The sequence below is a fragment of the Pseudonaja textilis genome, chromosome 2 (assembly GCF_049901715.1).
Source record: "Pseudonaja textilis isolate UNSWEBS1 chromosome 2, rPseTex1.2, whole genome shotgun sequence".
NCBI classification, from domain to species: Eukaryota; Metazoa; Chordata; class Lepidosauria; order Squamata; family Elapidae; genus Pseudonaja; species Pseudonaja textilis.
In genome coordinates this window covers 204,838,438-204,910,526 of record NC_141991.1, presented here as the reverse complement: position 1 = coordinate 204,910,526, position 72,089 = coordinate 204,838,438, and the positions used below count along the sequence as shown (strand labels likewise).

Here is a 72,089-nt window from a genome sequence, read left to right as displayed (position 1 = left end):
CTTTATGGGCTGCTTTTTAAAGAGCAAAAAGTAACTGTAAAACACCTCTCTTCCATTGGACACATTTACCATTAAACATAAGCCTTTATTAAAAGATATCACATAAATCTTCTATTTGCACACCATTGTTTATCTTCCCTGTAAATAAGGACAAAGTGCAAAAACAATAGAAGGAGAGAAGCAGTCCAAGGCAAATATATCATATTCCATTGTTTTATAAACTGTTAGATGCCAATTTTTAAAAGAATTATTCTGGGATGTTTATAGTATGAGATTATGTTTTATTAATAATAAGCTAAAATAGTTGTAATTTGTAAGTAAGTATACTCCTTACCTTAAACCTCAGCCTAACCCTTCCTGTATGAACAACAGAGAGGTAAGACTGGAACACTGAATTATTTGTAGACATAAGGATATTTTTGAATTGAAAAGCTAAGGTATTTTTATTGCTAGATCTTGCCAAACATTTAGATTGAAAATATACTTGGTTTTAAAAAAAATAGAGAAGAGTGATATGATCATCTTTTTATATCTCCTTCCCACTTGGTGCCTAAAAATTCCACCATAGAAAGGAAATTAATTTTTAACAATGAGGCTTCTGTAATGATTGTTTCCATTAAGAAACTGATAGCACAGTGTCTTTCTATGGTAAATTAGAGTTTCATTAAATCATTAAGATTTGGTTCCACTGCTGTAATATTATTGGTTTTTGTGTTAACAAGTAGAAATTGCTAATTAATTTCATAAAATGGCTTAATGATTTATTGATTGCTTTTGAATGGTTATGTTACGTTCTGGAATGGCCAACTAGCCAAGTTACAGGAAAGCAACACATTGTGATGTCACTGTTAATTTTGCTTTCATTGAAAGAGAGTATGCCAAGGATATATCTGGTTCTGTATGTCACAGAACTAAAATGTCACAGGGACAGCATTGCCTGCCTAATTCTTATCTTTCATATAGGCTCAGAGGTCACTAATTCAATGCCTTTCATAGTAGTAGTAGCTACTACCCAGAGTTCCTATTGGTAGGTGGGCAACCCATATAAATCTATTAAATAAAGAAATAAGCCCAAAGGGTGTTTTTATACAGTGTATATAAACACTGTAACAAGGTACAACATTTTAGAGATATGTGACCAAAAACTGCCTGAGACTTCTACCTTTCTACTGATAGACATGACTTTCAGGATTTTTGTATGTAGCTATTTCTTCCAATGAAAGACTTCTATCTGCTAAATGTAATTTGGGTGCCACCACCTGTCCTTGAATGAGAACATTCCTTTTTCTTATCTGGAACTCCAGAACAAGAGATCCCCCTTCTCAAGCAAGAAGCTCCGGTTTATCAGAGTAACCAGGTTCAGGCAATTTTGAAATTCATGATAATATTACAAACTCAGCACTAGAGTTAGAAAAAATTGAAGATTTTTATTTTCATAAATGCAGCAAAGTGAAAATTGGTGGTTAAGATAGCTGAACCAAATAGCTGGTAGGGGGAAGTCTAGGTCTACCAACAAGTGCTAAGTTAGAAGAAGAAGACTAAAGGCTATTGTGGTGAAAAATTAATTAATTTGGTAGCATCTTTATGGACTAATGAATTTTATGAAAAAGTTGTGCCATTTAATAAAAATGTATTAACTTGAACAAACTCCTTCTAACCCAAGCATTATCAATCACTAGTTTGAACAAAGCAGAAATAAAAAAAAAATCAAACAACTATGAAGCCTGTGCCTATATTTTCCTTGTCAAGTTAACTCTATTGGTCCATTTTTTTTCAGCATTCACGCAAAGGACCTGAATATCAAGGAAATCTACTCCTAAAATATTTGCTGCCCTTTTGGCCTTTAGACTAGGTTCAAAAAAGGTACAGCTACATTTAACTCCCATTTCTTGGAAGTAAGAGTAGATTTCTTAAATCTATGGATCAAGAGGCACCTTCTAGCCTACATGCCATGAATGCATTACAAACACTCAAAGTTCTCTTTCCTTTTCTAGGTACAAAATGCATTCTGTATTAAAATGATTTTCATGGTGGTTTTCATATTCTAAGTTTGATAGTGTTATCTGTCCCATAGTGTTGTCAACTTTTAGAAGGTCATACTTTGTGAACCAATAAACTTCACAAGGGCATTGCCCTCTAGAACAACAGCGTAAGAAATAACTGCATTTTAAACTTTTATGATATTAAAAGTCATATCTACAATACATTTGTTGGAGAAATTGTTGGAATTAACAGCCTATTAGCACGATGAGTTATAAGCAGCCTTTTCAAAATGCAACAATGTGAGCTTTGTGATTACAGTGCCCTCCCCCCTCTCCCCCTCCCATCCCCTTATGTTTGACAAATCTGAGTGTTGGTTGTGTCAGATGCTCATTTTCTGAAACGGCAAACAGGCCCTTGATTTTACAGGCAATTGGTCCCATGTGTGGATTGTCTTTCTTGTACTAAAGCATTGAAAATAATGCTTTTAATAGAATTTTAATTTGTATTGCAAACAAACATCTGCAACTACTTAGAAATAACTCAATTGCAAAAAGAAAATGATTGTTTTATTGAGGGTCATTGTGAATCAAATTCTTTGCATCATTATCTGATACAAGAACCATTAGAATTATTATTTTTACATCAATCTAATATCCACAGGGTAAATTTTAAATTTTGTTTTGTAGCACTTTAGTTTTAAAACACTCAGAGTCGCCTCAAAAATGTGAGATGGCAGCAAATACAACAATAACAACAACAACAACAACAACAACAACTGATGACCCCAAATGCAGACTGCAAAGAAGCGGACGAAACCATCAATCACAGACTTAGCTGTTGCGAGACAATCATTCAGAGTGACTACAAACAATGTCACAGCACAGTCGCTCAGATGGTCCACTGGAACTTGTGTCACAACTACCATCTGCCTGTAGCAAAGAACTGGTGGGATCATAAGCCTGAAAAAGTAGTCAAAAATGGGCATCCAAAACTACTGTTGGACTTCCAAATACAGATTGACAAAGTTTTGGAACACAATACCCCGGATATCACAATTGTGGAGAAGAAAAAAGTGTGGTTCGTCGACATTGCCATACCTGGTGACAGCCAAATTGATGAGAAACAACTTGAAAAAGTGACCAGATATCAGGACTTGAGAATTGAACTGTACAGACTCTGGCATAAACCAGTGCAGGTGGTTCCAGTGATACTTGGCACACTGGGTGCTGTGCCTAAAGGCTTAGGCAAGCACTTAAAAACAATGGGCACTGACAAGATCACCATTGATCAGCTGCAGAAGGCCACCTTACTGGGATCTGCTCACATAATCTGCCGATACATCACGCAGTCCTAAACACTTGGGAAGTGTTTGACTAATAATTTGTGATATGGAACTCAGCATAGTTATCTTGTTTTCTGTGTATACTGCCATTTTTGTGTATAATAATAATAATAATAATATATCCTGTACCAGGAGACACCAGAGTCGAAGAAAAAGAACTGGAAAAAAATAATGAAATACCGTGACCTGACCATTGAAACTATGTGATTATAGATGAAACATGCAACAGTAATACCTTGTCATCAGGGTACTAGGTACCATGTCCAAGAATTTTATACAATACATCAAGAAATTGAAGCTTCCTGAAATAACACCAGTGGAATTGCAAAAAACTGCGCGTCGGAACATCATACATTTTAAGAAGATACTTGGTTGATACCTAGGATGTTGGCAAAAACCTGTATTAACCATCAGCGCCAGTTAATTATATTTGTGATACATTTTTAAATGTTCAGTTGACTGAGTTTCATGTTTAATGAATAAAAGGAATAATAATAATAATAATAATAATAATAATAATAATAATAATAATAATAACAACAACAACAACAAAGATCTGCAAACAGAAATTGAATAACTATTGTACTAGAAAACAAAGGTAGTACCAATAGTAATAGTAATACAATTCCAAAATGACTGGAGCATCGACAAAATCGCTACCTGTGATTTTATTACATGTATCACTATCTGCATCAACAAAATCACTACCAGTCAATTGCAAAGGACAGATTTAAATTGAACAGCTACCATTCCACAACAATAGCTTTAACACCATCAAATTTCAATGTCTGTCTATCCCAAGTCCTTGGGAAGGTCTCAATAGGTAGATAAAAATGCTACATCCAGTCTGAACATTTGGCTGACTGTGCAGCAAACCATAATGCTATTCACTCAGTTCATACATATATAAACAATGATGATGTGATTATTTGACTTGTTACTTGAAGATGGTTAATTCCTACCCTCACCTTACAGTACATTCTCTGCTTATGCTGGTATAATATATAAGAGAGAAAGTGATCACTATGTAGTTTATTAAATACTTTCAGGAAAGAATAGTGAAGGGCTTTCAAGAAAACATTTAAAAACTGATCAGGAAGTAAAAATTGTTTTGTTGCCTTCTTCAGCTACCTACTATTTGCATCACAACTATAATTTCTAATACCTTCAATGCAAATCTCTACTGCCATAGTACATGAATGTTCCAAGTGATGTCATTGATTGCAGGATGCAATCAGTGACACAGGAGCTCTGATCCAGGCATCAGGCAGAAAGGCAGAAGCTGCAGCAAGAGCAGTATTCCAATATTTGAGGGGCTGCCACAGAGAGGAAGGGGTCAAGCTATTTTCTAAAGCGCCTGTAGGCCAGACAAGGAATAATGGATGGAAACTGAACAAGGAGAGATTTTACCTGGAAATAAGGAGAACCTTTCTGAGAATGAGAAGGATCAATCAATGGAACACCTTGCCCTCGGAAGTTGTGGGAGTGCCATCACTTGAGACTTTCAAGAAGAGATTGAACTCCCATCTGTCAAAAATGATGTAGAGTCTCCTGCTTGGGCAGGGGGTTGGATTAGATGACCTAGAAGGTCCCTTCCAACTCTGATTATCTGTTATCAGTGTCATGGATAGCCCCTCAGAGTTCCTTGTCCAGTTCCCTGTGGTTGAAGGAGAAGGATAAATATAGCTATCAGAAATGTTGGAAGCTATACTTTTTTATTAATTTAAGATAGAATAATATTGTTTCAGAATATATACATAACATTGTAACTTCATACATAATTGTAATTTCATACGTTTGAAAGACTTGCTTATAATTTCAGATTTTTTTATCCAGACCATTGCTTGCTAACTTTAAGACTAAATGAATGAGAATCTTTCTCTCTTGTCACAGTTTTGTTTTAATTGTTGATAAATATTAAAAAAATACTTCAATTAGTCAATGAATCAACGATATATGGTTTAGATGATCCTATTGTAAAGTGTAACAAATGGAATAATTTCTCTGCGATCCCTATCATACTGCTATCCAAATAGAACTTATTAGATAAATGTTATTATATTCAATGAATGTTCCCAGCAAAGGTAGTCATAGGTCTCTTTTAATTTTCTCACTATCAATTTCATCATTTCTGTAAATATTAATCTCAAAAATAATTTATAATCCTTATAGGTGTCCAATGAAAATAAGTGCTTCAGCACTGTATGCTATCACACAAATACACCAGGCTCACAGATAGATAAATACTGTATGTATATAAGACTATAGTTACGTGTCACTTATCAATTATTTTCCTCTAATTTTATCAGAGAATGATAATATAGGTTTGGAATCCAATCCACCAATGGAATTTTTAGGTCATTTTGTGAAACTGATTTTAATCCATCTAATGGCTCTATACTTTCATAGACATTAACCTTTTAGTTGACTTACTGATATCTAGAATTAATTTTTCAAATTTAGTAAGCTGGCATTTAATACTTGGGATATTATATTTGGAAGAGAACAAGCTATGTGTGCACGCAATCTGCCAGCTGGTTATCAGGAGCTTTTAATAATGTAGCAAACTCCAACCCAAAGAAGAAATTTAATACAACTCAGCTGAATATTTTTATAGTCTATTACATCTGGTATATTGGGATTTTTAAAAATCTCCCCTGGGGAATTGGACTTCAGAATGAAACCTTTGCCAAGAACCATAGAAAAACACTCGCAACTGAAGAGTGAAGAAACGTTTTGTGTTCAAAGGATTTATTAATGGCAAACATCTCTCAGCATTCTGAAAACTTAAGGATTTAGGAGGTCCAATTGTTGAATGTGGTTGCAAATGAATACCACATGTTTGTCTGGATATTGGGAAGGTTTTTTTCCATTCACTTTCCCTTAAATTTAAACCGGGTAGTTCCTATCAGATTGATAACAAAGATAAGTAAGTAAGGAAGGAAGGAAGGAAGTAAGGAAGTAAGGAAGGAAGGAAGGAAGGAAGGAAGGAAGTCTATTTTCTTATTAACCCAATATTGTCTTATGGTTATTAATTATGAAGTAGCCAAAGTTAGAGACTTAAATCTAAAGTATGAATAGAAAGCAAAATGTTTTAAGAGCATGTTTTGAAGCTACTTTTTATATTACATTTAGCATTAGCAATTTTATGAGCACCAGAGAGTTGACCAAAGGGTCTTATACTTTAGCATACATAGAACTTATTCTTGGACTGTCCTGGGGGATCAAAAGTCATCTTGAATGTTTGAGTCCTTTTGGAAATTCTTGTGCTTCAGAAAATGTAGTTGTTGCTTCAATTTCTTCAAGCAAATATAGAGATAACTAGAAGGATAGTATTTTGCAAAAAGTTGAGGAAGATGTTGGTCTTGGTGTGCCTGATGTGAATTATAATATAAAATATATTTAACACAGAATCCATGAATTATTTAGCTCTGTTTGGCTATAACTTATGGCAAAATTATTCAGAGTTTTGCTATAACATGCAGATTGTCTTAATATTTTTGTCTCCTTATATGCTGAGCCAGAGAGACAGCTGTTTTCTTCTTTATAGTAAAGCACTGCATGCATATTAAAACTATTTATTGGCTGTAATCCAGAAAAATAAGAAAGTGTACACCTGTCAGCTCTTGGCAATCAACAGGTTTTTTCTTAAACCAAATTGCTAAATTTGTTTCCACAGCATTCTTTTCCTGATAAATAAACCCTTGGCTTCATTTTTCTCTTTCCATTATTCCTCAAAAGGCTTAAATGCTTCCCTTGAGGCTTGAGAGAATTAGACTATGTTACTACTGCTTCCCATAAATAGTATAGCTTGTTTTTAGAGAAGATCAAATTTCATGGCAAGTTTGTTTTAATGCTTCTTTCCCCTTCCCACCCCATCACTACTAGTGTTTTGTATTTGTTACATACAGTTCCCTCTTTTCCTTGTAGCAAATAGTTAATGCTTGTGGAATAACATCCAGATTATTTTCCCAGTCTAGGATAGTATTGTATTTCTAGAACACATTCTTATGAATTATCCTTCTCAATAGGTCAGTATAGCGTTTAATGCATTTAATATGTAGTGATTAATTTTTTTTAAAGTACATGAAATATGAGTAAGTGAAGGTGAAGCTTTCTGTATTTTCTACCCACATGATCTCCGTGCATGGTCTGAAGCCTAGAGCTGTTGTTTCCTATAAAAATAAGCTTACCAAGATGGTAATACTAATGGAGATCATGAAGATAGTATTATAGCCCAATTTTGGCTTGCCACCAGATCATTAATTTATGTAAATAAAATTCCTCCTGAAAGGAATGTAGTTCAGCAAAAATCAGGACATTTAAAGCTTTTGCTCTTCCTGAACTTCTTTCTCTGTTTTACAATTGCTCTTCCAAAGTAAAACCACTATTCGGGAATTCTGATGAAACATCTTCTTACAAACATCTTTCTTATTGGAAACTTTGAAGGTAATCATCTGATCATCCTTCAGACATTTAGAGGAAGAGAATTCAAATGAACATTCATGATTTTCTCCTGGGGGATCTACAGGATCAAAACCTTGTCCCTTTTTTTTACATGCATCACAGATGCAAGACTTTGATTGTGTAGTCATGGTCATCATCTTTTGTGACTTCTCCTGAAAGTTTTCCTACTGTATTTCACTTAAGCTAGAACAGAACTGCTAAGCTAGATCAGTTGAGATTCTCCCAGTCAGAGGCTTCATTGTATTAAACAGTTTGCACTAGCTTGACCGGGGTTATAAAAGCTACTATCATTTTCAGAACATTGCTTTTTAAATAGGGTATGCTATTAAGGGAGGGTCTCCTGAAAATTCAGGAGTATCATAAGAGTATTGCAAGAGTCCCATAATCTTACTTTCTCAACCTTAGATCATAAACTTAAGAGGAAAGTTTGAAGAATTTCCTTTAGTTTAAAATCTTCTATTTAGAATTATTCTCCATTTAATCCTGCCATAGTAAGAAGGTACATGTGGACTATTTACCCTTTACTACCCAGAGTATAATTCTAAAGACAAATTACCTCTTAAAAACTCTTTAAATAGTCAAGGGCTGAATATCCTTGGTAATATTTTAGAACAGCTTTGCTGGCTGGGGAATTCTGGGAGTTGAAGTCCGCCAGGCTTAAAGGGGCCAAGGTTGGAGACCCCTGTTCTAGAACACTAATTGATCAGTCCCTGCAACTACTGCTTCCCAAACCCAAGTATTTTACACTCACCATAAGACTTATTAACAGTTATTAGTCATGATGTCTAAATGGGCATTCTATGTTCAGAAGTAGCCTGCCTATATGACCCATATTTATGGCTTTTGACTTCCTGAAGATCTAAATTCAACATGGATTACATTAGCATACTGAAGAGGACCCTACAATCGTCTTTTATTTTTATATGTGAAAAATAAAACAAAATAGTAGTTATCAATGGATTAACTTAAAAAAACATCATTATACAGGATGTTTTGGTCCTATTCATATAATTTGGAGAAAATGGATAACTCCTATAGAGTTCAGCAGCTCTTTGTCATATTTATAAACACGTATCAAGCATTCTACTCATTGTTTAAAAACTAGTCTCACTGTAGACAATGTAATCAGGTTACAAGTTTAAAAAAGTACAATTCTAGTTGTTAAACTAATAGAAAGCCATAAAGGATCAATTAATTTTCCAGGTTATCAATATTTTAAAGTCAGGAGTTAAATGCTCTGTAAAATTTTGAATATATTTTGATCAAGATAAGATTAAAACTGAAAAATTCCCATCTGCATGATAGGTTTGAAGCAGGGGCATCTGATATGTTGGCCACATAAAAGTCAGCGTAAACCCAGCCCACAAAGTTGTGACACAGCTGGCAGAATTGCAGTTCACTTAAATCTCTGTTTTCACTTTAGTTATTTATTTATTTTGTCACGCATACATTTGATAATATATATAAGTATAAACATGATCATTAACACATGAAATAGATATAAATAAAAGGGAACATTAAGCCAGGGATGGTAGGCACATTGGTGCTCTTATGCACTCCCCTTATAGACCTCTTACAAATGGGGTGAGGCAACAGTAGACAGTCTGAGGTTAAAGTGTTTGGGGTTAGTGGAAGAAACTACAGAGTCAGGTAGAGTATTCCAGGCATTGACCACTCTGTTGCTGAAGTCGTATTTCTTGCAATCAAGTTTTGTGTGGTTTACCCAGAGTTTATAACTATTGTGTGCTTGTGTATTGTTAAGGTTGAAGCTGAAATAGTCATTGATGGGTAGGACATTGTAATGGATAATTTTATGTACTACACTTAGGTCAGGGGTGGGATATAACAGGGTTAACTACCGGTTTGGGATTTAAGAAGTTCGGTGACTTATGTTGTGCTTCCCTGCAAGCTGCGAGTGTGGGCCTGTAAATCGTCATCAGCACGCTGCGTGCAGAGAAGCAGCCTTTGAAACAAACCCTCATTTCCTGCTTTTTTAACTGCAGCTGTGCCTTGTTCAGCAGCTGAAGTTGAAAAACCAGGAAGTAAAGATCAGGTAAGAGCCCGGGTGGGCGGTGGGCAAAAACATCAGCAGACATAGAACCGGTTCTATGTCTGCTGCTCTTCAGAGCTACTGGTTCTACAGAGGTGAACAGAACCGGTAGAAACCCACCCCTGGCTTAGGTCAGACAGAAGGCAACATAGTTCTAAATTATCTAAGCCTAAAATTTCAAGTCTGGAGGCATAGGGTATTCTGTTGCAAGTAGAGGAGCAGAGGACTCTTCTCATGAAATATTTCTGGATTCTCTCGATTGTATTAATGTCTGATATGCAGTGTGGATTCCAGACAGATGAGCTGTATTCAAGAATTGGTCTAGCAAATGTTTTGTATGCTCTAGTTAGTAGTACAATATTACTCAAGAAAAAGCTTCACAGGATTAGGTTAACAACTCTTAATACCTTTTTGGAAATGTTGCTACAGTGGGCTCTAGCACTTAGATCATCAGAGATAGGAACTCCAAGATCCTTGACAGGGTGAGAGTCATCTACAAGGTCTTGTCCATCAGTTTGTATTTTATTTTTTGAGACAGAGCATTTGTTTGTTGAGACTTGAAGTTGCTTTACGTTCTGATATCTGCAAAGGATAGTTCTGTTTCCCTGTGTGCTGTTCTGTTCAGGCATTTCTTAACCAAAAAATTGGCCCTTACCCCCATAATTTGGTTCCCACATTGGTTCATTAGAAATAATTCCGAGATATGCCTAGATTTGCAGTAAAAATATTTTATATTGTTTGTGTGGTATGGAAATAATGAGAGTATTTAAAATGAGAGCAACTAAAAATAAGAACTCAAATATCCCACAAATAGTTGTAAAGAGAGAACAATTCTGCTTTATTTCAAGCAAAGAACAGAAGCCTAAACCGTCATTTTCAATATGCATTGCATAAATGGGTATAGAATTGCTTATTATAGCATCATGTTTGAGTTACAGTGAAAAAGGGGCTAATGTTTTTATCCAGGGCTAAAAAATAAAATAAAATGACTGAAGCACATAGTCATATACATAAATGTACATAAAATATATACATGTGCATACACATCCAATCACACACACCAGTGGTGGGATTCAATTTTTTTTTACTACCAGTTCTGTGGGCATGGCATGGCTTGGTGGGTGTGGCTTAATGGCCATGGCAGGAGGAGGATACTATATAATCTCCATTCCTACCCCACTCCAGGGGGAAGGATACCACCGGTTCTCCGAACTACTCAAAATTTCCGCTACCGATTGTCCAGAACTGGTCAAAACCTGCTGAATACCACCTCTGACACACACACACATACACACACACATGGTATTCATTTAGATCTCTTCATAGGAAGAGACAATCTGTCAGATAAGCACAAATACTAGAAATCTAAATATTTAAATTCCCATGAAGAACTTCAAATTTATCATGCTACACAGAAAGCCAGAAAAAATTAAAGGTTCACTATTTTCACATGAAAAGAGTTTCCTTTTCAAACTAATATCTTCAGGTGTAGATATAAATTCATCCTGTTGATGAGCCATCAGTGTTGGAGGCAGTAGGGAACAGTTACCAAGAGTGTGGTGTAATTTAATGCTCTTGTCAACATATCTGTTTCTTTTTCTAATCTCATGTACAACTTTGAATTGGTAAATTATTTTGGCAGTCAATGCATGAAGAGAACTACAAAGGATTACCATGAGGCTGCATGCTACATACATTTATGTGTTAGTGAAAAGTCTGGAGTCTGGACCGAGAAGTGTAGTTGCTAATGTCTTTATTATACCAAGGAAAATCAGCAAGAGGTTATTGAAGTGTTGACTGAACTATCAGCAAATTTTAGCACATTATAGTGCATAGGATTGTTAAAACTCTACCGTGTCTTGGCCATTTTTATTCCTATTATTAGAATGCTCAGTGTAGTCAAGTGAGGAAGCTAGTTCTCAATTGTGTATGTCTGGTGTAAGCAGATATGACACAACCTTCACCTTCATCTGTAATAAATCCTACATCTCAGATGCAGCTCTAGGATACTCAGAGAACTTGCCTTGTTAGGGAATATCTTTATCTCTGGGAGATCATTTTTACTTGTCAACAAAAAGAGAGATCAGGAACTTGAAAGGTATTGAGGTCTCCCCCTCCTTTTAGAAAGCAGAAAAACACACAGAAATGGAAACATTTGAAGAAGATAAAATAGTCAACCAATGATAGAGCATAAATGCCTAATTAGTTACCAAGATATCTGCCTTAGACGATATTTCACTTCAACGAGCTCACTGTAAATTACTAAGCTTTCTAGATATCCTGACACAGAATATAGAAACCGTGAAAAATAAGATTCTAAGTAACCTTCAGAAGTACGTTAATTTGATTTTGCTTTGTGCTTTGCTACCTAATTCATGCAGTACACTAGAAATCAAGGATGGAGATTATGTATACTATTTTTTATTTTCTCAAACTAATTATTGGTCCAAAAGAACATATTAAGTTATGGGGACCATTAAGGATCACAAATCTATTTTAATATCAAATGCCTGGAGAACAAGATAAGATTTGCCCCTTTTTTGCAACCAATTGAGCCATGAATAAATACTAACGTAGGATTGAACAGTAGATCAAATAGAAGATATATGTAAATAAATCATATATATGTGATATATTCCTGTAGTTAAAATATCTTGAAAATGAAATGCCACCACCTATAAATCTATGTAGTAATAATGGATGTGGGAGCTTTAGAACAGCCTAGCTCAGTTTAATAATCCCTTAAAGTTATTTTATTTGAGTACAGACTGGGACCACATCATATTTTGTCCCCAAGTGTGGAATCATTTGGGGACAAAATGGCCTGTTTTATATCAGGAATGACAAATAACAACAACAACCTAGTGCTCAGGTACATGTAAGTGCATATCTGAAATCTTTCTATGTGGACTATATCAATACCACCAAGTGATGTAACATTAGGGATACTGTATGTCTATAGAAAAATTCAGAATATCTGGCCTGAACCAGCCTTCACAATTCAACTTTGACAGCAAAAAAGTGTGGCAATATAATGACTTAAAGAATGTTGCATGTTCAGATTACACCAGTTTAGATTATACTTGTGCAAGAGCCTATGCCCAAAATCTGGTTAATGAATGTGTGCATATAAACATTTAATTCCCATCGCATGCAATTCTTCAAGCAAAGTCTTAAGCATACCATGCCAATCATGGTGAGAATGGCCACCTTTTGAGGCTGGAATAAACTGAAGTTTGAAACCTACTACAAAGTTCAGTTTCCATAAATTTAACATGGTGATGACTCTGAGCTTGGAATGAGATTAGAATGAAGGTGTGTATGTATACATTAACCAGACTTGGTTTCCACTGTCATGCAAACACTGTCTTTGTGGGGAGAAAAGCTTCTCTGATGTTCATTTAATCATCTACCTCAGAGGTGTCAAACTTGATTTCATTGAGGGCATCAGGGTTGTGGTTTGACCTTGGGGGCTGGGATGGGCATGGCCAGGGTGGGTGTGACAGCTTGATGTCACTCTTGTTGGGTGGTGCCTGTGGTGGCCTGAATGCTCTACTGATGGAAATGGATCTCCGTTTTCAACCATGACAGCCTCCAGCAGCCTCTGCCAGCAAAAACAGAGCTCAGGTGTGCTCTGCTTTCCTTCTCCATGTAGCCTGTTTTTGGCTGCAATGGCTTCCTGCATCCCTCTGCCAGTGAAAGCTGAGCTCTATCTTCACTGGCAGAGGACCACAGGGCCTGGGAGGGCTGCGTGCAGCCCTCCTGAACTCTGTTTTTGCTGGCAGAGGCCCAGTGTGCTGTTTCCAGGGAGGTCCTGCAGGCCAGATCTGGTGCCCGGGCCTTGAGTTTGACACCCCTGATCTACCTTGTTTAAATAGAAGTTCTGTAGTTGATGTATCTGATACTTGGTGAAAATCTATTTCTGAAGTATGTTGTAAAGTTTGTATTGTGTATGTGGTGTCTCTCTCTCTCTCTCTCTTTCTCTGTGTATGTGTTGAAGCTTTTTTTTTTTTAAAAAAAGTGCTTGTGTAATGTAGCTTCAAATGAAACATGGTGACTAACTGGCTTGCCTGCCAGTTTGCTTCATTTCCAAGTTATTCTTTTGGAAACAAACTGACAGGCAATGTATTTTTCACTGGAGGAGAATGCTAATGCATCCTAGATCTATGGCACAGATGTGGCTTGAGAAGTGCAGAGGATTTACTGGATTCTCCTCTAGCCTCTAAAGCTTTGTGCGTAAGGCAGTCTATTTTGTTGGAATCAATGTATGTGGCAGGGCATTGGAGAGACCAATAGAAGAATAAGTACCCGCCTAGATGAACACAAAAATGCAGTAAAAAAGCTGGAACACACTTCCTCACTAATCCAACACATGAAAGCCACAGGTCATAGCATTGACTTCAATGACACCAAAACCCTAGCCACTATAGAAAACCCCAGGTACAGAATTATCAGAGAAGCCATAGAGATTGAAAAATGACCTGAAAGCATGAATAGAAGAGATGACTCCACCAGACTGTCAATTATCTGGAAACCTGCACTGTCAAACAAAAAAATCTCCACACCACAAGCCAGCCAAATACCTGGGCACAGACAGACTCCCCCTGATACCTCCAGCTCAAACACACCCCAACCAGGAACCCAGATGAAACCTAGCTTCCTAATAAATGATAGCCGTCCATTTACTCGGAGCCAAGCCTCACTAAAAGCCTCCAATACAGGAAACACAATGTTGACAGCCAATCAAGACAAAAAAAGCTACAAAACAGAGAGAAGATATTAGAAACACCAATCAAGCAGATCACAGCAAACTCCAAGACCAAAAAACACAGACCAAGACTCCCAACCAATCAGGATGCAGAAAAAAACATTCTGGCACAGCGTAGGCTAGCACCAAATTTAAAACAGAAACAGCTGTGAAACTCTGACTCAAAGACGAACACAATACAGAACCCTGATGATGGCAATGAGATTCTGCCGAAACGTTGCTACAACTTTTAAAATATGGCATTCAGCTTTGTTCGGGTATTTCCCACGTCATTGTGCTACAACTTTAAAAGCACAACTATAATGACATGGGAAAATACCCGAACAAAGCTGAATACCATATATATTTTGGGTCTGTGTTGGGTCTGTGTTTATGGGTTTGTATGTGGAGTCTTGGAGTAGGTCTGTCAATTTTGTTTCATAGTCTTTTCCGTCCATTACTACTGTGGCATTCCCTTTGTCTGCTGGGAGTATGATTATGCTGTTATCTCTTTTCAGGGTTTGTAGCGCTTTAATTTCTGAAAAGAGATAACAGCATAATCAACCACATACCTGGAAAAATTAACCAAGAAGAAAATTATAACCAGCCACATGAGCAAAGAGATCCAACAGACAATCATCCCAAGAGAAAAATCTTCCAGATGCCCCAAACTATATGGCCTCCCAAAAATACACAAAGAAGGCATACCTCTCAGACCCATAGTCAGCTCCAGAGGAGCACCACTACAAAACCTAGCCAAATACTTAGCAAAACAGCTACAGCCCCATGCTGAAACAGCAGCTTCACATGTACAAAACTCATACCACTTCTTGGAAATGATCAAAGATCTACATGTGGAGCAAGAAGATCTGCTTGTAAGTTTCGACGTGGTTTCACTATTCACTCAAGTCCTGATAAAAGAGACCCTTGAAATCATCAAAAATAAATACCAATCAGCTAAACACCTCATGGAACTAACAGAACACTTCTTAACCAACACATATTTCATATACAAAGGACAAAGATACAAACAAATTGAAGGAGCCCCTATGGGATCACCACTGTCACCCGTCATTGCAAACCTGTTCATGGAAGAATTTGAATCCAGAGCCCTGGCCAATGCCATCCACAAACCCAAACTATTGTTAAGATACATCGATGACACATTTGTGATTTGGCCCCATGGAAAAGAAAACCTAAACAATTTCCTAACACACCTAAAACAGCACACACCCCAAAATCAAGTTCACCATGGGAACAGAAACAAACAAACAACTACCATTCGTAGATGTACTAATCTACAAAAAAACAGATGGCACACTAGGACACAACGTATACCACAAGAAAACACACACTAACCGCTACCTCAACGCCCAATCCCACCACCACCCAGCACAGATAAACTCCGTGGCTAAAACACTAATTACTAGAACCAAACGCCTGGCAGACAAGACACACATTAAGACTAAACTATGCACCCTGACTAAGGTACTGACAGCCAACGGCTTCCACAAAAGGAAAATCACCGGCTTGATCCACAAAAACACACTGAGACATAATAGAGACCCAGAAAATGAACAGACCTATGGAACAGCTGTCCTGCCCTACATAAGAGACAAAATTAGTAAGATACTGCACAGACATCACATCAAGACTGCCTTCAAAACAGACAGAAAAATAGCAGCCATCCTTAGAAACCCCAAAGGTAAAATTGACCTGGAAAACCAAGGCATATACGAAGTCCCCTGTGCATCATGCCTGGCCACATACATTGGACAGACCAATAGAAGAATAAGTACCCGCCTGGGTGAACACAAAAATGCAGTCAAAAAGCTGGAACACACTTCCTCACTAGTCCAACACATGGAAGCCCCAGGTCATAGCATCAACTTCAATGGCGCCAAAACCCTAGCCACTATAGAAAACCCCAGCCACAGAATCATCAGAGAAGCCATAGAGATTGAAAAAAAAGACCAGAAAGCATGAATAGAAGAGATGATTCCACCAGACTGTCAATCATTTGCAAGCCTGCACTCACAAACAAAAAAATCTCCACACCAATTGAAAATTCAAGTTACAAATAAGGTTAAATATCTGGGGATATATTTGACGTCAAGATGTACTACATTGAAAGAGAATAACTATATTAAACTTAAACAACAGATAGCATCTGATTTGAAAAAATGGGAAAATCTACAATTGTCATTGATAGGTAGAATCTCAACAATCAAGATGAATATTTTACCCAGAATTTTATATTTATTTCAAACCATACCAATCAGGCTTGGTAAGGATTACTTTGAAGAATTAAATAAAATTGTGTTGAAGTTTATATGGCAAGGTAAGAAAGCCAGAATAAAATTAAAACTTCTGCAAGATGCTAGAATTAGAGGAGGTTTTGGCCTTCCGAATTGGGAGTTGTATTACCAAGCTGCAAATTTAATGTGGGTTAAAGATTGGATAACATTAAGAAAGACTAGATTGTTGATACTAGAGGGGCATGATTTATTACTGGGATGGCATGCTTTTCTGTGGTATAAGGGAACTAAATCGCAGGGCTATTTTAGAAGGCATTATATAAGGGAGTCTTTATGGTTGAATTGGGAGAAAATTAAGAGAAAATGTTATTTGAAAATTCCAGTCTGGTTATCAACTATTGAAGCTTTTTCTTATCCTATAATATATGAGAAGGAATAAACAGTTAGATATGGGGAAATATTGGATGAAAAGAGTGAACTTAAAACAATGCAAAAACTAGAAGAACAAGGCATAAAGATGAATTGGTTTTCATATGCGCAAATACATTCAAGGTATCTTATAGATTCTAAAGCGGAGGGATTTTATGATAAATTGACTAATCTAGACAGGATCTTGACAGGTACTGATGAAAAAATGATTAAAAAAATATACACTTATTTGTTGGAAATTTTATTAGAGGAGGAACAAGTTAAAGAAACGATGATTGTTTGGGGGAAGAATTTTGGATATGGGATTGATTTGGAGAAATGGGAAAAATTGTGGTCTCAAAATTATAAAATGACAATGTCAACAGCTTATAAAGAAAACTTGTATAAGATGTTTTACAGGTGGCATTTTCCCCCGACAAGAATTGCAAGAATGTTTAAGAACAAATCTGAAAAATGTTGGAAATGTCATCAGATACCTGGCTCATACTACCATATGTGGTGGACTTGTGAGGACGCTAGAAAATATTGGACTAAAATTCGCATATGGTTGGAAAAAATGACAAAGACACATATAGACTTGAAACCAGAGATTTTTTTATTGGGAATCTTACCTGATATATATAATAAACATTTGAAGTATTTGATTGTAAATATATTAACAGTGGCCAGGATTGTATTTGCTAAGAACTGGAAGAGTGAGAAAACTCCATCAGAAGAAGAAACTATTAAGAAAATATTGGATTGTGCTGAAATGAGTAAATTGACATTTGAAATCAGAGAACAAGAAGATAAACAATTTTATGAAGTTTGGGATCTTTTTTATCAATGGTTAGATAATGAAACATAATGATAGAATATTCAGATTTAGCATAAAAAATTTTTTTTCTTGATATTATCTTTATAAAACATTATTAAGGTAGATTTGGTATGATCTTATGATTTATTGCAAAATAAATTAAGTAAACTATAGTTATCTCATTAAAATATGAATTAACAAAATTATAAACGATTTTTTTTAGTGATGATATTAGGTTATACAATTATTGATTGATAATATGAGCTATTATATAATATAATTATACTAGTGACTAGGAAATGAATGCACAAAAAAAAGTGGTAAACCAATCGATGCACTGTATGTAAATTCATGAAGAAGGATATTTTTATGTTTTTTGTGGTATGTTTATGTTTATCTTGTTATGTATGTTTATGTTTATCTTGTTATTAAAAAATTAAAAAAAAATTATAAAAAAAAAATCTCCACACCACAAGCCAGGCAAACACCTGGGCACAGACAGATCCCCCCTGATACCTCCAGCTCAAACACACCCCAAACAGGCACCCAGATGAAACCTAGCCTCCTAAATAATGATAGCTGTCCATTTACCCGGAGCCAAGCTGCACTAAAGGCCTCCAATAAAGTAACACAATGTTGCCAGCCAATCAAGAGACAAAAAGAGCCAAAAAACAGACAGGAGATATTAGAAACACCAATCAAGCAGAACACAGTAAACTCCAAGACCAATAAACACAGACCAAGACTCCCAACCAATCAGGGTGAAGAAAACACAAAGCAATAGGCTGCCCCAAATTTAAATCTGAAACCACTATAAAAGGCTGACTCACAGATGAACACTATACAGAAGCCTGATGATGGCAGATGAGATTCTGCTGAAACATCGCTACAACTTTAAATGCACAACTACAATGACGTGGGAAAATACCCGAACAAAGCTGAATGACATACATGTAAGTACCTGCGAAAACTTAAGAAATATACATACATATATATATATACATATATATATATATATATATATATATATATATATATATATATATATATATATATATATATATATATATATATATATATATATATATATATTACACACACACACACACACACACACACACACATATATATATATATATATATATATATATATATATATATATATATATATATATATATATATATATATATATATATATATATATATATATATATATATGCATGCATATGTGTGTGCATTAAAAATAGACCAAAATGTGAAAAGCTTCAAAAAAGAAGCATATGAGCAATGTCCAATAAGAATGGCTTGTACAGCTCTGTCACTTTTTGCAGAACAAACAGCTATTAAAAATCCAAGTACACAAAGCATTACCGAGCTTAGTACTGACAAGCAGTGTCAACACCCTGTAATTAACAAAGGGTGGTATAATTTATAAAGAATGTACTGTGTGATTTAGTTCCACTATGAAGGAAGAGGGGAAGGGAAAGAACCAATTGTTAGTCTAGGAGATTCAAAGGCAGTTATTTCTGGATGTAAACATCATACCTCCCCCCCTCCATTTTCTCTGCATTTCCTTTGCTTGAGACAAAAGACTTTTTATTGTTTTGTCTCCAGTTGCCATCTCCAGCAACATTAGATCATGATGGCGGATAACCTCTGCCCTCGTGTCTCTGTATTTATGGGAAAGGTACAGCTTTGCAGATTTTCCTTTTGCTGTGAATAATTAAACAATTCTGAATGCTCTGCAAAACCTGAATTGGGATAGTTTTAGGGCTGGTAATGTAGCAGCTAATGGGATGAGTTTTACTCTGTAATCAGACCAAAGGCTTTAGCTGAGATACTGAGAGCGGCCTGAAGTGCATCCACAAAGAATTATCCCAGAGACAAGAAGCTCCTTTATGCTTTTCTGTTGTGTGACAATCTCCAAGGCAATATAAATGTTTCCTTCATTATTCCTTCTCAGTGGCAGGTCTACACACAAAGGTTGGCCTTTGGATTACAAAGATATGAATCAAACACTTCAAATATCTTAATTGGAAATGTATAAGTTGCAGGGTTTATAAGAGTTTCCAAGGTGAATTTAAAAATTTTTATTTTTCATTTGGTTAATTTTCATTAACCAAAAAAGAAAGTTGCTGTATAACTCTGGATTTGAACTGGTGCGCACAGTGTTCTGACCCAGGCTTCCTAAACCGTAATTACACACATGCTTATTTTAAAAATAAGACTTATTTCATTGCAATGCTGGGAATTATTTTCATTCCCAGCCGGAATTAATCTGAAACAGTCCCCCTAGATATGCACTGTGAAGTGCTGCCAATAACAGAAATATCAAATGAACTAGAAAAGAAACCCAACTGAAGTAAAAAAAAAAAACTAACTGAAGTACAAAGAGCTTCAAGAATGACTCTGAACTGAATGAACTACTTTGCTTCCTGCAAAGGTTTCATCATCTTGGCTTGACCTTTATACCTTATAGGAGGGGCAATCACCTCCCAGCTTTACTCCTGAGTTGCCCCTTTTGTTTCAGCTGCTCTCACCTTCTAGCAGCTCTGCACACATGCACACTGGGAACAGGCTCCCCTGGCTCCTCTGCCTTGCTGCTGCTAAACTCTGAAGGTTCCAGAGGTAGCATCCCACTCCCAGATGGTCCTAGCCCCATCTCTGCATCAGATGCAGGACCCTTGTCCAAGTCCTCTCCAGACTCTCTGACTGGTCCCTGTTCTTCCCCACTGTCCAATTCTGCTGCCGTTTGCACAGGCTGCCAGCGAAGCACAACACACAGTTCCATTCTGTCTCACCAGGATCAGGACAGTGTCTCTGCAATCTTATTCTCTAAGTAGCTTGTTCGGTTTCCGTTCTTCCAGTAATTCTGTTATCTCAAGGATGTCAAACTCAATTCATCACAGTGGCATCACGTGACCTATCAGGACGTTTTTCCCCTTTGCTAAACGGGGCATAGGCATGGCCAGCGTGTGACGCATCCAGCCTGTGGGCTGGGAATTTGACAGTGATCATTCAAAGTTATAGTGGTACTGAAAAAAGACTTATGACCATTTTTCACACTTATGACCATTGAAACATCCTCTTAGTCATGTGCTCATAATACGGATACTTGGCAACTGGTTCACATTTCAACACCACTGTCAATGCTACCATCCTTCAAAACGACCTTGATTATGTGTCTGAATGGTCTAACAGTTGGCAATTCAAAATCTTGACTAACAAATGCTCTGTCCTACACATTGGTAAAAAAAATCTATATACCAAATACAAGGTAGGTGGATATGACTTTGTTGATGACCCTCACTTTGTCAAGGACCTTGGAGTTCTCATATCAAATGATCTAAGTGCCAAAGCTGACTGCAACAGTATTGCCAAAAAGGCTTTAAGAATTGTAAATTTAATTTTATGAAGCTTCTCCTCTGGTAATACTGATTTGAAAACTAAGGCATTCAAAACCTTTGCTAGACCAATACTTGAATACAGCTCTGCTGTCTAGAATCCGCACTGTATATCAGACATAAATACAATTGAGTGAGTCCAGAAGTATTTTACCAGAAGAGTACTACATTCCTCTGTTTGCAACAGAATACTCTATACCATCAGACTTGAGATTCTAGGCTTAGACAACCTTGAACTATGCCAGATAAGGTTGGATTTAAGCATAGTACATAAAATCATATGTTACATCTTACCAGTTAATGAATATTTCAGCTTTAACAACAACAGCACAAGAGCACAAAACAGATATAAACTTAATGTAAACCATTCCAAACTTGATTGTAGAAAGTATGATTTCAGCAACAGAGTGGTCAATGTCTGGAACTCCCTACCTGATTCTGTTGTCACCTGCTGAAACCCCCATTCGTTTACCTCAAACTAACCTCTGTTGATCTCACCCAATTCCTAAGAGGACTGTAAGGAGTGTGCATAAGCACATAATCATGCCTATCGCCCCTGTCCTATTGGCCCCAATTATTAGTTCCTATTTCTTATATTTAAACTTACGTTTATTCTTATATTTAAACGTATGTTTATTCTTATTTTATATTGTAACCATTTGAGAAAATAAAATAAATAAATAAATAAACATTTATGATGGTTGCAGTGTCCTGGCATCATGTCATCGGCTTTTGTGATCTTCTGACAAGCAAAGTCAATGGGGAAGCCAGATTCGCTTAACAGCAAAGCTACTAACTTAAGAATTGCAATGATTAACAACTGTGGCAAGAAAGGATGTAAAATGGGGCAAAACTCACTTAAATGTTTCACTTAGCAACATAAATTTTGGGCTCAATTATGGTTGTAAGTAAAGAACTGCCTGTAGTGTTGGGACTTCCGGTTTGAGCTTCTTTGGTGATAGACCGAAATTTGTGATCGTGTGCAGTTTCGATCCGTGCTGACCTCTGGAGTGCCCCGAGCCAGCTGGTTTCAGGGCTAAGCCACCTTGTAGAGGTGGTGAAGAAAAGGGAGACTGCCAGCAAGGTTGAGGAGACCCACAACTCTCCTCTCCAGCTAGCCATTACTCCCTTTCCTGAAGGCGGTTGCAGCAGTGGTCAGCAATGGCCACCTCAAAGAAGAACTCGACCGGAAAAGATTGTGCAGGAGGAAGGTAAGAAGAGAAAGTTTTGGCTGGCCAGGTCGAACTGAAAAAGCAACAACATAAGGTACCCTGGAATTTGAACTATAAAGAATAACATTATTCCCAAAAAAGATTTTGAAGCAGTGAATGAGAGAGGGAAGGAAAAGGATTTGGTTTTTTTTTCTTTCCTACCCCATACTGGCAGCTAAGAGATTTAAGTAAGAAATTGACAAAAATCCACTTTGACATTAACAGGCATTTAAGCTGAAAATAAAATGTCAAAGGGATAATAAAGACTTCTGGATTTTCAAAAACATTTAAAAGAAGGAAAGGAGAGAAAAGGAAAAAACAAAAGGGTGGGATCAGGAATGAAGGAGACCACCTGGAAATAAAAGGAATTAACAGTGAAACTTTAACAAGGTTCCTAAAAGATACATTCCAACTGAAACTTTGTAACAAGATAATAGAACCCCAGGAAGAGAAAGTGGAAAAAAGAAGCAAGAAGAAACAGCTTTGGATTATTTGGATTACTTGGTGATTTTTGGATTTTTGGTTATTGGATCTAAAGGACTAAAATCAACTGGGTGGTTGTTTAAAAGTTTTTAAAATGGTATCACTCTTGGAAGAACTGAAAATGGAACTTAAAAAACAGAAAGAAGATGCAGAAGAAGGAAGAGGTTTTTTTGGCTTCGTATTTCAATTTTTAGAAATGGAGATCCTGAACTATGAGAAACAAGAAATGCTTCTAGAACAAGAAGGGTGGGACAAAGAAGAAGCCATCTTCAATGACCAAGTAATTCTATGTGGGGAAAAAAAGGAAAGAGGGGAAAGAGAGTGAAAGATTTAAGTTCTGAAAAAACAAAAAAAAAGAATAGTTTGAAAAGTAATGACAATATTAAGAAGAAACAGAAGAGAGGATTACAGAAGAGAGAATTAGAATTAGAGAGAGAAGGGGTCAAAAAAGGGAGGGAGAAGAAGACGGGGAAGAGGAAAAGGAAAAAAAGGTTATAAAGGACAGAAACAGGATATAGAGAAACAGAGAAAACGTACAAGGATTAAAGGTATAAACTTATTTAGAAGACATAGAGATAATGGGTGAAAATTTAATTGAAAGAGGGATTCTGCAAGGGTACATAAGATAGTATTGTTATATTAGAAATAGAAATGAACTTAGAAAATATGAAACAAATATGATTAAAATGATAGATAAAATGCTAATTGTAATGTAATGTAATGTTTGTTAATAAATAAATGAAATAAAGAGAATGAGAGAATGAAATTAGCAAAGGATGGGAACATTTTAATTATTAATGAGTTTTAAAAATTTAAGTGAAGAGGAATATGAAAAAAAATGATTTTTTAAAAATATTATAAGTGTTCCTAAGGAAATATGATATCCCATTGAAAAGAAATGTTAAAGATGTTAAGGATTATAAATAACATTAATGATAGAGCTGAATTGGAATAGAATAAGTATTTTATTTATTATTGTTATATATATATATATTCTCTTTAAGAACTTAGTGTATATTTTAAAAATGTACCAAGCAGAATTCAACTAGAAGTTATGTATTATATTGAATGTTACAATTGTAAAGGCATAAACTGAAGTTTAAATAAGAGTTGAATGGACAAAAATTAAGATACAAAGGTGTCATACTCCAATCAGTAACTACAGGGGAAAATTTTGTTTAATGAGAAAAGAAAATATGAAATTGAAACAGGACAGACAAAAATATAAATATAATGATCAGAAAGATATTGACACTTTGAAAAAGATATATATAATTGAATTTAGAAAGGAATGAGATAATTAAAAGCAAGGTTGAGAAAACTAAAAGAAGGGAAAAATTATTGAGAAAATGTTAAAATAGTAATAAGATATGGATCAGAACACAAAGATGAATATGTAATTGAGTCTGAGTCTGTATGGAGAAGTGATAACCCGGGTCCATGCTATTTTCAAAAAAAGGTATTTTATTTGTATTATGTTTTGTGAAAACCCAAATAAATTTTTTTACAAAAGAAAGGTATAATGACGCTCATCTATGCACATCTATTAAAAAAAAAAGAACTGCCTGTAGTGTTGCCTTTTTCTCACTAATATTAAAAATTTCCATTAGCTTTTAGGCAAATAGATTGCTATCTGTTTTCTTTCCTATTTTCTGCAAAAATAAAAAGAATAAAAAGGATGTATATGATTATTCCTTACTTGTAAACAATTAATTTAGGTATCTATATATTTCCATCTGATATGGCTAAAATTAACCTCTTTATTTATAAGTCGTTTGCGTGCTTTTTAAAAAGGATGATTACAAATAGAAGATTAAATATAGAGAACAGTATAAGTCACATTCTGTGATGACTCAGAATGTAACACAACATAACAAAATCCAAAATGTAAATAAATGTCCTTTAATGCCTCCAACTTGGCCCCACTATTCAATAATTCTCAGTTGGAGATAAAACGTACTCAAAAATAGTCTTCAAAAGAAAGCAATACAGTCCGAACTTAATAAGCAGATATATGTGAAATAAAAAACCAAACAAACTACAATGATGAAATTTCCACAATGGGACAGGATAAGTAATTATCAACTTCAAGGAGATAATAAGGCACAGTCTGTTGGAAGGACGCCAACCAAGATAACTTCAGCCCCAAATAACACTCACTTTGCTTCTGGCAATGCTGTGTTGTAATTGTCTCTCTTATATAATAGTTTCCCCAGCTGCAACCAATCTGAAGGATCATAGCTGCTTCCTCTCTCATAAGCCAAGTTGTTGCCTTCTCCATTCCTCCCACGTGTCCTAGGATGCAGAGGGGATGGGCCTGGTTCTTCCTCTGACTGCCCAGCTGACCTCTGCCCTTCCCCAGGCTCCTCCACAACATCCAGAGCCACACCTCCACTCCCTGTCGGCTGTTCCTCCTCTCCCTCAGAGTCCGACTCTAACAATGGCATGACACATTCATCTTAGTGATAAAACACTCAGATATGAAAAAAATAGTTCTTCAAACTTTTGAAATATTAAGCTGACACTTATCGTCTGAGTGAGGCTTCCAGGCTTGTAATTCGTAATACTATCTGCCCTTAGCCTTCTATTACAAGCCACATGAAACTGTATTGACTTTATTAGGCCAGATTAAAGTTTGCAAAGCAGCTGCAAGATTTGACTCCTTGCGTCTTTTGAGCAGGCAAGATAGCCCCCCCCTCCCCCCCAAAAAAGAAAAAAGAGAAAATGCTCCTGGATCTTGGAGTTTTAGGAAGTGTTTTTGACAATTTAGATACAGAACCTCCATCTTATTGCTAATAATAACCTGAACCAAGGATTCTAAAGATATATGCAAAGAAACATCCAGCAATTGATCATTGATCTTTCATTTTGGATATATAAAATATATCCAATAAGTCCCCAATAAAACCAAAAATACTGGTAGTCCTACATCCTCAGATAATGTCAAGTGGGGGTGTTGTCTTGTGTGTGTGTGTGTGCACACGCATGTGTAACACACACACAAACACACACCCTTTGAATCAGTTGTTGACAGCTGACAATTGCCTAGACGCAGTTTTAGCAAGGTTTTTCAAAAGGGGGTTGCCATTGTTCGCTTCCTAGGACTGAGAGAAATTGAATCACCCAGCTAGTTTCACACCTAAGGCAGGTAAAGAACTCACAGTTTTCCAGTTTGTGGGTTGATGTCTTAACTCCATGATGGCGAACCTATGGCACGTGTGTCAGAGGTGGCACACAGAGCTCTCTCACCCATCACCCCAGCTTGGCTCTGCCATGCATGGGTGCAAACACCTCCCACCGGCTAGCTGGTCTTTGGGTCTCTGCTGCACATGCGCAGGGGCCAGGATACACACATGGGGGTTGTGTGTGCATGTGCGGGTTGGGTGCATGCATGGGTGTCGTGGGCGCATGCATGCAGGGGTTGTGCATGCATGCATGGGGGGGTCATGCATGCATGTGTGGGGGCAGGGCGTATGTGTGGGGGTGCACATGTTGTCTTAACCACTGCAATGAACTGGGTCTCTATGTCCAGTATAAGTAGTATAAAACCCTGAGGTTTTATAAAAATAAACAAAACTTTAGCAGTAGTATCTAGAGCAGGGGTCTCCAAACTTGGCAACTTTAAGACTTGTGGACTTCAACCCCCAGCAAGCTGGCTGAGGAATTCTGGGGGTTGAAGTCCACAAGTCTTAAAGTTGCCAAGTTTGGAGCCTTGCTCCAGGGACAGAGCAAAGTTTCCTCTGCACCGCCATGACACAACATCACAGGAAGCTATTTCATCAAGGATAAATTCAGTATGAAATAGCTTCTATCTTACAAAATAAAAGCACATTGAAAAAACAATAAATTGAGGCAAAATACTATAAAATCATATTTAGAGCAATGGAAGGTTTATCAGCTAATTTTGCTGGATGCATATAGGATTGTCTGTGTTTGTGTGTATATGTGTGCATGTGAACATATTCATACATCAAATCATGTTTTGTCCATGCTATTTGTTGTTACTGTGTAATGATTGGGCATTTGAACTGTCAATCAACTCATCTTCTCCCAGTTTGGGAGGGGGACGTATAATTAATGCTCCAGAGGGAGGGGGAAGTGAGGAAAGAGGGCTTTGGAGATGATTGTGGCGGTGAACCCCAAATCCTAGCACCAAGAAAACTGTATTTGCCAGACTGACATATACATACATACATGTACATATAAACACACGCATATGCATATATGTATATAGTCCATTGTACTTATTTATTAAAATATGTTAATGTCCTGTTAATAAAGATATTAACATCAATTCCTTAATAAAAGCCACTTTTCTGGATGAAAAGCCAGAGCATCAGGAGTACATCAGTAAGACGTCACCCAAAGATGAACTGTTGAGAGAATGAAGAGATGGATTAAAGAAAAACAGTGGAAGTGCTATGCCAAGGCAAGATCCTGCATGGGATTTACTATTGACACTGAAATGGCAGACCCTGGGAAATCCTACAGTGGCTGGGAAGAGCTGGATTAAATGACAGCAATGACGCACTGAACCTAGCAGCCCAAAGACAAACATTCAGATCCACAAAGCAGAGGCAAACCACACTAACAGGACACAAGGTGCAGACTGTGCAGGGAGATAGTGCAACTCCAAGTAGCAGAGTGTAAGAGCCAAAACAAATCCAATGAATGGCACCAACATGTAGCCGGCATTGTATACAGGAACATTTGCACAGTGCATGGGCTAGAGCTTTCCAAGTCCAGATGAAAGGTTCTATAGAAGATCCTGGAGATAACAAAGCTAAGATCTTGTGAGACTTCCAAACAGGTAGGTACTCAGCCAATCAACCAGACATTGTTGGTAGAAGAAAAGGTCCATGTTATGTCCTGAGGACTCAAGGAGTTCTCACTCAGGTCCACTCACTTTATGTGGGCGTTATTCCCCCATTCCCATTGGTTGGCTCTTCCCAGCAGCCAGCTATAAAAGCAGGCTGCGGGGTCCAACCGGTTGCTGATTGCTGCGAGCCAGTTCCAGGCTTGGCAAGCACGGTCAGCCCTTTATTGTAAAATAAAGTATTGTTGCACTCATGCTCTGGTTCAGCCTCTCATTGCTCAAACAAAACACTGGCGACGAGGGTGGGATGGCTACCAGAAGCACCTTGCAACCGCTGAGTCACTAGCCACCGATCCGCAGCCCAGAGAGAGCGATCGGCTGGCGACAAGGGAAACGCTGATCCGCAGCCAGAGAAAGCGGTCTGATTCAAAGTTAGAAGCGTCTGTAGCCGCTTGTTAGCCCCGCTGCAGGGAAAGTGAAGCTCTGCGAGCCGCAGCCGCTCTGTATTTGGCGCGAAATTCAAACGGGTGTCATTTGAATTTCGAGCCAGTAGGAGACACAGCACAGCGCTGTAGGAAGTCACTAGCGCCCACTTTTTGGCGCGAATCAAGACACCTCCAACGGCTAGCAGCCAACGTGGTAACCCAGAGAGAGAAGGAGAGGGTAGCAAAAAAACCTCTCCAGAGCTGATATCACTCACGAGTGCCCGTAGTCCCAGAGAGATTTTTTTCCGCAGGTAGCCCAGCCGTTCCAGCACCATGAGTTCCAACCCAGTATTCCCGGCGTTTAAACCAGACGAAGAGAAGTGGGAGTCGTATAAGAACCGCTTCAATCATTACATCGATGCGGTCGGCTTGGCGGATGCGGGAGAGCATCGGAAAAAATCCTATTTCCTAATCTACTGCGGAGCCACCGTTTACGATACCGCCGCAGCACTTCGTAGCGCCGAGAGAATTGAAAAACGTTCCGTGGTCCGAGTTGCTTGAGATCCTCACTAACCACTACGCTCCCAGGCCTTCACAAATCGCCAGGAGGTTCACGTTCCGTATGAGGAAGCAATCAAGTAAGGAGACCATCAATCAATATATGGCCGCCCTCAGAACAGCAGCCCTGCACTGCGGGTTTGGAACATACTTGGAAGACATGCTCCTCGATCAATTAGTTTGTGGGGTCAAGGATCTCAACCTACAGAGCGCCTGCTAGCAAAAAGACCTCAACCTCGCACAAGCGGTCGAGGAGGCCCTAGCAGCCGAGCTAGCAACGAACTCAGCCACCGAAATTCAGGGCCCAAGTGCCAAGCTAGCATCGTTCCCAGTCCATTCCGAAGAGGTGGAAGCGGAGGAAACCCACAACGATGAAAACGACGTCCACCGCCTCGCCAACGACAGACGGTCGCAGGTAGGGGCCAAACAAGAATACACCGGTCCTCCCAAGCACATCACATTGTGCCTAGCCTGTGGGGATCGCATCAAAGGGCCACCTGCAAGTTTAAAGGAGCCACTTGCAACAACTGCCATAAGAGGGGGCACATCGCGAGAGTCTGCCAAGCCCCCAAAGCGCTGCACACAGACCCCGTCCTCGCACGCGGGACCACAGAGGCAAGTATTAAACTGTCGCACGCACCGCCTTGCCAGGCGTACTTGCCACGCTGTTAGTAAAATTTCTCTCTCCGTTTCCCTAGAAGGTAAACCGTGCCACATGGAGGTTGACACAGGGTCAGCGCTCTCAATAATCTCATGGAACACCCTCAAGAGACTCCACCCCAGCCTATCTACTACCCGGCTTCAGAGATGTCAGTTCGGTCTGAAGGACTACCAGGGGAAGGCCATTCCCGTGATCGGCAGAGGCAAGTTCTTTGTCAGTTTTAGAGCTTTTAAAGGTCACCTACCTCTAGTGGTAGTTAACGGCAATCTACCCACCTTATTGGGGCTCGATTGGTTTCCCCACCTCGGCCTAGGGTTAACAGGAGTCCATGCTGTCTCAACCTCAGACACTGACTCCTTATTCGCTGACTACGCAGATGTGTTCAGCGAGGAGCTGGGGTGTTATAATGGAACCCCCATCTCGTTCACCGTTGACCCCAGGCAGTCCCAATCAGATTAAAACCACGTAGAGTTCCATTTGCTATTCGACCAAAACTAGACGCTGAATTGGATAAACTACTAAAACAAGGGTCATTGAGCCAACAGATTTCGCCAAGTGGGAGACGCCCATCGTCACACCCCTTAAAAAGATGGTAGCCTGAGAATTTGCTCGGACTACAAGACAACAATCAATAAATATTTACAAGTTAGCGCCTACCCTGTGCCCGTCATTCAGCACTTATTGCACACATTCGAGCCGGGCAGTATTTTTGCTAAATTGGACATGTCTCAAGCATATCAGCAGTTCCCTGTTGATAACCAAACAGCGGAACTTCAGACCATCGTCACTCACAGGGGTGCCTTCCGATGCAAGCGTCTCCAATTTGGCGTAAGTGTTGCCCGGGTATTTTTCAATCCCTCATGGAGCGGATTTTACAGGGCCTCCCTGGTGTAGTACCCTACTTCGACGACATCTTGGTCTCAGCCAGGGACAGACCCCAACTCTTCCAGAGAGTGCGAGCAGTGTTAGAGAGGTTCAGACAGCATGGCCTCAAGTTAAAAAAAGAAAAATGCACCATTGCCACTAGACAGGTGGACTTTCTGGGTTATAAAATTGACGCCTCTGGCATTCACCCCTGGAGTCCAAGGTTAGAGCAATCCACGAAGCTCCCACACCAACCTCCAAAACGGAGCTACAAGCTTTCTTAGGGCTGCTGAACTTTTATGCATCCTTCTTGCCCCATAAAGCCTCAGTAGCCGAACCCCTACACAGATTACTAGACAAAAAGTCACCGTGGCACTGGGGGCACAAAGAAGACCAGGCGTTTAACGCCGTCAAATCACTACTTACGTCAGAGGCAGTGCTCATCCAATTCGACCCCAACCTTCCTTTAGTACTGGCAGCAGACGCATCCCCTTTTGGAATTGGGGCGGTCCTTAGTCACAGACTCCCCAATGGCGCCGAGGCCCCCATCGCCTTCTTCTCCAGGACGCTCTCGGCCACGGAGCGAAATTACAGCCAAATAGACAAGGAAAGCCCTAGCAGCTGTTGCAGCCGTGAAAAAGTTTCACGAATTCCTTTTGGCCATTTCTTGAACTGGTCACCGACCATAAGCCCCTCCTGGGCCTACTGGCCGGCGACAAACAGACACCTCAAGTCCTTTCCCCTAGAATGACAAGGTGGACACTTTTCCTAGCGGCCTACTTACAAACTTATTCACCGCCCGGGCAAAACTCTATCCCACGCCGACGCCCTCAGTCGCTGCCCCTTACCCGCTCCGGCTGAAGACCCAGCTCCTGTCAACGCCATTTTTGAAATCACCCAGTTGGACCTGCCCATCACCGCCCTTGACATCGCCGCTAAAACCAAGGCAGACCAAACGCTCGCCCAGGTGCTCGACTGGGTGAGGAGGGGGTGGCCGGGAGGCAACGTTGATAACAAATTCGCACCCTTTAAGACTCGCATGCAGGAGCTGTCCAGTTTGCAGGGTTGTCTACTGTGGGGCACTCGAGTGGTCATTCCGACCTCGCTGCGTACCCGAGTCCTGGAGGCGTTGCACGAGGACACCCGGCATTGTGAGAATGAAGGCATTAGCACGCAGCTACGTGTGGTGGCCGGGTCTAGACGAGGACATTGTCAATTGGGTAAGTTCCTGCAGCATTTGCCAGGAATCCCGTCCTGCTCCCCCATCGCCACCCCTACCAGATGGGAGAGCGCCAACGCCCTGGTCTAGAATCCATATCGATCTGGCAGGCCCGTGCATGGAAAGATGTTCCTAGTGGTCGTGGACGCTTATTCCAAATGGATAGACGTGGCACAGCTATCCACGACCACCACACTAGCAATCACCAACGTTTTAACGCGCCTGTTCGTTACACATGGACTACCCGACTCCATTGTCTCCGATAATGGCCCACAGTTCGCATCAGTAGAATTCAGCCGTTTTGCTGCCAACCTGGGCATTCGCCACATTTTCACAGCCCCATTTCACCCTGCCAGTAATGGGTTGGCTGAAAGGGCCGTCAGGACCACCAAAGAGACCCTCGCTAGGTTTGGCAGGGATGACTGGCACCACAAACTCGCACGGTTCCTGATGAGCCAGCACTCAACCCCCTGTGCAGTCACCAATAAGTCCCCAGCGGAACTTCTGATGGGCCGGCGCCTGAGGACTGTATTGGACAGATTGCACCCACAATACTGCCCTGACTCTCCCCTCGCTTCTACGTCAGGGGTTAGACATTTTTTGTTACAGGAACCAATATTCGCAAGGAATTTCGCTGGGGACCCACTTTGGATTCCAGGCGAGGTCATCGCCATCACCGGGCCGAGATCGTATAGAGTCAGGCTGGAGGATGGTCGCGTCTGGAGGAGACATATAGACCAGCTTAGAAGGCGCCTCAGCACCCTTGCCAACAAGAATCCAGAGTCTCCAGTCGAAGGGGAACCGCCTCATCCGCCGCCCAGCCACATCGTACCCAGCGACCAGTCTGCACCAGCGGTCGTTCCGGTCAGCCCAAACTCGGACAACAGCGCCCAGAGAGTTGACCAGCCTGACCCAACCCACGAGAGCTCGACCCCAGTAACCAACCCGGTGGTTCCCGAGGATGCCCAGTCCAGAGAGAGTGTTGGCGACACTATGCCGGCTCAACCATCACAGACTGGTACCGAACTGACAGACAATGTTCCCGAGTTGCGCCGTTCCGGGCGCCAACACAAACCCCCCGTCTACCTCAAGGACTATGCATGTTCGCATCTGGGGGGGAAGGGGTGTTATGTCCTGAGGACTCAAGGAGTTCTCACTCAGGTCCACTCACTTTACGTGGGCGTTATTCCCCCATTCCCATTGGTTGGCTCTTCCCAGCAGCCAGCTATAAAAGCAGGCTGCGGGGTCCAACCGGTTGCTGATTGCTGCGAGCCAGTTCCAGGCTTGGCAAGCACGGTCAGCCCTTTATTGTAAAATAAAGTATTGTTGCACTCATGCTCTGGTTCAGCCTCTCATTGCTCAAACAAAACAGTCCAGAAAACAGCAGTGGTGCTAGATGTAGCAATGCTAAGTGACAGCAACATCAGGAAGAAGGAGTTGGAGAAGTTGGAGAGTATTGGAGCTTGAAGGAGGAAATAGAGTAAAAAGTAAAGGCCAAAGTCATTCCATCAGAAGATACTATGCAGAACCTTCAGACTCCATGGTTTCTAGTAGAGGACTTTAGATTAAGGAAGGAGGCATAAACCACTCCTAAAGGTAAGCAGGAATTTTTATACATAAAAATGCATACACACTCATATATGTACATGGATTTTTTTTAAAAAAAAATTACAGATCAGATCTTAATTTTGATAGAGGAAAAGATGGTTTAAGTTTGAAGAAAGAAAAATTAGAAAAAGACTCCATAATAGAAAAAGCAAATGACAATTTGTTTTATATTTGTCTGTCCCCCGCCCAGTCAGTTATCTTATAATGCTGGGGACACAGTACAGCTACTGATGATATTTAAAAGACTAAAGACTAAAATCTCTTCAGGAAACAAAACCCAAATTGCTTGGCTATATTCTCTCTCCCTCTCTCTCTCTTTCTCTCTCTCTCTCTCTCTCTCTCCCTCCCTCCCTCCGTCCCCTTCCCTCTCTCTTCTCCCTCTCCTCCCCTCCCCCTCCCCTTCCCCCTCCCCCTCTCTCCCTCCCTTTCTCTCTCCACACACACACAAAAACATATATGTTTGTGTATATTTGTGTATATACACATACACACAAAATGAGCGCTTTATCTATTTACACACTATCCAAAATGGCTTTTCCAGCCATGCTTGCTCAAAATTCAATCATTTCCAAAAGACTTAAGTCTGAAATGAGCGGACAGGCCTTGCCAGCAAAAGGGACACCGGAAGGGGAATAAATATAGTCTTTATTTGTACTGCCATCTGCTACACATTTCAACACACGCTAATTTCTTCTCACATTTCAAGATATTTGTTCTTTATTGTAAATGTCATAAGCAGCAACTGAAGAGGGAGGGGGAAGACGAACATTTTGTAATTCCTGAAAGGTTAATTGCACTATTTATAGATCTGGCAGGAGAGAAAAAACTCCGTCAGCCTGACCCAATGGGGGTCAACATAGTAATAGCAACCTAAATGGAGCTCTGACCACTCATGAATTACTGTCTGATACGGAGAACACTGACAGTTCAATCACAGCACTGTTTCAATAGAGAACTCTATATATTTAAAGCGCTGATACTGTTTTCCCTCTAAATGACAGTCTTGACAGATGGGCCGAAAGCACTGCAGACGTTTGAACAAGGAAATAGAGAGGGAGCCTGCTGGAACCACGGCTTCATGCAGCCATCCGCGAATGATGAATAGAGTGTGATTGTGTCTGACAGGTAGTAATATAACTATTCATTCACCACAGAACACCTGGAGCACACTATATTAAATGGTACAAGATGGAGAGATTCTGTGACAGGAATAGGAAGTGTGAGTCCCACGCTGACTCTAGGTACCACAATACAAAGGGTCAGAGGGTAAGTCACAGAAGCTGCCTCAGCAAAGACTGTAATTAAATTATTTGCTCACTAAAGTGTTTCTAATGCTTCAAGACCATGTTGCTAGGATCCTTATTTCTGCAGGTCTACCCAACTGGTTGGAAAAAAAAAAAAACCTCAGGCCTTTTGGGGCAAGGGTGAAGAAGAAAATATGTTCCTAAAGTTTTTTTTTTTTTTAAACAAGGGATATTAGAGTCTACTTTTACTTCATTTTCCTTCTAATATCTTATCCCTGGAATAGCTTCTGCTTTTTTGTTGATAATTGGAAGATTTAATTTTCATACTTAGAGATTGTTGGATTGAAGGTTTAATTACTGTATAGTGTTATAGATTACTAACCACCTTTTGTTTTAGGTATTTGTGTTCAGTTCAGTTATAATTCCATTTAGACAATGTTCTCTGCAAAGAGGAATCAACACTTTAAATCTAGCAGAGTCTCTATAGTTTTACACAAATCAGGTTCATTAAAATTGATTTGCAAGTACTTTGCATACCATTGCATTTAACAGGTTGTGGTGGAAACCAATTGTTGTACTAAACACAGAATGAATAACAGGATGTATTAGCGAGTGCTCTTAGCTAGGGATTGACTCAATAAATTCAGTTTACCAAACCAGTAAATTTCTTGCTAGTTTTATTGTTAGGACATTGTAAATGATTTGAAAGGACATCAGCCAAATTACCTGACACAAGGGAATCCTTTCTTGGAATATTGATGGTGTCACATTTTTCTACTATCTGGTAGCCTTTTCATTAGATCAGTAGTATAAAATGCATGTTTTGAGTAAGAAATCCCATGAAATTAAATAAAGATGAAAAAGTTGTGAGTAAAAAAAACAGCTTTTATTTGTCATGTATTTAGTTTCATCTTTATTTTTTGTTTAATATAATAGTAACACTGGAATAAATAATGGCATTTCACATAAATAATGGGAATGCATTGCAAGAATGAAAACAGTTGTATATCTTCATGTTCCTACAACATTTACAGTGCTATAAAACTGAGCTGATTTATTTCTAGTTCACCTTTCATGAAGTTGAAATATTAAAGTTTAGGAGTGGCTGCAGCAGAGGCAATTGAAAAATTCAAGATAGTGGATGCAAAACATGTAAAAAAAGACAAAGCTTTGATCACTCAGTCATGATTGCCATCTTATGTGATATATCCTCCAGCCCCATATCTGTGGCAATGATATGCTTTTCTTACTTCAACTCCTGACCTGCAAAGTGTTCCCTCTCTTCCCCTTTTCTTTTTGCATAGAATGGGGGTGTAGGAATTTTTGTTCATGCAGATTGTGTCACATTTTGACCACCTAGTGATTTGCTCATCTTATTATAAGTGTCAACTAAAAAGATACTCCTTTGGTCTTTTTAGCTGCCGGAAAAAGGGAGTTGGGGAAAATAGTGCATTCCTTAACTACCTAAATAATCACCCTGGCAGCCCAAAGTTGTCAGAGTGCAAGAAAATTATTGGAGAGTGTGATTGATGACTCTTGGGGGTGGATGTGTCCCATTGGAGAATACACATCCAGGGACGGGGGGAAGACCAGGGTCAAGGGGGAAATGAATGATGTATTTTAGTATCGGCTGCATCCAGCCAACACCAACATGTCCACTTCTGATAAATCAATTTTCTTTTCTCTGAGAGGAGGCTACAGACTTATAATTTGAATGGGGGTGGATTTGTTGGAGTCCTGACAATAAGCATTCCAGGTTGGTAAATGTGAAGACAATCATAGATTGCCTTGACATTTATTCTGAACTGTGGGAAATGAACACTGTGGCAATATGGATACCTCTTGTCATTAACTGTTCTCATTTTATGTGTGGCTGAATGTAACATCTTGCTTGTATATGATTTCCATCAGTGGTGCTATTCTACTGGTTCAGCCCAGTTCTGGCATACTGGTAGTGCCGAAGATTAGCTGAGACTGAACCAATTCTCTCTGATGAGCTGCTTCATAGTGTATTGTGCCTTTTCCCTTTGTTGTTTCTAAAGTGTGAACTTGCCTTGTTGTTTTACTATGTGTTATCTCAAGTCTTGTCTGGCTGTTCAGACAAGGCAGAGACTTGAGGCAATACAAATTGCCTTGATGAGAAGAATTGTTGCCATTTCAGTGCAAGAAACTGTGCTCCTCCAGGGGTGGGATTCTACCAGTTTGCACCTATTCTCTAGAACCGGTTGTTAACATTCTAAGCAGTTTGGAGAACTGGTTGTTAGAAGAAATTACTGTCCTAATCCTGTAAGGAAGACAGGAAGGAAGCATTCTGGTGTTGCTTACAGAAACTGCCTCTCCATTAACCCTTATTACATTCTTGGCATTATTGGTTCTCATGAACTTCTCTGGAGTTTTTTCCCCTCCTTTGCTGGTACTTTGCTTGTGTGGAGTGACCATTCAAAGTTACAATGGCACTGAAAAATGTGATTTATGACCATTTTTCACACTTACAACTGTTGCAGCATCCCCACAGTCATGAGAGGCAAGGTGAGGATATGCGGGCCTTGATGTGAGTGATATTGAGTTGGCTACACCCAGCCAATAACATGACCACCAAGCCACATCCACCAACTGAGCCATGCCCATAGAACCAGTTGTTCAAAAATTTGAATCCCACCCCTGTGCTCCTCTATGGTGTGATGCATACTAATTGAGGTGAAGAGCACTGCATTCATCTAGAAAGGTTATTAACATTTTTGTTGGATTTTAAAATGCTTGTTCTTCTGGCTTAATCAGGTGTAATCCCTGGGGAGGTGCAAAAACTCACATGGAAAAGGACATTTTTCACTAGCCCATGAATATACTCCTAAACTAAATCGATCAACCATTATCTGTCTGTCTGTCTTCTATCTGTCTATCTATTATCTATTTACAGTATTTATCATATATCTTTTATCATTCTAAATTCCCTGAAGAAGTTGTATAGGATAAGAAAGTATAGGATAATTATAGTTTCCATTGAAAGTTTTAATTTTGTATATATTTTTTATTCTAAGAGAACAATGTTGAGAAAATAACATTCACTTACCTTTAATATCTTCAAATGCTTTCCTGATTTTCTTACCATAAGCCCTTTATAGAATAGTCTGCACAATCTTTTGCTGGCCACTTAATAAACTGAGAGTGATTAAAGACCACAGTGGGCAGTTCAGGGACAAGGTATCATGACAGTATCACATAAAGGGTCAGAGCCAAAAGGATAACATTCTCCTGTCTAAAATAAAATGAGATTTGAGATTAGCTTAATTTTAGAATATGAATTATCATTTTGCCCATTCCCTGCCTAAAAAAGGATACCATATTTAATTTTTGGCACTCATGGCTGAAAGGGAACTGCTTTACATCCTCATTATCCTCATCATTCTCAGATGCAGGTTACCTAGTCCAGTTTAGAGTCTACCTTTGCTCACTTACATGACTATTACATTGATGAGTTTATATGCAACAGACTAATCTAGTGACATTTGCTGATTCTCTCAGATCAGCTGCCTGCATCAACTATGGGAACTACCTCAGACTTCCATAAGGAATATCAGTGAGGGATGCAGAGACTAACACTAGTGTTTGCCAGCAATTTCTTACATGAAAGCAAGTGGGGAAAAGGGAGGAAGTGCTTTTATCTATTTTGGAGCAATTATTGTGTTTTTTTTTTAAAAAAATCACTTCTGATCCATTCAGAATAATCTCATTCAGAGATAAATACCATGGGAACTAGATATTTATCAGGGACGAGAACTGGATTATTTTATTGACAATCTTCCTGAGCCATTTTGAGTACTGTTTTCTCAGGCACCTTTACAAAATAATTATGTAGATAATGGCTTTTAAATGCAGTTAGTGTCTCAACTCTGGCATGACTGAAAATCCTGGTGAAATGAAATGCTTCTGGTTGGTTTTTCCATGGGAGGATGTACATTTGACTTTCTTCTGAAATTAGTTTTGCCTGTTGCTGACTGTCAATTGCCACCTTAGTGCTCCCTTAAAATCCTCCTTACAGAATAGAATTGCAGGGCAATTTTCTCTTTTCATCTGTCTTTTCTTTTTCTGCCACCCTTTTTATTTTCTGCACTAATTTGCTCTTAAGAAGAAGATTAAAAAGACTTTATGCTGGTGAAGATTGTCAGGTAGAAAACTTGAAATTTTAAAGTGTCCCCTTTAAATAAAAACACAGGCAGGAGAGTTTGATTCATCCTTTCATAGCACAAGAAAAATATGGAATCAGAATATCAAGATACAGAAGGTTAGCAGTCTAGTTTTAATTGTGGTTAAATTCACTATGATGCCAAAAATCATTTCCCAATTCCCTGAAAGTTTTTCATTCTCAAAATAGAAGCATTTGGCTTTTGTTTCTTGATCACAGAATGCCTTTGGATTTCTTCCATATTTTGTTTGGCAATGATTAGTACTCACTTTGCTCTTGTTAAATGAAATAAGGTGCTGTGTATACATTCCTGGTGATGGATCTTTTCATCATTCCTTGGTTACCTCTGATTTTAAAAGGTCCCAATTTTTTTCACATCAAACTAAATGTCAATAGTTAAAAGTGTAAAAAGGATTTTATCACACAGCATTAACATTTGTCCAAAAGTGCTTTCTCTAAAAGGTTTTTAGGGTTCTTTGATTTTATTCATTTTACTTGATAATAGTGTATCGATTAAGTACCAACTGACTTTAGTGTACCTGTCATCCTCATATATTAAAATTCTTGACTTATCACATTTTTAAACAGAGTTTAGGTTTCAGTCAGTATGTTTCTGAAATACATTAATCTTTCAAAATGGCTACACTTTGCTTAGATAAGGGGGAAAAAAACCTTAATATTTGAAAAAAAATGTAAACAGTGGCAATCATAATGTAAATATGAAGAAGGAATAGTAGGTAGCAATCACTATTTTAGAAAATATGATTATTCATTAGGTATACCTGAACCTCTGGGCAATTTACAGTTGAATTACTATTATGAAGCATTATAAAATGGACTGGTATATTAAGTACAGACCAAGTACAAGGCTGAGACAAGGTTATTTAGCCTCAAGCCAGTTTGAAAGTTATTTCAATACCAAGTGGACCTTTTCCCCAGATGCTTCTACATATTATGGAAGTTGCCTTGATTATGGTTCTGCTGTCTTTTATATTTTAACTGTTGCTTTGACTGCTTTTGTCTTTTCTACATGCATTCATTTATAATTTAACTCTAAGAAACCATGGGGAGCTTTCCCCCCCACAAAAATTGCTGTAGAAATCATTAGAAGTATCTATGTCTTTAAATAAGAGAAATGGAAAAAAAAACTATTTGCAGCTGATACAGTTGGAGAATTTAAGAAGCAGCCATTTCTTGTGCTTTTAACATTCTTTGCTTTCTTGAAAATTTGAATACAATTACAATGAAGATATTGAAAATTTAAATGGTAGTAATCTTTAGAATGACAAAGCAAAAATTCATTTTCCAACTACATGCAATACTAATATGTGGCAGAAGCAACTTTTTATCCATGACAAGACAGAAAAGTTCAAAATCCTAGAGCACCCATTAAGCAACCTGCCCAGAGCATCAAAGAAAAGTGTCCACTGGGTAGTTGTGATGACCTTGAAAGGATTCTAAGAAACACAGCAAACACACATTTTGTTTAATCTTATTTAAGAGATGAGGAATGCAGGTTGTTTCCAGCTTGATCTTTCTGTATCTGAAGCCAGATTCTCTTCTGAAATCTGGGATAAATATTCCCATACAAAAGAAATGATCATGCAGGGATCATACACATTGTGAAGAATAAATAATATCATGCTAATATATGGCATTTTATCATTAAAGTATTGATTATTTACCTTTGCTTTCTCTATAAAATACCTCAAGGCAGCTAAATTCTGTTTATAAATAGTTTATAATAGAAAAAAGTACAGGGCTTGTTTAAGTTCATATGAAAAAAAAACCCCTATCCTTGGGATATACTTGGATATATTCTATATCCCAATCACCAAACCTTAGTTTTGTAGGAGTTGCAATTTTACTGTTATAGATCCCTGTAATTAGTAGAGACATGTAGTTTAGGTAATTCTAACTGCACACCTTGCTCCTAATAATAGGTTCCCAAATAATTGCTAACTGTAAAATCTCCTTTGGGCTGAGCCAAATTCCTGGGACTTCATGGGGGCAACTATGCAATTTTCTTGACAACAGTAGGAGTGATTTGTAATTGTCTTTTGCATTTTGCCTGGTTGCTTTTTTTTCAATTTCCTAATCCAGCCAAAAATCCTCTATTTTCTGGGTGTTTTATCAGGCCCAACTTTGCTCAGGTGAAAAACCTAGAGAGATGCCATCTGTTCTCAAGTCCCTACATGAGAAAATATCCTACTTTAGAATAAAATGTTGCTTAGACTCCTAGGCGAGCATGTGAAGATTGAAGAAAGTTTGTATTTTTGAAAAAAGATAATGTTTTCCATTGTAGATTATAGCTATTTGTCTACCTTTTTCAGACCATAGCCCTTTACTGTGTTCTTGATATATTTACTTGTGTTTCTAATGATGCTATAATGAAATGATCATTATATGTAATCCCTGGTCAGAGAATCAGCCTATCCACTTTGCAAATGAAGAATTTTTATCCTTTTCCAGTAAAGCAAGCACACTGCCTAGCCAGTAACTTGTATTCTATATTTACCCGCATGGACAGCTAATAAGAGCCTGTTCCAACAATCCATAATCGGCTCATTAGCATTCTGCTCATGCAAGGAAGTGTGAGTACAATTTTCAATGGCCTAATGTGACAGGTAATCATAAATTAGTATTTGCTTTAAAACAACACCGGATTACACAGCCTGAATACTTAAGCAGAATGACTCAGTGAGGAAAGCAGCTCAGTAATGAAGTGGAAGCTCATTAAACAGATGCTGTCTCCTTCAGCAAACTACACACAAGCAGCAAACAAAAACCAAATGGAAATGTTTCAGCAAAACATTACAGTCAACCAGAACAAGTTCAGGTTCATTTGTTGTGTCATTATCTACAAGAATTAGTCACAGTAATAATTAAATAGTTGCTTGCTAATTTATCATTTTACATTTGCTAATAAGTTTGCATAATGTGTATAGTTTTCCCCAACCTCCCAACATTGCTTGGATTGTATTAACACCATTATTTTAAATATTTTTTGTGATTCCTTGGAAACACTAGGCTATTGCAAGACTTTTCAAAACTGTCCAGCATTTGGCCAGCAACTGTAATTTCTTTCCTATTTTAAAACACGTTTTATCTGATTTGCCTTTAGATCTCTGCATGGTTACTAACAGCTGTGAAATTAAACTAAAAGGCTTTGGAACATGTTATTTATCCACATGCTGGAGAATTCAGATAAAAATGATATGTCATTAAGAGGCTTCTTTAATGAAGACATTACCAATAAGTTGCATTTATTTACATCCATTTGCCTTTTTTAAAAACTACTAATGCAAATAGTATGAACAGTTGCACAATGCAACCTAATCTTAAAGCAAGATTAAAAAATAAATAATGAATGTATTTTTATCATTATTATTTAGATTTTTATAGCTTCTTCACTCCAAAAAAAATCTGTAGCCAACTGAACAAAAATTCTCTAACTGAATAATTAACCATTAAAAATAAGCAAATAAAAGAAAAAATTAAGATCTAAAATAAAAAAAGGTTTATGTTGATCCACAAAGAGGATTTTCATATATTAAAGACCATTAAAAAAACTTATTTTAAGTCCAACGCATCCTTTTCTACTGAAGATTATCTGTATAAACATGCATATGATTCTTTGCTCAGATATTCTGTAGATTGTCTGAGCAGAATTTAGTGGAGATGGTAATGGAATTATTCAAGCAGAGATCAATATTTACATGTTAAACAATTAGGCTGTTTTTCAAAGCAAAGACAGAACCTTGCACTGAACTTAGAAATATACAGGAACAAGGAGTCAATGCAGTCATGACAGGACAAAAGGAATGTGTCCTCGCTTTCCTTTCTTCAGCTAGGTTATAGGCAATAGCCACACCATCAGAAGCTTTCAAAGCAGCCTTCTTAGAGACTCATGGAAACACTTGGAATTTTACACATTACCCCAAACCTAATTATAAATGCAGTGGGCATTTATTATATGAAAAAAAGCTTGAAAATAATCCTTTTGTTTCATTGGAATGCTTTTGTTTCTTTCCTATGTGTTTTGTCTCAATAGAAAAAAAAGCAAAGGAGCAAGTGCACAAGGTACTACTTCTTTTGAGATGTCTACTTGTACATAGCTGAATATATAATCTAATTATTGGCTACCCATGTTGGTTTAAACTGTCATTGTTCTTGTGGTTTTGTACCTCCATGTTAATCAGTAATATTTGGGTTCATAAATCAGTATGAAAAAGGGAATGATTTACATGTGTTTACTATTTTGCCTTCTTGAAGTAAGGACAAAGACAACAGAACTGGCAGCTAAGAAAACATTTCCCTATATTGGGAAGGGATCAGATTGTTTTGATAATGACAAAAAACATGGTGCAAAATGCCTTTAAGACAGCTGTCAAAGATCAGGGTTGAACCTTTCTAGAAGGAAGAAAGGAGGGAAAGAAGGAAGGAGAGAGGGAGGACACAGAGGAAGGAGGGAAGGAAGGAAAGAAGGAAGGAACAGAATTATATATAATCAGAATCCAATGATTTTTCTCATTTTGTAACAGATTTATTTGAAAGTCAGTAGTAATCAGTAGTAAATCAATAGTCAAGAAATGTTATTGAATGCCCATTAGAAATTGTATGAATAATTCAGTGCTTTCCTCTTGACGTTTTATTATGGTTGCAGTATGATACTTTTACAACTGAAATTTTTACTCTCCCTTGTTATTAAAATTCTTTTTGAATATTACACTAGAAGTTTGGAATTTCTTGATTCCAAGTTCTGAATTTATAAACATATTATTACCAGGTATCATATTGTTCTCAATTTCTTTGTCTTCTACTGTCTCTTGATATTTCTACATCAATTATCTATATATTTTTTTCTTTTCAACCACACTTACATCTGGTGTATTATGAGTCAAGATTTTATCAGTTTGTATTCAGGAATTATTATTACAATCTTTATTAGAGATTTTTTTTCAATACAGCTATCTCTGATTGATTCATAGCGCAATAACATCCTCCTGATGCTTTTGCTATAGTATATTCCTTCATAACTTTATTCTTATTGAGAATTGGACTTTTGGAAGGAGTGGGATGGAGAATTGGAAGGAGTTATGTCTCTTTTAGTCTACTGGATTACACCAGTCTTACTGGTGGCAGTGTCTTCAAACTGCAGGTCCAGTTTTCCAAAAGTTTATGTATCATATTTCACTCTCCCATTTCCTTTAATAGGGAAATGTTGTGGTTGTCCTCCATTTATTCTTTTTGATGTTAATATTAGTCATATTAAATATGGAGTTTTATTACAACTATTTGTTGAAAGAAGTGTATATACTTCTGCATATGTATTAATGACTCCTCAAAAGAAACTTGAAATTTCCATTTTTAGTGCTGTACTTATGATTTTTGATAGTTGATAGTGTGTTAAGTGTTCTATTTTCTTCCTCAGGATTACTTTTCAAGGTTTTCTACTTTGCTTCAGACTTTAGCTTCTATCCAGGTCCTAGGTGACAGGTTATTGGAATTATAACAGCAAATATATGGACATTAATAAGTAATATTGTTTTTTTACAACACAAGTTTTGTGGTAGCAATGACATGGCCTCTTTTTTTGTTTTTAATCATTTGCTAAAATACTGGCATGAGGTAAATCACCTAGAGTCAACAAATTGAACAAACATAAAACTCTGTGGAATGAATAAATGAATGAGTGAATGTAGATACCTAAACAGAGTGTCACTTTAGTTAAAGGCAAATGTAATATACATTTTAAGCATCCATTCAGTACTATCTATGCCTGAGGGTATATATTTTATTAGACACATAACAATAAAGAATGGTTTTAATTAAACAAAAAATGTCACATATCATATGCAATCTTTCTAAGACAAACATTTAGCAGCTTAATCTAAGCTTCACACACCAGTGCTTAACAACTGTGTAGGCTTAAAATTTAGATGAGGCCTTTCTGTTGCTATGAGCACAACATTCTTTGCCTTCATTTCATGTCAATGTACATCATCTTCAAGGCTATAGTCTTTCTTTTTTAAAGTTCTTGACCTTTTGGCTCCCTGCTTCACACTAATGATTACTGCCTTCATTAAGCGCAAAAAAATCTACCATCAGCTTCCTTTCACCTGCTTCCCGACTCCTTCCTTTAAAATTTGTAGCTCTTTATGTCTGGCACAGCAACTTTTTTGTACTTATCAGGCAATTTGCTTGTCCAAATACAAATCCTTGCCAAGGTGTCTAAAACTATACACACTTTCTTGTCTCACAACGGCTGCAGTAAGAACAGTTGCATTCTTTATAAATATAAATATTACTGAATATATATCACCTGTATCTCTGGCACTGATTATTGAATATATTTAAAAGAAGTATAATCAGGTATCTGTACCCATTCTCTCAAAAAAAAGGTGTGCTAAGAAATTCAAGAAAAAAAGGAAATTGGATTGAAAATACAAAAGACACCTGGCCTTATACTTAAACTTTTTAAACTTAAGCTTTCTTTTGCCTCTCCCACTTTTCAACTGTTTACCTATATCCTCTTTGATCAGGTGTTTATGAGGCAGCTCTAATGAATTAGATATACATATATACATTCAATTAATCCTCTGGTTCTCAGTAAGAAATGGAAACAAGAACTACCTCTCCTTGTAAATCCACGACACAGCAGCTTCTGGTCATTACATGGACAGCAAATATCTAGGAGTGGTTTAAGCCTGCAAAATCCAATTTATACAGGCTCAAATTATGTAGTTGATGTTACTGCAAGGTTTGAGATTTCTCGCTTTGGACTGTATGCTTATAAATCTTATTCAAATATTAGATTTCCACATCAATTGCCAGAATGTTAGAGGTAGTATATTTTTGCTCTAAGATTATCAAAAGTAGTGTAACCCCTACTCTACCATGAGGAAGAGTCTCTTTGAGTATGTTTTAAAATACTAAAGCAATAATATATATTAGCAATCACTTCCAGGGATAGTATCTACCTGTTAAGTAAACTTTAAACTATTTTAATTTTTAATACAAAGTATCACATATCTTTTAAAAATACTCTGTCTTTGGCAGTAGTTGCTTATTGCCGAAAATATGGAAAGTATGAATTATTATTAAGTAAATCATCTTTGCAAACCTCACATAATTTTTTCTTTGAAGGATATGATGAGTATACATGTGAGCACAGCTTTATAGAGGGTAGAGGGTAGAAGTAAATTTGCCATTAGTAGGAAAAGTTCCATTTTCTTTTATTATCCTTATCAAATGCAAAAACTAGGATTCAGACAGAAAAGTTTAATGAGCAAAATGTCAGAAGGTGAATCCAGGAAGTTATTTTAAAAGAAAGAGTTAGCATTTACTGACTTTTGGTAGAAGCTGGTATAAATTTCTCATAGACAAATGGAATCAAGGGAAAAAGAGAGTTTTTCTTTGTACACACACACACACTCACACAAAATTGCTGTATATTTAAATTAATTTAAATGCATTTTTAAATGAAAGTTAATCAACAATGGGAGTAATGTGGGAATGATACGTCAGCTATGTAGTTATGAACATTGATGAAAAGATCTTAACTGGCAAAACCATACAATGCAATACACAGTTAGCTAAGGGTAACGATATTATAATGTGTTAGCCTGTTTAATAACACATTCTCTCTTATGTGGTGCATTGTGCTCCTTTATTTTGGTTGCATTATTCTTTGAATTTCTGTTCTGGTTTCTTGAGCCAGGTGACATTTTATACATATTCACACACATGCTATATATTGCACTTTTACTCTCAAACTAAACTGAACATTAATTATCTGCATTTCACTTATTTCTTATATTCTTCTGCATGGTAGAATTTATAGAGAAAATAAAGAGAAGGATTTTAATTCTTTCCCTTCTACCATTAGACAGTAATATTTCTTTCTGGTTGACTTCATGGAAAAAACATGAGGGTGGTTTTCCATAGTCTTTTTCTGGAATTTGTTATATTTCCAAGTTTAGAGTACAGCTTCCATTCAAATGTTAAATGTTACATATAATTGTAGAGTGTCAGATTCTAAGACTCAGGAATTAAAAAAAAAATAACTAAAAGGCATTTTATTTTTATATCTACTTACAATGTACTTTTATCCTTAGTAATTCTTTATGCATATTGTATTACTGGAATTTTTATATTTGTCCTCTAATGGAATTACAGTATATTCTGGTAAATTAGGAGTGACTTCAAGATTTAAGCATGAACAGAAAAGCCAAAGATACCAAAGATGTAATCTGCAGAAAGATAACATCAGTTGCTTCCTCTGACATTTACTTCAATGCCTGCCCTTTTCTGCCTTCAAAAGAAAAAGGAAATAAAAACTGTGGAATAAATATTATCTAGTTCTTCTTTATGATCCTGCTGAACTTTACAGATGAAGTCACAATTAAAGAATGATAAGCTACATCTTAGGTTTGTACTCATAAAAGGGTGTGATGATTTAGGAATGACATTTATGTCATAGGATTCCATGTTGGAAATCCAGTAAAGCCTGACAATTTAATAATAACAACAAAAAAGTTTATGCTAGGAATAAATTAAACTCACTGTACGACGGTAAAATGCTCTTTCTTGATGAAATGAAGTTTTTTAAAAAATATTTTTGCTAGATGTTCTGAATGTAAGTTAGTATTTATTATGATTAATCCATTATGCAACACTTGACTTGCAGACACTAAAAATTCTTACCTTAGAAAAGGATCCCAAATGCCGTATGTCAATTTTGCTTATCTTATGTTGGAATGCATATTACAGAACCTGAAATCTGAACCAACATGAAGGTAAAGGAAGATAGAATAGAATACTTCATTGCCCAAGTGTGATTGGACATACAAGGAATTTGTCTTGGTGTAAATACTCTCAGTATACATAAAGGAAACATTAGTTAATAATCAAGAATCATAACGTACAACACTTAATGATAGTCATAGGGTAAAATCAACAATCAAACTATACTAGGAAACAGTCAATATAAATTGTAAGGTTACAAGCGACAAAGTTAAAGTTCTACAATCACAAGTGGGAGGGGATGGGTGATAAGGAGGGATAAGAAGATTAACAGTAATAGTAGTGCACACTTTGTAAATAGTTGGACAGTGTGAGGGAATTATTTGTTTAGCAGAGTGATGGATTTCAGGAAAAAAGTGTTCTTGTGTCTAGTTGTTCTGGTGTGCAGTGCTCTATAGCATCGTTTAGAGGGAAGGAGTTGAAACAGTTTATGTCCGGGATGTGAGGGGTCTGTAAATATTTTCACAGCCCTCTTTTTGACTCGTGCAGTATACAGGTCCTCGATTGAAGGCAGGTGGGTAGTAATTGTTTTTTCTGCAGTCTAATTATCCTCTGAAATCTGTGTCTATCCTGTTGGGTTGCAGAATCAAACCAGACAGTTATAGAGGTGCAGATGATAGACCTTGTAGAACTGTATCAGCAGCTCCTTGGGCAGTTTGAGCTTTCTGAGCTGGCGCAGAAAGAACATTCTTTGTTGTGCTTTTTTGATCACATTTTTGATGTTAGGTGTCCATTTTAGGTCATGTGATATAGTAGAACCTAGGAATTTGAAGGTCTCTACTGTTGATACTGTGTTATCTAGTATTGTAAGAGGTGGTAGTATGGGAGGGTTTCTTCTAAAGTCTTCCACCATTTCTATGGTTTAGAGTGTGTTCAGTTCCAGATTGTTCTGGTTACACCATGAGGCAAGTTGTATAACCTCCTGTCTGTATGCAGATTCATTGTTGTCTCGAATGAGACCAATCACTGTTGTGTCATCAGCAAACTTCAGTATTTTAACAGATGGATCATTTGAGATGCAGTCATTGGTATATAGGGAGAAGAGAAATGGAGACACCACACAGCCTTGGCGGGGCCCTGTGCTGATCGTATAGGTATCGGGTGTGATTCTGCCTAGCTTCACCTTCTGGATTACTGGATTAGTAATATGAAAGACAGTAAAAATAGTTAGAAATTATTTTGAGGGACAGCAAGCCATGCCAGCATATGGGAGAACAACACAATGGCCACCTGACTGGAAGAGGCCAATCTACATTCCATTTACCAAAGAGAGAGAGAAAAAGAAACAGAAAGAGAGGGAGAGAGTGATAAAGAGAGAGTTAACAATATCCTTAATTGCAAAAGCTAGCAAAATAATTTTTTTCTTTTAATGATCCCGTAATTCCTTACATTGGGGTGAAGTCTGGGCAATTGAATGGAGTTGAGTGTTTACTGGTCAGATGCCCTTCCTGTTGCCAATGCAGAGTTGGCGGCAGATAATAACTCATTGTGCCCTTAAACTATAAGAAAAAACTGCCCCCCTGGGAATGGCAATGTTAAAGTATATTTCTTAAATATCCACTCCACATATGGATTCACAACAGTGATCCATTTTCCTGGAAAAGGAAAACTGCATTTAATAAAAGTGCCATCATTTCTTAACCAAAGAAAAATGACTATCCTGTTAGGAGAGTGCCTCTGAACAAATAGAGTATATCCAGTGAGTTAGGAATTTGTCAAACTTGCCTTAGTTGAAAAATAAAACTGTATTTACAGAGAGAATACAAAGAGAAACATGTTTTGGAACAAAATCCTTAACAACTCACCACAGGCAAGGCTTGAAAAACAGATATACAAACTTTGTGTAGGATGTTCTCTATCCTCCTCGAAAAGTCCTCACTTCTACTGAGTTGTTTTGCAACATAGCTATGAAAATCTGATTAGGGAAGCACCAGTCTACCAGCTGTGCTCCTATCATTATGCATCCTCCAAATTATGGCTTTTCCAGTTCAAGAAAAGCCATGGTCTTCTGTGAAATTAAGCTTATTTATTTCTGACTCACAGGATAATAACTCAAAATGTGTCTTTTGATGGAACTTGATAGAATTTCTGTACAGGCTGTTGGATTCTGCACTTAGAAGACCTTTAAGGGAAATTCTGGGTGTAAGTGGCAAGCATGCTGTTTTCTTGTTCTTTTTCATATCAGAGATGCAGTTTTTATTTCTTTCACTTCCCTTTTATGTGGCTAGAATTTGTGAAAGAGAATTTGCTTGCTATTTGTTACTCTAGAATGGAAACAGGCACTCTAGTAGTGCCTTGAAAATATATTCAGGTTTCTTCCATCTTAAAATTATGCATTTTAGTTAGGAATTATCATACTCTCTGCCTCATTTCAGCCACTATTGTAGGTTATGATCATGGTCAGACATGTTTAGGAAAATGTCTGGTTGCAAAATGGATGATTAGATAACATATCACCTTCACAGTTCTTAATGGGATTTCTAATACAGAAGGAACGATGGCTTGGTAACCAAGTAGATTCACCTTGGTTACAAATGCTTTCCCTCCACCCAGTATCCAAATATCCACATGCACACACAGGCACAGCCCCCCACCCCATGTGTATGAAAATATGGGATAACTAGCAATATATTTAATTCTTTCTGTGTGAAGCAGAGGTGATGGGCTTTTTAAAAGTTAAATTTAAAAAATTTCTAAACTTGTAATTGTTTAGGCATCATAGAAATGATGTTTTCTACAAGGGGCTTTTTTGAGTGGGTGGGTGGAATCAGTTGGATATGAATGAAGGTGACAAGGGAAGGGCATTGAAGGAACGAGAGGAAAACTCCATTGCATAATTGAGTACATATCATTTTCTTGATAAAAATGCCTGTTTGTTATTTTTACTACAGAGATAGTCAGGTGGTTCAAAGGCAGAAAAGCCAATTCCTCTAAAAATCCACAGACTCCTGATCAAAATAACAGTACCTTCAGATTTTTTGTAATTGGAGAATTAATTGAGTACTGAATGAGTTAAACCCTCTGCTGCTTAAGCAGTAATGACACAGTGTCTGAGTTGCAGAAATGAAATGGTTGCTTGGCAACTACAACTGTAGAAAGGGGAGGGGGAGGGAGAAGATATATTGTCCTTCTGCCAAATTAAAACCTCCATTTAGAGAAAACCGTTGCTCCTTTGTACAGCTTCTGAATTTTTTTCCATTGCAGAATGATGAACAATCAGAGGTAGTAAAATTTTTAATACTGCTTAAAATTCTGTGAGAAATTTAACCATTTTTCTAAATGTAACCGAAGGCTTTCCTTTGTGATCCTTCTTCTCATGATGGATCAGGAATGCACTAGTTACACCTTGCCACTTGCATGAGTACAGAAACCATTAAGGTCAGCTTTGGGAGCATCTATGTTATCTTGGCTTATAGGACTAACCAAGGAATAGAATACTTAAGAAAAAGAACTGTGAACTCTGATGGCTTTGCTATTCATTTTACATTTCTAGGCTCAGAATCCTTTAAGTGCATACTACTTTAATCTTAATATAGGGTAGTTCATTCAGCATTAGTAGTGAGGGATCTGTCAAATCTTCCCAGTTTGAAAAGGACTTGGGGTGGGAGAGCTAGAGAGATGGGAGCAGGGGAAATGCCATCTCCCAGACCTTTCTTCCTATACATCATTTTATTTAAAAATCAGGGCTGGCGCATTGATAATCTAACCTTCAAAATAAAGCCACCACAATAAGATAGCTTTAAAACAAACAATTATATATCAATTGTATACACACATTTAAAGATAAGAAGTAATAAAGCAAGCATGGCATAGAAGGCAGGAAAATCAATAGAAGGCACGACTAAAACCAACTTCTGAATAAATTCAAATGGATGGTCAAGAAAAATATAAATAAAGCTTTGTATTTTTCTTGGCAATACTACACAACTGGTTTAGCATTGCCTTCTTCTGGGATGTCTTCCAGTTCTCCAGCCCAGCTATAGTTCTGGAATTTCCTATTGATCTCCTGTCCAAATACTAACCAGCTCTGGCTGTCAACATTAGTTAAGGTCAGACAAATTCTGCTATTTGCTGAGGTGGGCCCCATATATAAATTCAGATATAGGTATATAGATAAAGCTTGACTTGAAATGAGAATAATCTGGATGTCAATCTGCAAATATCTTCCTTTCAACCACTTTCCTGATTACTGAGCAGAAAGAGCAATTTAGAGCAGGTCTTCTGATAATGAATCTAAAGTAGAAGCAAGTTCATGTGATCTGGTTGAGATTTCAGAGACCAAATCACAAATCAACCAACTTTGTAGGGGTCAACCTGCATCAGAGGTTGGTCCAACAGCTGATTCTGGCTACAGTCTAATACTTAGCAAATGGTCCCTTGGTTCATGTACCAAGTCATCTTTGTTGGATATATGAGCTGTAAGGTGAGAATTAGGAAAAGGCTTAATTTTCTTCTTTGGGATTATGCTGAACGTGAATCTAAAATAATAAATAACTGAATATAAATAAGACAAGTCAACAAGTCCACTCAGGAAGACATATTATTTCATGGCTCCATGTTCAATTCTGTACTTGATATTGCTTACAAAACATCTGGGAATGGCAATTCTCAAATCCCTTTAATTTACTCACCCATTTCATATTGAAATATAACACTTTTATCTTTTTTTGGACTTTTATGAGGGAAAATCTGCTGTCCCTCTTCATTTTTTGTTATGTTTCTCACCTAATAAGCTACACATCTACTGGTATCACTCAGGAACTACTATTTAAAATATACTATTAGCCTTTAGGTAGAGCTCCAATTGGTCCCTTGCCTTCAGGGCCAAAAAGCATTTAGGTTGGCTTTCAAGATAGAGAAGGCCAGAAAGGAAGGTCTGGCATTTGGCTGGTGACTGCGGAAGAAGAGAGATTTTGCTCCTGGCAGAACATAAAGCAAAGCTGACAACAAAGGTTTTCCTTCATGCTATCCAAATGAACCCATTTATAATCTGAAATTCAAATACTTGACAACAGAGAGTCTATGAGCAGGGCTTTGAACAGGAAATTGCTTCATGGTTTTAGCATAATGAATTAGACAGCAAAAGTAAATCCATTTAGTGAGCATAGAATTTTTAATATTCCTTGGATAAGTTCCTAAATAGTCAAATTTCTCATTAATTTCAGAACTTTCAAAAGCTATGTGTGATTGTGAATACACACACACACACACACACAATCTACTTGGTTTCAAACTAACTGCTTTATATTACATTTTTCAAATTGTAACAATTGCTTAGAAATTATTGTGTCTTTTAAATGTCATAATAAATAAATGCCAAAAATGATGACATTATCCTTCTTGGGATAAAAACCCATACACCCAGAGACAATAGCGATAATTAATCCTGACATCCTGTTCTGGTCAATTACAATTACACATCATGGAATTACTACATTAGGCTGAACAAAATAGTCCGGCTGGCTGAACACCAATAAAATCAATAAAAGGAATCATAGCTTGCGTGTATGCATCTCATATTAAGGAAGCAGCCCTTTTTCTGTAGTATTCTTGGGCAGTCAAACAGGCTGCTACAGGTAGCAGGGCCAGGCAGTTGCAAGATCTTAGTTTTCGTTTGTGTATTATACTTGACCTTGGAAATCCTTTGCCTGTTCTCAGGGGAAAGAAATGTTTCATTCGATTGCTCTCAAACAGAGAAAAGAAAATACTTACCAGAGTAGCAAAACTGAATGGTGAAAACAGAAAGGACAAATATATAAATAAATTATTGTTGTTGTTTTTTAAAAAAAGAATGACCTTAGAGAGGTATTTGGGGACTATTAACAAATGCCAACTAGTCCGTTATGCTTTTATACTCCCCTTTTTCACAGTGGCTTAGTCAGTAGATTGCCTGAGAAAACAGACATTAGCATAATTGCTCTTTAACATCAGAATGCACATAATAAAGCATGACATTTCTGAGGTCTTTCTATAGAGTTGTTCCCTCTCCCTCTGCCCAGAAAACTGCATAAATAGGCCGGTTTTTATTTTATCTCATTTTGTTTAACTTTCTTGACAGAAGATATTTTAATCATATTTTCAATAAGATAAGTTAAAAAACAAATGAAATTTGGATTAAGAACATTCAAAGGTTTCATTAATGTTTATCATTTAAACATATGAGAAATGATATTCCTTAATACACAGCTACCAACATATAAATCAAATCCTTTCCTGAAGAGACATAATGAATACATGTATACAAGTACCTTAGCATATGCATGATGAATTAAACTGAGAAACATTTGACATTTAAATGCATTAGAACTGTACTAAGCTGGAATAATAATTACCACCAGCAGCACAATATAAATATTTAAAGATAATGCTCGTATGTTGAGGCGCAAGTTTGAATTCATCAAAAATCAATTCTGAGCTGTAGCACTTGCAAAATAACAAGAAATGTCCTTGAATCAAAACTATGAAAAGAAAATGTTTTACAGTGAATTAAACTTCCTTTAGAATCAACATAAGCATCAGGGATCTCACAATAAAATAAAAAGATGCAAATAAAAGGAAGATACTTCACAAATTATCACTGTATTTATAAATTTATACCTTGTTTGAATTCATTAAAATGTTAAAACAGATACTTATATTGCATATAATATGGAGACATCGTTGGAAAATTATTTTACATTTTATATACACATGTATTTTCATATGCTTATGTTTGGCTTATAAAAAAGCAAACAAACCCAAGCATATTTGATACTTGAATTTTTTGCAAGTTTTATAGGAATACTTTGGAGGATATATTGGAAAGTAAGGAAGTAAAGTCTACTGCTTTTCCTCATAGCCATATTAACATGCATTATTCTAGTTCTTGAGTCATCAGAAAACTATGCCAGCATAAATAGTGCTGTCCAGGATTTGATCTGCCTCAATAGCAAAGCTTGCAAGAAGTCCTGGCCTTTAATGAGAAACAAATTAAGGTGAACAGTTGGCCCTATTCCCTCTTGCAGAGCAACAATAGACAGTGGAAAACACGTTACCATTCTTATCATTAACACCTAGTTGAGTAAATGTGGATGGGAAGCCAGTGTGAGGCATTTCCTAGCTTAACTTGACAGAGCAACAGGTTACCCACGATATGACAGCTCACACACTTCCAGAGTGTGTACATGTGTGTGTGTGTGTTATGATCTATATGGATGACCTGTCACTTGGGCTTTTTCTAAAACATGTGTCTAGGGCAGTGCTACATTTCCATTTTGAAAAATAATCTTTCTCAGTGGGGTAGAAGTAAAACATGCTTTACCACATGCCTTTCTGATTTTCTTTTCTTTTTACACATGTGTAAAAACACTTGTTATGTTCAAAAAGAAAAAAAACCTTAGCAGTCCACAATTGGAAAAATTGATTGTTAGGACTTCTAGCACCAGTTCAAAGTCCCCGATAAGTAGATTCTGGTGGGAAGGGCTTTGTAGATACTTAAGCTAACATCAAGTACTAATGTGTGGATTGCCCTGCATCTAAGCAAAAACAATCATGAAAAGCAGTCCACATAATTGAAGGGAAGGTTGTGCCTGCAACAACCCAAAATGTACAAGAGGATATGACAGCTCACACACTTCCAGAGTATGTTATCAACAACAACTTCAGTCCTTAAATATCTATATGACAACAAGATATCCATGTCTGCAAGATTTGTATAAGAAGAGAAAAAAATGCCACTACAAGAATAGTTAAGATGACATTTCCATAATGGGCTGAAGATGACATGAAGAGTGTATTACGTCTTCTAAAAGTGATTAGCAAGATTTAACAGCATGATCAGGGAGATACGAAAATAAGCCTTATGTTAGTGTTCTTATGTTGTATCCATAACAATTTCTAGAATTTCTAGCCAGTCATCTCTTTTATCAATAAGCAATTAGACAAAGAAGTGGGGACAGTGGGAAGACCAAATTTGTCAAGCCAAAAATGTCACACTTAGGGCCAAAATATGTAACAAGATGCCACAACTATTTGAGATAGTAGAGCTATATTGTTATTATTGTTATTATAATTAAGATATATAACCTACCATTCTTTGGGGAACTCAAAATGGAGATCTGTCTTCATTTTATCTCCACAGCTGCAACTCTTGCATAGATAACAGTGGACTTAATGCCACCTCAGTATCCCTGCTTCTAGATCAATATTTTACTAACTACATCACACTGCTATAATAAATCAGTTTAAAAGCCTACTTTTTTCTAATTATTATTTTTATAATCATCAAAGCCACAAGTCATACATACATTTTTTGTTTCATGCAAAAAGTCAGTAAGGGGTTTTCAGTCAGTCATTAAAGTAGCTATTACCTTTTGTTTGATCAAGGAACTCAATTAAGTCATCTCTGCAAGTTCTATCATCTTTATTAGCCCTTCTTCCATTGTGTATAGTGTAGAATCATTTAAACCACTTTAGAGCACAGTCAGATAGACCACAACTAAGTTAAAATTTTGGTTGTACATTGTTGTACAAGTTGAGTTACAATGTGATGAGCTTGATTTTATAATTTTTATGATGATTGTTAAGTATCATGTGCTCGTAAGTCTGAGTCTGCTTTATCCAATGGCTGTTTTTCCTTTTTTGTGCTATAAAGAAAAAAAAAATGCAAACATGATCACATGACCACTGCAACTGGTTGCAAATGTAAACCATTTGTCAAATACCTGAAATATGATCACATGAACATGAGGGAGTGGTAACAAAAATTTAACTTTTTTCACGTCTGTTGTATCTATGAATGGTTATTAAGTGACTGATTATAAATTATGGATTATGTGCAGTAATCTCACTACAGTTGTTATATACAAAAGCAATACCGTACAATGAATGTCTCTGCATTTGCGGAGCGGCAGAGGTAGAGGACCTGGCTCACATCCTATTTGACTGTTGCCTGTATAAGAGGATGAGAGACAGGTATCTTGGTCTATATATCAGACAAATGACCCATTGGGATACTCATATCAAAATAACTTACCTTAGGTCAGGCCAAAACTTGAAAATAACATTTATAGTAGCACAGTATTTAAACAAAATGATTTGGTTGAGATCTGCATATGTGGGATTGATTGGAGTAGATTGCAAGGGCGACTCCGAAATATAATGTTATTATATTTTATCTATATATTAAATTATTGTACATTATTACAATTTTATTTTGGATTGTATTTTATTACTATTTCATCTTAAATCATATTTTGTCTAGATTCCATTTTAAATTTTTTATCAAGTTCCATTTTAAATAGTATTTTATCAAATTTCATTTTGAATTGCTTTTATTAAATTTCAGTAACAAATTGTTGCTGGAACTTTGCACTTTGATATGGCCCAAGGGCTAATCAATACAGACTTATTATTATTACAAAAGCAAAGTTCTGTGGCTTTTTTCAATTCTTTTTCTATTTTCTATTCTATTCTTTTGTCCATTAATTCCAAAAGAAAACTCTCTAGTTTCAACTGTACATTAAGTTTTTAAATCTTCTGAATTACTGTAATTTATTTGTATTCACTTTTTGACTTTTTAAAGTATGCACCATACATGATAAAATGTTCCTTCATGTTTAATTTACATTTTACTGAGAAATAAATAAAAGGAGACTAGTATTGATCTATTTCAAGCTATTTAGCTCTCTTCAGCTAGCCATACCCTTTCTGGGATTCTGGGATTCCTTCATGTTGTTCATATTTCCAGCAATGATTTGAAGTACCTTTATACATTCTATACCAGTGGCCCCCAACCTTTTTTGTGCCACGGCCCGGTACTGGCATCACAAAATGATCTGCGGCCCGGTACCAGCATCAGCACACACGACAAGGCAAGGCGAGTCAAGCGACCGGCCAGCCAGCTGTCCTCCACTTCTCCCCGCCACCTTCAACTCCTCCTTTGTACCTTTGTCGATGGGCTTTGCTTCAGGACAGCTTCGGGATGGTTGCTCGGCTCGCCTTGCCTTGGGTGCTGAAAAAATCCTCGCACCTTAGTTTCGTTCGAAGCCCCCTCCCTTCGATGAAACTAAGGTGTGAGGATTCTTTCAGCACCCAAACGCCGCTTTCCAACCGGAAAAGCTCACCCAGAAGCACTTTCTCGTCAAACAAGATGGCGGCACCCAGCAAACCGGTGGCCCGGTAGGAAATGTTCCACGGCCCGCTACCGGTCCGTGGCCCGGTGGTTGGGGACCCCGTTTTATACAGTTTCTCTGGTGATAAATGGCAATGATACATCATGCTAAATTATATAAAAATTATATTTAAGGCTAGAACATAATATAAATTAAAATTTATATAGATCAGGGCAAAGCAATAGATGCAATCTACATAGACTTCTGTAAAGCCTTTGATTCAGTGGTACATGACAAACAACTCCTAAAACTAAAATCTTATGGTATATCTGAACAACTGCATAACTGGATAGAAGCATTTCTGTCAAACAGACAACAATGGTCAAAATTGGAAACGTCCTATCAAATTTTGTACCTGTCAACAGAGTTGTCCCCCAAGGCAGTGTTCTAGGACCAACTCTCTTCATACTCTACATAAATGACCTCTGTGATCATATTAAGAGCAACTGCGTTCTCTTTGCTGATTATGTAAAGCTATTCAACACCACAGACAATACTGTTACCCTTCAGAAAGATCTCGACTATGTATCAGAATGGTCAAACAAATGGAAACTTCAAATCTCAACAAATAAATGCTCTGCTTTACATATTGGCAAAAAATATATATATCAGAAAATAAAATACAGCCTGAATAGTCAAGACCTTGTTGATGATCCAAACTCTGTTAAGGATCTTGGAGTACTCATCTCTAATAATCTAAGTACTAGAGCCCACTGTAACTACATAGCGAAAAAGGCATTAATAGTTGTTAACCTAATCTTATGTAGCTTTTCTCTAGTAATATTACACTCCTAACTAGAGCATACAAAACATTTGCTAGACCAATACTTGAATACATCTCATCAGTCTGGAACCCACATAACTTACCTATTATTAATACAGTTGAGAAAGGCCAGAAATATTTCACAAGACATGTGGTATTCACAGAACTGATGGCAGTCCCCACTCAGGTCCGCAGTTCTGGCGGGAGCGCCAATCGCTCCCATTGGCTGATGCTGTTTGACAGCCGGCTATAAAAGGAGCTGTCAAACGGCATCAGCTGTTGCCACCAGTTGATCTGCCTTGTTAGTTTTGGCAGCCACGGCAACCCTTTATTCATTGAATAAAGCTTTCTAACTGACGCTCTGTGTCTGTCTTGTATCTCCGCCGCTCCACAACACTGGCGACGAGGGCAGGATACAATAAGAGGCAACCAGATGTTCTACAAGCTGAGCTAGTCACTAAAAGAGTGGAGCCACTGAGAGCTGACAGCTGCAGTCACTGACGCTCTCCGCGAGCGCGAAGTTTAAAAGCCTCCACAGCTGAGGAGACAGACGCCGTCTGACAGGCGCAGCCGCAATCGCTCTTTTAAGAGTGCAAGTTTCAAAGCCTTTCCCAGCTGAGGAGACAAACGCTGCCGCCTCATGATGACTTCCAGCCCAGCATTCCCACCCTTCAAGCCGACTGCTGAGACATGGGAATCGTACAAAAATCGCTTCATCTGCTTCCTAGATGTGATAGACCTCACGGACGCCACAGACCACCAAAAGAAATCATACTTCCTTAGTTTTTGCGGGGCCATGGTTTTTGACACCGCTACAGCACTGGTCGCTCCTCATTCTATTAGAACTATTCCCTGGGAGGAGCTTCAGGAGATCCTCTCCAACCATTACTCCCCTAAGCCTTCCCAAATCGCTAGGAGACATGCCTTTAGGATGAGGAAGCAGTCTGAGGGGGAGTCAGTTAGTGAGTATATGGCAGCTTTGCGATCAGTTGCCCTACAATGTGGGCAAGTTGAGGATTGCTATACCTGCTACCACTCAGATCACACTTCAAAAGGCTCTAACAATATAAGTATCTTTGTTTTTTTAGAAGGTAAGCCTTGCAGGATGGAGGTGGACACAGGATCTTCACTCTCAATCATCTCCTGGGAAACCCTGAAGAAGATGCATCCCAGAATGTCCAAGAAGAAGCTCCTGAACTGCCACCTGACTCTGCGTGATTACCAAGGCAAGAACGTCCCTGTCCTCGGGAAAGGCAAGTTTTTAGTCCAATTCCAAAACTTCAAAGGCCATTTGCCTTTGGTGGTAGTAGATGGTGCCCTCCCTAGTTTACTGGGACTAGATTGGTTCCCTGCTCTTGGCCTCAGCACAACTGGTATCCATGCTGTTTCAACCTCTGAAGTAGACACCCTATTCAGAGACTACTCTGATGTATTTAGCAAAGATTTAGGGTGTTGCTCTGGTACCCCTATTTCATTCAATGTAGGCCCCCAGGCAACTCCCATTCGCCTTAAACCATGCAGAGTACCTTTTGCTATTCGCCCCAAGTTAGGCATAGAGCTAGATAAATTGCTAAAGCAAGGGGTGTTAGAACCGGTAGATTTTGCAAGATAGGAGACCCCCATAGTCACCCCACTTTAAAAAGATGGCAGTGTGAGAATCTGCGCTGATTACAAGACTTCCCTCAATCGTTTCCTGCAAGTCATACCCTGTCCCTGTCATCCAATACCTGTTACACATCTTTGAGCCTGGTACTATCTTTGCAAAATTAAATATGTCCCAGGCCTACCAACAGTTTCCTGTTGACAACCAGACTGCAGAATTACAATTCATAGTCACCCATGGGGTGCATTTAAGTGCAAACGTCTCCAATTTGGAGTTAGTGTAGCCCCTGGGATTTTTCAGTCCCTCATGGAGAGGTTTCTCCAAGGACTCCCAGGCATAGTCCCCTATTTTGATGACATTTTGGTTTCAGCTATGGATAAGACACAACTAATACAAAGGGTCAGAACAGTCCTTGAGTGGTTTAGGCAGCATGGCCTCAAACTAAAGAGAGAGAAGTGCACCATCGCCACTAAGCAAGTGGACTTTCTAGGTTACAGAATTGATGCCTCTGGTATTCACCCAATTGAGTCCAAAGTCAGGGCTATCCACGAGGCACCCACACCTTCCAACAAGGCTGAACTCCAAGCCTTCTTAGGGCTTCTAAATTTCTATGCTGCATTCCTCCCACATAAAGCATCTATAGCAGAACCTCCGCACAGACTTTTAGATAAACAATCCCCCTGGCATTGGGGACCTAGGGAAGCCCATGCCTTCAAATCCGTCAAGTCCTTGCTCACATCTGATGCAGTTTTAATCCAATTCAATCAGCAGCTGCCCCTAGTCCTGGCAGCAGACGCTTCCCCCTTTGGTGTAGAGGCAGTTCTGAGCCACAGGCTCCCAAATGGCTCTGAGGCACCAATTGCCTTCTTCTCAAGAACCTTCTCTGCTGCAGAAAGAAACTACAGCCAAATTGATAAAGAGGCTTTGGCTGCAGTGGCTGCTGTTAAAAAGTTTCATGAATTCCTTTATGGTCACTACTTTGAACTTATAACAGACCATAAACCACTTCTAGGCCTTTTGTCAGGGGACAAGCAAACCCCACAGGTCCTATCACCAAGGATGACCAGGTGGACTCTGTTCCTGGCCGCCTATTCATACAAACTAGTGCATTGCTCGGGGAAGAACATGTGCCACGCAGATGCCCTTAGTCGCTGCCCCCTACCAGTCCCAGTCGAAGACCCCACACCCATACATGCCATTTTTGAGGTCAATGAACTCAACTTGCCTATTACAGCTGAAGACATTGCCACTCACTCCAAAAGGGACAAGGTAATTGCCCAAGTCCTGGACTGCGTGGGAAGTGGGTGGCCTGCAATTCAATACACTCCTGAATTTTTGCCATTCAAGATTCGCAGGCAAGAGTTGTCATCCCTACAGGGTTGTTTGTTGTGAGGGACAAGGGTGGTCATCCCTGCCACACTACAGGAGCCAATCTTAAAGGTCCTACACGAAGGCCATCCGGGCATCGTGAGGATGAAGGCCCTGGCCTGCAGCTATGTGTGGTGGCCAGGCATAGATGCCCAGATCTCCAGCTGGGTAAGCTCGTACCAGCCATGCCAAGCTACCAGACCAGCCCCACCTGCAGCCACTCCTACCAGGTGGGAGGATGCTGGGGCCCCTTGGTCTCAACTACATATCGACCTGGCTGGCCCAGTGCATGGGCGGACTTTCCTAGTCTTAGTGGACTCTTTTTCTAAATGGATTGACCTGGCTCTACTTCCTTCCACAACCACACTGGCCATCACTAGAGCCCTGACCCAAGTATTTGTCACCCATGGCCTCCCTGACATGCTGGTGTCCGACAATGGCCCCCAGTTCACCTCTTGTGAGTTCGAGGTATTTGCAGCCAACCTGGGTATCAGGCACATCCTCACAGCCCCTTTTCACCCTGCAAGCAACGGGATGGCTGAGAGGGCAGTTAGGTCAGTAAAAGAAGCATTAGCGAGGTTTGGCCAGATAGACAGGCACTCCAAACTGTCCAGGTACCTTCTGACCCAGCATACAACCCCCTGCACCACAACGAACAAGTCACCTGCAGAATTGCTAATGGGCAGGCGCCTTAGGACCACCTTGGATAGATTGCACCCCCATTACACCCCTGGTATCCCTTCGGGTTCTGATAGCCTTGCCAGGGAATTTGCCCTACATGACCTGGTCTATGCCAGGAATTATGCAGAGGACCCATTATGGGTACCAGGACAGGTTATATCAGTTACAGGGCCAAGATCCTACAGGGTCCTCCTAGACGATGGTCGTATGTGGTGCAGACATGTAGACCAGCTGAGAAGGCATTGGAGAAGGACTACTGATGACTCCCGCACCCAGCCAAATGACCCGGTCTACCCAGCAAACAACAATGGTCCCCAGGCAGGCAAACCAGTCTACCCGTCAAACGCCAAGGGCCCGGTCTACCCAGGGAACGCCAAGGGCCCGGTTTACCCAGCAAATGCCAAGGGCCCGGTCTACCCAGCAAATGCCAAGGGCCCAGTCTACCCAGCAAACGCCAAGGGTCCGGTCTACCCAGCAAACGCCAAGGATCCGGTCTACCCAACTGACGCCAAAGGTCCGGTCTACTCAGCCGATGCCAAAGGTTCCCTACCAGATGACCCGGTCTACCCAGCGAACGCTATGGACTCTCAACCAAATGACCCAGTCTACCCATCCAGCTGAATGACGCGCCCGAAGCGAGCCGAGTGAAGAAACCTACCTGGACCGCCGCTGGGCACTTGGACTAAGGCTCCTGCTGATCGGACTCGCACTCCTGCAGCTTCCAGGGCGATCCCAGGAGCAAAGGACTCTACCCCAGCTGGAGACTCTCCAGGACTAAGACGGTCCAGCCGCCAGCGCAGGCGGCCGGCCTATTTACAAGACTACGCATGCTCCTGGACAGGGGAAAGGAGCGTGGTATTCACAGAAGTGATGGCAGTCCCCACAAAGGTCCGCAGTTCTGGCGGTAGCGCCGATTGCTCCCATTGGCTGATGCCGTTTGACAGCCGGCTATAAAAGGAGCTGTCAAACGGCATCAGCTGTTGCCGCCAGCTGATCTGCCTTGTTAGCCTTGGCAGCCACGGCAACCCTTTATTCATTGAATAAAGCTTTCTAACCGACGCTCTGGGTCTGCCTTGTATCTCCGCCGCTCCACAACAAGACGAGTTCTCCACTCCTCTACTCATTGCAGAATACCTTATGACACCAGACTTGAAATTTTAGACCTAGACAACCTAGAACTACGCCACCTTCAGTCCGATCTAAGTATAGTATATAAAATCATACATTGCAATGTCCTACCTGTCAATGAATACTTCAGCTTCAACCACAAAAATACAAGAGCACACAATAGATACAAACTCAAGATAAATAGCACCAAACTTGATTGCATGAAATACGACTTCAGCAACAGAGTGGTCAATGTCTGGAATACTCTACCTGACTCTGTGGTTTCTTCCCCAAACCGCAAAAACTTTAACCCTAGACTGTCTACTATTGACCTCACCCTTTTCCTAAGAGGTCTGTAGGGGATGTGCCTAAGTGCACCAACGTGCCTACTGTCCCTGTCCTATTGTTTCTTTATTTTTCTTATATGTATCCATTTCATGTATGCATAACTATGTTTATACTTATACCTATTATCTTGTAAGTGATTGACAAATCAAATAAATAAATAAAATAAAAATAAATAAATAAATCCTTTTAACCATATATTTTCCCATTTGTATATTTTCCCATTTTTATTTTGCAGCCAAAACATTAGCCCATTTTACCATACATTCTTTCATTTGTTCTTCTTTTGTCTCATATTTCAACAAAAGTTTATACATTTTAGCAATAACTTGTTAATCATTGTACATTATTCTATTTCAGACTCAGTCTTGCATTATTCAAAATGCAAATGTTGTCAGATCTTCTGACAACATTTGCATTTTACAGTGCCCTTGAGACAGTTCTAGTATATCACAATAAGTAAACCAATTAATTTACTTATTATTTCTTGTCTATAAAGTGCTTCTTGTGCTGAGAACCACAAAGGTGTTTTCAGGTACCACCAATGTTTATATTTATTCCATATTCTAAGAATGGCCCACCTTATATCATTTTAAAAAATCTACATTAACCTTAGCTTCATCATACTGTAGATATTAATGCCACCCAATTCAAAGATCATGTCCTTCTAATTTCAATAGCCTTCTATTCCTTAGCAACACCTACTCTTTAATCCAAGCTAAAGAGCAGGGAGCAAAGTGTAATTTCAAAACCCAATCCTTCTCTTTCCTTTGCATCTTGTAATATCTTATTTTTAACTTGGATTTTTCCCTGTGCCATATAAATTTAAACTTAGCCTTCTGCCATTGTTTAAAGAGAACATCAATTGTCAAAATAGATATTGTCTGAAACAAAAATAACATTCTAGATAACATATTCATCTTAACCACAGATTTTTTCCCCAATAGTGACAACTATACTTTATCCAAACTTAACGCATCTTTTTAAACCTCATTTCATGTTTTAACAAAGTTGGTTTGAATGCAGATATATCATAGTAATATGGAGTATTCCTGGAATATTTTACCTTCTTCTCAGTCTTAAAACCGATTTTATTTATTCTGGTTGATCTTATATCTCCATGATTTTATAATTAATATCATTGTTTTCTGTTTGCTATTCTTGAAATCTGCTAGTGCTCCAATTTTTTAAATTTATACATGAATAGTTCAGTTACTTTTAAAAGGACTGCCAAAACAAAAACCAAAAAAAAGCTCTTAACATATATTTATGCCCCAGACCTCAAATCTTTTCTTATGTCTCTATTCAATACGTTGAGAACTTAAAGAAAAAGAAAACAGTGGGCAACCTTATCTTCTTCCTTCTTGTATCTTGCATGGTTTGGTTAAATATTCCATTAACAATTATTTGTGCCACTGTGAAGTAAAAATCAGTTTCACTTGTTGTATAAAATTTTCTCCAAAATTCATATTTTCCAAAAATTTAAACAAGAAAGTACAATTTGAATTGTCAAGAGTCTTCTCAGCATCTAAACCAGGGGTGGGCAAACTACGGCCCGGGGGCCACATCCGGCCCGTTGGTCTTTTTAATCCGACCTGCCGAAGATTGATACAGAATTAAGGTTTGATATGAATGATTGAATGATTGCATTCATTTGATTTTGACTTGTAATGACAGGCATTTTGATACCAGGTGGCGGCCCCTCTGTCAAATTTTAAAAATCAATGAGGCCCCTGAGCCAAAAAATTTGCCCACCCCGATCTAAACAATTGAATGTGATTTATTTTTTATTTATGTTGTTCCAAATATTCCAACATATCAAACACAGTTCTGACACTGTCCTTTTACTGTCTTTTAGGTGATCATAATGAATAAATTCTGGCAAAATTATTTTCAGACTTTCAGTTAAAATTCTTGTAAAAATTTACAATTCTATAAGCAATTTATAACATTATTCAATAAATATATTGGTCCATAGTATCTTGCTAAAGTCAGATCTTGTTTCTCTTTAGATATCAATATTAGTCCTTTTCTAAGTCTGTGTCATTTTTTTTCTGTAAAATAACATTCATCATGCTTTATAAAGATTGCAAAATTCCATCCTCAAAACACTTATAATACAGACTCTATAACCCATGTGGTCCAGGCACTTTTCCTGATTTACTCTTTTTAATAGCTTCTTTAAATTCTCCAATTGTTATTTATCCATTTATAATTTGTCATTGTTTTTTGGTGATCTTCAGTAGATTTTCTTTTCTGCAATATTCTTCTATTTTCTTCACTGAAATATTATGTCCTCAATGCAATTTAGACTAATATTAATAAAATGTTTTTATAACTACATTATCCATTAATACAGTACATATCATCATTTCAATATCATTTTAAGCCATTTCCCTGGTTTATTCACAAATTAATTTTTCTCTTTCACATAATGCAATTTTATTTCTATTTATCATTAATATGGATAGCTGCTGCTGCAAAAATCTTAATTTATTCAGAAATGCTTATGTGGAATTTTCTTTTTATCCCATCTAAAATATTTTGTTTCTTCTTTTGTCTCTTAAATTTGTAATTACTGTATATTGTATCAAGATACCTCTAAATGAAGGCTTTACTTGTATCCCCAACCATTTTCAAAGCAGTACCTTGATTTAATTTAAAAAAAAAATCATTTAATTTTTTTTACAATCCTCAGCAATTTCTTCTTTCTGTAATAATTCCATATTTAGTCTTCATCTGAAAGAACTAGAATTTTTGTTATAAACCACACTCACAGAATTATGGTCTAATAAGTCTTTGATAAATTTTTTAGAACCAAATCACGTCTATTTTTGAAAAGCATCTATGTCTTTCTGAAAAAGCTTAGATAATATCTGAGGCTTAAGTTATTTAAAATATACTACTTATCACAGGCATCCATGGATGGGGAGGTCAAGAAGGGATAACTGATAAAAGCAACATAATACCACTGTAAAGCAATTTCTGCTCCTTTTGTACATGCAAAATCAATAGGGATGTTGGACTCGAAATGGGGTAAAGACATTATTTTGAAGCTCGAAATGTATGCATATAAAATGAGCAAATGGCAATATGAATATAGTTTCAATACTTTCTTATGTAGACATGTTAATGTTTATCATAATAAGTAGATACAAAATCAAGCAGCATCTTCTGGTTTAACACAAAGATAAATATTCTCTGAAAAGGGAGATGTATTTAGTCTGTGTGAATTATCTGATCCCATCAGAACAGTGTTCTCTGTTTTGCAAAGAAGGATACAGATTCAAATCTATAGGATGGGAAAATAATAGACACTTGATAGACTGAAAAAAGGTTATCCTGGATCTATACTGGCAAATATGAAAGTTATGGATGAAAGTATAATTACTAGTTTCAATAAATGAAAGAGGCAATAGTATCGTGAAGTCATTTATTTAATGTTTTAATTGAATGCATGGAATTAAAAGAGGCTTGACAGGAAGTGCTCAGTTAAGTTAGAATTTCCAAAATACAATAAATTGTGTCATCTTTTTACATATGGTTCCTAATCCATAGAAATTGTTGCCATGTACACAAAGTCTCCTCTTGGAATTCAACATTTTTGGTCTTGGTGACAATGTGTCTGCTTTTACAATGTATATGTAGAACATAATTATACTTTACTTAATAAATAAGCAAAATCAATAGACTATGGTCTGAAGGGACGAGGCCCTAAACTCTTAGGACCTGTTCTTAGGACCAAAAGATAAGAGAGAAGACAGAGGAAGAAGAAGAATTCTTTTTATTTATCATTAAATTTCTATTCAATTGCTATAATGCCTCAATTCAACCAAGTGACACAATTATAACACAATTTAAACAATGAAAAAAATTAAAACAGAAAAATTAAAACAAAACACCCCACAAATAAATAAATACAAACAGAAGCCAAGATAATTAATTTAACAGTAAAGCCAACAAATGGGCCCTTAATGCCTTCTGAACACTGGGCTGTAGTACAGAGCCAAGTTTTTAAAGCTTAGCGAAAAACCAATAGGATTGGGGCCATTCTAATCTCTGAGGGAAGAACAGCCCACCAGTTAGGAGCTACAGCAGAGAAAGCCTGTCTTCTAGTTCTTGTCAGTCATCACTTTGGCTGATGGGATCTGAACCATGCCCAGTCTGTTGGATCAAATTGGATGGGTAGAGAAAGCCCCTCAGGTAGCGAATACCAAGTCATGTAGAACTTTAAAGGTGACAACCAGCACCTTGAATTGCACCTGGAAACACACTGGCAACCAATCCAGTGGTAATCCATGTGCTCTGTAGCTGGATCATTTACTACCCACACAGCCACATTTTGTACCATCTGAAATTTCCTTTTTTTAAAAGATGATCTAATTCTAGTTTATTTTCATTTTCTACTTTTTTTCTTTTTTATAATATATTTTTATTAGCTTATCAAAAAAAAAATTAAAAAAGTAATAGAAAACTAGGAAGGAAAGCAAAGAAATGAAAAAAAGAGAAAATATGGTGCAAAGAAGGAAAAGAAAAGAGGCACTGCCTTCCAACTCTCTTCAGCACAGTGGAACATAACATTACAACCTCAACTTTTTACATTTAAACTTCAGTATATACTAGCCATTTCTATACAATATATTATCTATTCAGCAAAAACAAAATCAAAGTTTCATTTTTTTTTCATTGCAAGCACAAAATCCAGAAGCAATTTCTAAATAGAAACAACATTAAATATATTATCTTCTTGGATAAAAGAGTCAATTTGACCATCTCTGCTTCTTTTTGCTGTGGGGAATAGTATATATTTCTATTTACTCATTAATCTTTATAAACTGTCATAATTTATATTAAAAGAATTTATATTATTTCAATTTTTAACCCTAAAGGGAGAAAACACTTTTTCCAGTTTTTCTATTTTACAAACTTTAAAAATTACTCAAAAGGGGAAAAATACATAAAGGGGGAAAAAAGCCCCTTCATTTTAAACCTAGAACCCAAAACTATATTAAACACCTGAAGTTTCCAAATGATCTTCCAGGGCAAGTCCAATTTTATTCCACAAAGGGTAAATTTATTCCCCCCCCCCCAAATGTTGCATTATTCCGCTAAATTGCAGACTGTAGAATGCAATGCATTATTCACTATTTTTTCCTTGCACCCGCCTTGCAGAATAATTCTTATACTGTTTTGGTCAGGATCTACAGAGGAACCCTTTTGTTTTTGGAGCTGCTGAGTCAGTATTTCTAACAAATGAAATTGCTGCTTGACATTCAAATGTTAATGAATGCAGAATGTTATCCACCATATTTTAACATAATTTGGTATACATAGGGCTCCATAGACAGAGGTCACCCATTCAAGGACTGGTTTAGCATTTCAAATGATCAGATAGATTGATACTTTTCCTCCAGGCAGATACAATATCAAGAACCATTTCAATAATTTGTTTTTTTCCTCCATATATACATTTTCCCAATTACTGACTTCAATAGAAGAATTGTGAAAATAATCACAATGATAGAAGAAATGGAAGAGAAATCTTAGGATGCAGTTCAACAAGTTTTGGAGATTGGCACTTATTCAAGGTCAACAGACATTCCTGATCTGATCATGTTTCTAACGAAGTCAGACTGCAGTCTATATCTTCAGCCTATTTTTCATACCTACCAATAAAATACTAAACTCTTAGAGGAACTTGAGTCGTAGTAAGAATTGCTTCTTTCTTTCATCATCTTCAGTGAGCATCTGCAAATTATTGCAATTCTATTCTCTTCATATTATATTAAATATATTATAATAACTTCTTTTTCTTCACATTCTTTATTGACCTTGTTTTGCTTTCCTCCTCCTCAGAATATCCACCGGTCTTGGCTGCTGCCATAGAAACATATCAGCCATGGCATTAAGTTTATTAAAGTTTGCTCTACTCTGGAATCCAGGTTTTTAACTTCACTCAATTTTAATTTCCCTTGGTTTCAAAAATTTCAGTATTACATGGTTGTTTTTTCTTTCAGTTTCTTCGTTCAGTCTATTGGGTTAGGATCAAATCACAAATACTTGTGAGTCATCTTCTACCCTCAAAAGGAGAAAAATATCAACACAAAGAGTGAAGAGTTTCCTGTAAAAGTTAATGCTTCTCATGCCTCTTCATTGATCAACAATTGCCTATTGAAAAATAGCATTCACATCTCCCCTTGGTTAAATGATAGAAATAGTTTGTAGGGATCCAACATCACATTTTTGATGTACACTAGATACCAGAGATAATAGCGTTCCATGCACTTTCAGCATTTAGTCATGACGGCCACATGACCACGGAGACGTTCTTTGGCTTTGTAACAGAGATGAGCACCACCCCTTAGAGCCGGAAATGACTAGCACATATGTGCGAGGGGAACCTTTACCAGAGATCCATAGATAAAATTTTGACTCAGTTTAGTTTTGATTATGAAAAGTTACCTCAGATGATAAAAGGATATTTGATTTTTTATTTGTTACTTTTATGGAGCTTTTTAGATCAACTGAATCAGGGACAGTCTTCCCAGAGGAAAGGATTAGTACTGTAAACAGGTGGGTTTTTAAAAAAGAAATATACAAGCCTCAGTCCTATTACAGATAAAAATATCAGGTATAATCTTTATTAATAAAGATCTGTTTACCTAAACTACTTAAAAAGCAAGCTATTAGAGTGCTCATTAATACCAGTCTTTAATGTTCCCATGGGAAAACTTATAGTGGTGTCTGGTAAAGATTCATTTCCTTTACATTAGCATTTGTTGGTCTCCTCTGCACTCAGAAATATAAAAGGGATAAAGTGATATTGCTGGTTATATCAGCTTGCTATCAGCTTGTTACAAAGGGAGGCAAATTATATAAAAATATTCATCAGGCCAATGGCATAATCTGACTCCATGTAGTGTGAAAATCCTTTCATTTAAATGGAGTACAGGTTGCTTCCAAATGATCTTTTAAAATACACTGGCAGTGATGGATTATGGTAATTTCATGGCACATTCGATCAACATCTTTCTTTAATTATCTGTCCATGTTTTAAATCTCTGTGTTTCCCCCCCCCCCATTAATTTGGCCATTGAATTTATTCTCAAAGACTCAGAACAAAAACACAGTTCTTTAAAAAATATGGATGTTCTTTAACACTTCACCACTTGAGATTTCAAATAGCTCTTGCACTATTGGCTTTTTTAAAAAACAAACTTTATTGAATATACAATTAAAATAAATGAACAAACATATACACAGCATAGAAAAATAGAGAAAACAAAAAAAAATGAATAAAAGGCAATTCCATTATCGACAGTTTGTGGTTCCTTATTTGTTATCATTATTGGTGTCAATTTACAATTAAATCTTAACGAGAATTACTACCTCCTTTACAGTTTAATAATGTTTACTATTATATTATCTATCTTTGTTCTGTCCAATCATACCAACATTCCCAGCTCTTGTAATATTCTGATGATTCTTTATCCTTAAGTGCTAGGGTCAATTTATTCATTTCTGCACAACTTACTATTTTCTGAATAGTCATTTCCTCTGTTGGAATATCAGCTTGTTTCTAACATTGTGCAAAAGCTAATCTAGCTGCAGTAAGTATGTATAATATTATATATTTGGCTTTTGGGGGGAGTTGTCTATTGAATATCCCTAATAGGAAGAATTCTGGTTTTAATTCAATCTGCTCAGCCATTATTTCCTCCAACCATTTTTTGATTCTCTGCCAGTATCTTTGGGCTTCTGTGCAGGACCACCACATATGGTAGAATGTTCCGTGTTTCTTTTTACATTTCCAGCAATATGTTGCCGATTTTGTGATTTTATTATTCCTGATCCAGAGCTTTTCCCATTCTATTAAGGTGATGCTACGTCCTATATTTCTACTCCAAGCTATCATATTGCCTTTGACTACTTCCTCCTCTAGTTCTATCTCTAATAGGTAGTTGTAAAATTTGGTTATATTTTTTGTGTGTGAACCTAGTAAGATTTTATCTAATTGTTGTGGCTTACTATAAATTCCAAAAGCTTTCTGATCCTGTCTATATCTATTTTGTATTTGGAGGTAAGCCCACTGGTCAATTCGTAGCCCTTGTTCTTGGAGATCTTGCCATGATTTTAAAGTTCGTTGTGCATCCAGTAGGTCTTTGTATTTTATCATCTTGTTAAGATCCAAATTGTTTGGATGTATCATTGCCTCCATCATTGAGCTCCAGATCGGGATCTTTAGATAGTGTTTTTTTCTTTATTTTATTCCAATTAGCCAATAAAGAGTCTCTAATTACATGTCTGTGGAAGTAATTCTGTTTGGTTTTCCCCGTGTCCCATAAGAACACATACCACCCCTCTGTAAATCATGGCCTTCTGGAAATAATATTCTTTTATTCGATAAATTTACCCATTCTTTCAACACTATTGTCTTTTTGTAAGGAACAAAAAGCTGAGTTACTCTGGAGAGACTTTCAGCCTTGGTATATGATTAGTTTATATGTTATTGGG

General features: G+C 37.7%; 1 long non-coding RNA gene and 1 pseudogene across 1 annotated transcript; both read left to right on the top strand.

Moving 5' to 3' along the window:
- The first annotated feature begins 2,712 nt into the window (after nt 1-2,712).
- LOC148127337 (uncharacterized) lies at nt 2,713-3,337 on the top strand (annotated as a pseudogene).
- Nucleotides 3,338-27,793: 24,456 nt separating this feature from the next.
- On the top strand, nt 27,794-59,955 carry LOC148127336 (uncharacterized). Its single transcript, XR_015741503.1, has 3 exons — nt 27,794-27,981; nt 34,324-34,447; nt 59,560-59,955. It is a non-coding gene; the product is annotated as an uncharacterized LOC148127336 (long non-coding RNA).
- The last annotated feature ends 12,134 nt before the right edge of the window (nt 59,956-72,089 follow it).